This window comes from Bos mutus, chromosome 13, assembly GCF_027580195.1.
Source record: "Bos mutus isolate GX-2022 chromosome 13, NWIPB_WYAK_1.1, whole genome shotgun sequence".
In the NCBI taxonomy this organism is placed as follows: domain Eukaryota; kingdom Metazoa; phylum Chordata; class Mammalia; order Artiodactyla; family Bovidae; genus Bos; species Bos mutus.
The window spans coordinates 71,415,380-71,487,468 of NC_091629.1; positions in this window are offsets into that span (position 1 = coordinate 71,415,380).

A 72,089-nucleotide genomic window follows, 5' to 3' on the forward strand; every position below is an offset into this window, starting at 1 on the left:
AGGCTCTTTCCCAAGTTCTAAGACAGCCAGTGCATTTTCCTGTCCTTGGGCAGTTGCTGTGGGCTTTTCAATAGCCTTTTAATGGTCTGCAGTGATTTCCTTAGTGATCTAGAGAAAACAATCATTGAAAGTAGGACTGGGAAAAAAAAGGCGGGGAGATAGGAGCTTTACTGGTTTTGTGAGAAGCACTGCACCACCTGGCCACATAACTATATTAAGAGTGTTATAACACCCAAAATTGTACCATAAAGCAACCATCACTCCGTTATAGCAAAATTCACTTGTTGAGAGGGTCAGATGTCAAAAATTCACTTTAAAAATTTGAATAAGAGTAGATTTACAATGTTAGTTTCAGGTGTACAGCAAAATGAGTCATATATGTATATGTAATATATATATATAAATACATACAAATATCTTTTTAATATTCTTCTTCATTACAGGTTACTACAAGCTCTTGAATATAGTTCCCCCTGCTATAGAGTAGGCCCTTGTTGTTCATCTTTTTCTATAGTAGTGTGTATCTGTTAAACCCAAACCCCTAATTTGTCCCTCTCCCTGCCTTTGATAACCATAAAGTTAGTTTTCTATGTCTGTGAGTGTATTTCTGAAAAACCTGTGTTTAAAAAAATCTCAGAAGAACAAATGGATTTGCTCTGAGTTCTGCTGAGTCCAGTATCTCAAATTTCAGTTAGGCAACATGATTTACTTTCCTGTGAAAGAGGATTTTTTATCAAACTAAGCCCAGAAGCAACACTATAACACTAGCTAAGCTTAATATAGCTACTGATGATGAAACTTCTTATTTTAAGGGTAGCAGAAAAATTACCACCAACAGTTGGGAATAAAACTGTGTCAAGATATCTATATTATAAGGCTAACTGAGGTATCTCTTGGTAACTCTGAATACAGAAGCATTTTTGTAGCTTATCTGCATGTGTTTTATGTTTCTCATTAGTGTTTTCAGTATCTTGCTGCAGTAATTTTGAGATGGAGCCATGTTTAAAGGAAAATGCATCATAAAACTGGTGGATAAATTTTGGCTTATTTATGTTATATAGAACCACAAAATCTGTGACAATTTGCTTGTATCATCTTTTTCCTCCCCAGGCGGTGATTACATTAAGAAATTTATGTAGAGTGAAATTATTTTCACAACAAGCATTAAACAAATTGAGGCATTATTGTTGAGCCTCAAATCAGGTTTAACTTTCCTAGGTTGTTGGGATTATGTAGTCTGAAACTTCCTAAAACTACTCAACCCCTTGATTCAGGGAGGAAATCATTCTGTGCAACCATTTCTTTTTATTTCACTTCAATCATTCTGTTTTACTCTTTTTGGAAATAGTCTTATATTTAGGAAAGAAAAAAAACCCAAAAGTGATGACTATCACCTCTAACATGTACTGCTTTGTTAATAATAAGATGTCTTTCACATACATGAGAATGAGACCCTCTCCCTAAAATAGGTGGAATCTGAGACAGGCTCTGATTCTGTCGGTTTCCTGTCAGTGTGTCAGTATGATAGTCAGATACTGTCATACGATTCCTTACAGTTTGGAAGCAGTCATTTGCCTTTGTGGATTCAACGACTGGGCTTCCCTGGTGGCTCGGCTGCAATGTGGGAGACCTGGGTTTGATCCCTGGGTTGGGAAGATCCCCTGGAGAAGGGAAAGGCTACCCACTCCAGTATTCTGGCCTGGAGAACTCTATGGACTGTGTAGTCCACGGGGTCGCAAAGAGTCGGACACGACTGAGCTACTTTCACTCTCACTTTTTCAGCAAATTGTGGGGGAAAACCTGAACTTCTTTGCTGTTCAGCATTATGTATAAGTTGTGCATCTGTACAATGCACTCTGACCTCCCCTTGAAGTCTACTAAGTAACATCACAGGACTGCCATTCCCTTCAAGACTGGAAAAATAGTAATAAGATGCCAGTCCCATGAGGCCCACCTAACACGCAAGATGCTATGCAGATAAAATTCTTAAGTGTAGCAGGTTTTGCTTCTATGATTCAATGCTGTAAATTTTTTTGAGTCTTGAGCCCTATGATAATTTAAAAATCAAAACTTTTAAAATGGAAAATTTAATTTCAATTATATAATTTCAAGCGTAGTATGTCATTGATTTCATGGGGATACCCCAGATGTCCTAATCAGTCCAGTGCTTCTCAAATACTAACGTGTACATGGATCACCTCACCATTTTGTTAAAATCAAATTTCGATTTGGTAGAGCTGAGATAGGGCCTGAGAATTGACATTTTGAAATGCTCATGCTGCTGGTACCACATTTTAGGTTGCAAGACCCTAAACATTTCCTCTTTAAGAGTGTTTGGTCTACTATCCAGCGTTCCACAATAGTTAACTCCGGAGACAGAATATTTTCTTCCTATGCAAACTTTGTTGTGCAGTCACTCAGTTGTGTCCAACTCTTTGCGACCCCATGAACTTCAGCACCCAAGGTTTCCCTGTCCTTAACCACGTCCTAGAGCTTGCTCAAACTCATGTCCATCGAGTCAGTGATGCCATCCAACCATCTCATCTTCTGTCATCGCTTCTCCTCCTGCCTTCAGTCTTTCCCAGCATCAGGGTCTTTTCTAATGAGTCAGTTCTTCACATCAGGTGGCCAAAGTATTGGAGCTTCAGCATGAATCCTTCCAATGAATATTCAGGATTGATTCTCTTTACAATTGACTGGTTTGATCTCCTTGCAGTCAAAGGGACTCCCAAGAGTTTTCCCCAACTTTACAGTTCTAAAACATCAATCCTTCAGCAATGCACACACAATGAAAACACAAATCAATTATTTCTTTCCAAGAGGTGCCATTTATTCTGAAACTCTCCTTTATTTGAATAGCCTTCCCCTGAGCATTTGGCTGTCAGTCTTAAGTGAGAGTGAGAAAGTCCGGACTTTTTGTTCCCTCATGACAAGAGATTGCCTGGTTGTTTGTGAGGTCCCAGGTCACCTTCTAGTTTTTGGTAGTCATTGCAGCTATGCACAGACATGCTGGTTCTTTGTCTCATGAAGGGCTTCCACTTTTTTGCACTCTTGCAAATTGGCATGACCATGTAATTTGCTTTGGCCAACAAAGCATGAGGACATGAGATATGTATCACTTTCAGGCAGCAGCATTAAAAGCCAGTGCACAATTTACTAAGTGTCCTTTTTTCTGTCTTTGTGATCTTAGAAACATGTTCGAGATGGGACCTCTGTCAAGCTTAGGTCCACGAGTGACCACAGAAATCAGAGGACAACTCCCCCCATCACAAACGTCAATTCAAATTGGTCATGTAACATAAGCAAGAGATAATTAACTGAGATTTAGGGGATATTTGGTAATATGGCATAGCCTAACACTTTCATACATTGGAGGAGGAAATGGCAACCCACTCCAGTGTTCTTGCCTGGAGAATCCCAAGAACGGCAGAGCCTGGTGGGCTGCCGTCTATGGGGTCGTACAGAGTCAGACATGACTGAAGCGACTTAGCAGCAGCAGCAGCCGCAACCCATCCTGACTTATGCACTAATTTAAACCATCTCTGAGAACTAATTCTTAGAAGATTCAAAAGAGTTTTATAAAGCAGCCTCACAATTACAGACTACTTTTAAGTACATGAGAGGCTGTGTATGTGAGATCATTTCTCTTGAAGGGAAAATCAAAGTAATGAATTTATAGCTATTAATACATGATCTACCTTCTGAGTGACCTTCATTGAATAATTTAAAACCAGATTTTTTTAAGCACCTATGTAAGAATACTGTATAAGAAAATATTTTGAAACTTAGCTGAGAGAAGAAGTAGTGTTTGGTAGCATTCCCACATACCTTCAGAGAAGGGTTCTAAGGAAATAAAGAGGTGTCATGTTCACATTCTAATTTTACAGTGGTCAGAGTCATCTTGAAACAAAAGACCAGGATATGTATAAAACATTTCAGGCAAAATTTAACATCATGAGACAGTTAGGATTCTTATCACAAGGAAGTTGAAAAAAAAAAAATGAAGCCTCCAGTTTAAATTGCAGATTATGTTCAGACAAGACAACCCTGGAAATTATTTCTGTCTGGGGAATCCAAAACAATTATGTAAATGAAGCTGGTACTTCCTATTCTATTTTGTTTAAGGTGAATGTGGGTCAGTTCAACTATTGTAAATTTCTTCAATATCCACTGGCAGAAACATCATCACATGGGTTAATGAGTTTATTTAAATGGATGGTGAAAAAAATAAAAAATATAGTGTTTATCTCTTACTGATATTAAATAGTGTCCTTTTAATCACAGTCTTTTTTTTTCCAGCTTTAATATGAAGCTACTTTCTGACATTTAGAATTACCAAATTACTTCAGCTCCTGAAAGATATTAATAGAGCTTATAATACATTTTGTCACTTCAGTAGAAGGTGCTAAATAAGACTGGTCAGCATAGAAGCCTGAAAGAAATTAGTTCTAAGTTATTTCCTCATGCCTGAAATTGCAAATGTCAGGTTCCATTACAAGTGGCTAAGACAAGAGCTCCTCCCTTGCTCCCCTCAGTACAGGGTAGCCCAGAAGTCTGAGCACTAAGGCTTTGGGGTCCTCTTACCTTTATTGACCACCTACCACATTGTGCTTCCTATGTTAGCTGCTGAGGTGCCACCTGCCCTCATGGAGCTTCTGGTGTCTTGGAGCTGTCAGGCCAGTAAGTCAACATTTGTGAGTTGTGAGTAGCTACTGTGGATAACAAAACTTACTGGTTTAAAACAACTGCTTGATTATATCTCATGGATTCTGTGGGTCAGGAATTCAGAGTCAGGATGTGGCTATGTAGTTCTTCTACTCCTTCGGGAGCTGCTGCTGTCACTCCTGACAGCATGGGACTCAGCTGGTGAGTGGGCTGCTCTAAAGGATCCCAGCAGCTGAACTCAAATCTCTGGAAGAAGGAGTGGCTAAAAGACTGAGCTTGCAATGGACTGTCAATTGGAGTGCCCAGGCATGGTGTTTTCAGCCTGGTGGTTTCAAGGCAATTGGATTTCCTACATAGGGTCTGCTTCCTTGGTGGCTCAGACATTAAAGAATCTGCCAGCAATGCAAGAGACCTGGGTTCAATCCTGGGTTGTGCAGATCCCCTGGAGAAGGCAATGGCAACCCACTCTGGAAAATCCCATGGACAGAGGAGCCTGGTGGGGCTGCAGTCCATGCGGTCACAAAGAACTGGACATGACTGAGGGACTAACACACACACACACACACACACACACACAACACAGGGGCCAGATAACCCTAGACTAAGCATCTCAAGAAAATTAGGTAGAAGCTTCATGGCCTTTTTGGCCTTGGACTGGAGAGTCACACAACAGAACTTTTAACAATTTCTTCTTGGTTATGAGTGAATCGTAAGGTCAGCCTAGATTCAAGTGAAAGGAAACGAATTCTATTTCATGGTGTGGATGGGAATGGCAAATTCACAGTGTACAAAGTTTGTGGGAAGGAGTTACCATTATGGTCACCTTTTTTTTTTATGGTAAAAAATTTATAGTTAGTTAGCTGGACTCAGATGATCCCAATTTTGTTGGCAATATCTAAAGAATCATAGAAAGGAGCCAATTAAACATGTGTCTTCTTCTCTCCATCAGGCCTAATCAGTGTTGACCTTGGCCATATCATGGTCATAAAGCATCTGCACAGCCTGTTTGATCTGGTGCCTACTGGCCTTGACATTCAGTGAACATAAGTGAGCTGTTGCCTTCTATCTCCTTCATGGCTGACTTGGAGTTCAGGAGAAACTGGGTGATGGTATGGTGGTCAAGCTTATTTCTCCTGGGGGCGCTTTTTTGAGGATATTTGGAATGCCTTCAGAGCGCAGTGTCTTGGACCATCGAAAGGTGGGTGATATGTGGATCTTATTTATGATCATCTTTGAAAATGCGATCTATCAGAGAAAGGAAAAAGCAGAGATGGAGGGAAAGGGTTATAGACTTAAAGGTGAGAAGGAGCAGACAGTTGAAAGATAATAATTAGGAGGAAGTCTGTGGAAGGTTCCCCAGGCAGAGTACTTCTGGCAAAGGTCCTGAGATGAAAAAGAACTTGCCAAATTTGATGAACTATAAATAAATAAACAAATAAAAAATAAACAATAGCTAGAGCATAGAGGGAGAAGGTGAGGCTTTAAAGATTAGGAGCTCAGGTAGCATCTTGTGAGCCATGTTAAGACACAGAGGCTATGCTAAGAGCAATGGGAACCAGATGTTTGAGTAGAGAGTAATGTGATCTAAGCGTTTATGTGGATCCTTCTGAATGAACTGGAGTGGTCAAGTATGGACTAGGTAGGAGATGGTTGCAGTGTCCATGCTGCTGATGAGAGTGGTCTGAATTACTGTGGCAGCAGAAAAGCAGACAGATTTGAGTTCTATTTGGAAACATAATTGATAGGTCTTGCTGGTGGGAAAAAACATGACGAGGCTAGGGACTGTGAGATGTGTTAGTTTCCTAGGACCTGTAACAAACGATCACAAATTAGGTGGCTTAACAACAACAGAAATTTATTCTCACACAGTTTTGCAAGCTAGATGCCTGAAATCAAGGTGTTGGCAGGCCATGCTGTCTCTGAAGCTCTAGGGGACAATCTACTCCATGCTGTTCTCTTGGCTTTTGTGGTTGCTGACAGGCCTGGATGCTGCTTAGCTTTGCAGACACATTGTTCTAATCTCTGCCTCAATCATCATATGGCATCTCCCCCATGTTTCTCTCTGTCTCATCTTCTTTTTTTATAATGACACCAGTCATATTGGATGAAGCATTTACCCTACTCTAGCATGTCAAATAGACTGCCAGATATGTCTCCAAAAAGATGGGTTTATTCAGGATCAGCAGAGAATTGCAGTTCTGCAACTACGCTGAGCCAAGTGCAAGAGCAGGAAAGAGCTTTTATAGAGAAGGAGAGAAATGTCGGAGAGTCATAGCAAGCAAAGAATCCATGGCTTTTCACTGGCTGAGTCCTCCCCAGGAAAGAGGAGAGTCACTCTTCCTCCTGTTGGGCTCTGCTCTTGTCACAGGGCGTCAGAGCTTCCCTTTCTGGTCTCCTGACTCCATTTGATTGAGGCTTCTGTTCATTAAGTCTTTTACAAGTATGGTCTCGACTTACATCTTAATTATATCTACAAAGATTCTGTTCCTAATAAGGTCACATTCATAGGTACCAGGGCTTAGGACTTCTCAACATATCTTTAGGGGGGCACAATTTAATCCACAATATGAGGAAAAGAAAGGGATAATCACGGATGCCTCCCCATTTTCCAGGGTGAATCTTTGGGGGAATAGTGGTGCATGGTGTTGAGGTGAGAGCAAGCTGGAGGAGGCAGCTGGGAAATCAAGCATTTTATTTTGAATATATTGATCCTCAGGTGACTATGAGACACAGGTTTTGGAGGGAATCTTAGATGGGAAGCCCTATGTTGTAGGAACTGTACCCTGTTGAGGGCAGGATATCTGGCTGACAACAAAGAAAAAAGCCTAGAGCCCAGGGAACCTCCATTCCATCTCTCAAGACAGGAGAGAACATTAGGGCAATGGTGTGCAGGCCAACGCGTAACAGCTAGCTTTCCAGGGGAAGGAGAGGAGAGGAAAGCCCTGAATTGGAGAGGTTGCCAATTCCCCTGGTGTAAAAATTCCCATCATGGTCACAGACCTGCAAAATTCCTGAAAATGTCCAAATTGATCCTTGCATGCTGGCACAAGCTGGCTCTGGCACAGCTCGGAATTGAAGACCCTGTTTTATGCTACTAGTTGTGTGAGCTGAACAATTAACTTACCCTCTCTGGGCATTGGTGTCTTTATCTATAAAATGGATGGCTGCTCCTAATGCTCCCTGCCTGCTCTCACAGAGCATGAATCCCAACAGCAACATTATGGTTCTGTCCTGATAATAATGAGGCCCTTTGAATGGAGCACATGGCATTTTACAATAAAACAGTTGAGTGAATAAAGCGTGGGCAGTGACACTCCTGTTCAGTGACCAGTTCCTAGAACTAGAAATGCAACATGGGGTGGGGGTGGGTATTGAGGAAGGGGACATAGACTCTACCCAAGAGATGTGAAAACTTTTTCGAAGTTCATGTGAGGCCAGAGATATTCTTGTGTTCACTTTTGGAAAAAACAAACTGCCACATGAGCTTTCTAGAGGAATGTTTTTCTCATTTCTCTGGGTAGGATGTCAAGGCAACATAATCATTACTCTTTCAAGGTACCTCAAGTCTTTTGGGCTAAGGATGTGTCTCTCAGGGTTTTTTTATTAATTTGTTTTTGGCTGTGCTGGGTCTTCATTGTTGCTTGCGTTTTTCTCTAGTTGTGATGAACAGTGGCTACTCTGTAGTGGGCTTCTCGTTATGCAGCTTCTCTTGCCGCAGAGCACTGGCTCTAGGATGCTCAGGCTTCAGTAGTTGCGACACATGGGCTTAGCTGCTCCATGGCATGTGGGATCTGCTGGGACCAGGGATTGAACCTGTGTCTTCTGCATTGGCATTTGGATTCTTCAGCACTAAGCCTCCAAGGAAGCTCATGGATGTCTCTGGTATAAAGGTCATGACAAAGGTCTTCAGTCTTTATGGGAGGATATATACTTCTTGTCCCCACAGTCTTGAGATCCACCCAGAGTCGAGAGAAGGAGGATAAACAAGACTGACCCAATAGTGACTTTCAAAAATCGTGCAGGAAGCCAAACAGTTCAGTTCAGTTCAGTTCAGTTGCTCAGTCGTGTCCGACTCTTTGCGACCCCATGAATCGCAGCACGCCAGGCCTCCCTGTCCATCACCAACTCCCGGAGTTCACTCAAACTCACGTTCATCGAGTCGGTGATGCCATCCAGCCATCTCATCCTCTGTCGTCCCCTTTTCCTCCTGCCCCCAATCCCTTCCCAGCATTAGAGTCTTTTCCAATGAGTCAACTCTTCACATGAGGTGGCCAAAGTACTGGACTTTCAGCTTTAGCATCATTCCTTCCAAAGAAATCCCAGGACTGATCTCCTTTAGAATGGACTGGTTGGATCTCCTTGGGCTGGGTGCAAATCCCTCTCTACTAGGACACCTGTTGGGAGGGAAATGCCATTAGGAACCAGTGATTGGCCATAGTCTGCAGGCTAGGAAAGTATGGATTATACATTTCTATCCATGTGTACAAGTGGAAATGTCATGTTCTACTGCTAACAACAGAAATTCATTTGCAGTGCCTTAAATTCACAAAGGTTTATTAGATAAAAGACAACTGAAAATCAGCAGGCTAGACCAATTCCACGGTCTTCATAGATCGAATTTCCCTCTATGTTTCTGCTTTATTTTGTTGCTATATTTTTCCACTTCCCTTCAAAAGATCATCTCCTGTTCAAGGTGGGTGCTGGAGCTCCAGCCATTATATCCACATTTCAGGCAACAGAGAGGAAGAAGAAGGAAGGCTTATCTCACTGTCTCTTAGGTGGTCTTCTCAGAAGTTTCAGTCTTTCTGTTTATATCATTTTGGACAGAACTTGGTTATATGGGATCACCTAGTTACAAACAAGGCTGGGAAATGTACTTTGTAGTAGGAGATGTTGCCTGAGGTTTTGTTTTCTAAAGATAAAAAGTAAAAATTAATGTTTGGAGACAAGGTCCTCTTTGTCACCTTTCCTACTTGGTGGGTAAGATACCCATCAAGTTAAATGAATCACAAAGATATATGATTGTGGTAACATTTATTCCTTTTAAGTCTCTATAAGAAATGAGAAGTTTACTTCATTATTTCAAAATGTGAGTTGAGATTTTCTGGAATCTATTTCCCTACTCTGAACAGTTGATGACAGCATATAAACCATGTTTTAAGCCTCCTGTAATTTCAAAGCACCTTTTGCTCTAAACGACTGAAGTCACAGCTAATGCAAGATACATGAAGACAGTCTGGAGTTTGGAGGATGACGCTAACTCTGAAATGTTCCATGGCTGATGCCTGCGCCTTGTGTTTCTTACATAATCATGCCTCTTGTTGAAGTGCTGGCAATTTAGGTAATTGTCACTATTAAAATATTTGCTCAGTGTTACGTAGATACAAATGTGCACTCCCGTCTGCACAGAATATGTCATGAGATGTTCTAGTTTTCTCTGCCTGCAAACATCCTACACTTACAGGCCCAGCAGAAGTCCTGCTTCATTCTTGAAGCCTTTCTTGGCCCCAGTGCTCTTGTCTTCTCTCCCTTCTCTGCACTCGGGGACCAACTCTACTCTTTGCATTTAATAATTAGGATCCAACACCAGGGCTTTCCTGGTGGTTTAGCAGTAAAGAATCTGCCTGTAATGCAGGAGACATGGGTTCAATCCCTGAGTCAGGAAGATCCCCTGGAGAAGGAAATGGCAACCCACTCCAGAATTCTTGCCTGGAGAATCCCAGGGACAGGGGAGCGTGGTGGGCTGCCATCTATGGGGTTGCACAGAGTCGGACACGACTGAAGCGACTTAGCAGCAGCAGCAGCAGAGTCCTGTAGATGGTTCTGACAGTAAGCATCAGAAACCAGAGGAGCATAGACTAACCAACTCACTGCTTGTTTCCACTAAAGGAATAAAACCCCTCACTCCACATCTCTGAATCTCAAAAGCACCATATTCCAGAATAGCTAAAATGGAAAACGCAGTCAACATTTATACACTGTTGTTGTTTAGTCACTAAGTGAAACCACTTTTGAGAACTGCTTGACTGTATTTACTAAAGCTGATCATAGGAATATTTTACTCCCTGGCAACTCCACTCCAAGTTTAATGTTCAATAGACATGCAAAATTAGCAGCAACAAAATAACAAAAATGTACTAGAAGGTTCAGAGCACTATTCATAATATTCCTGGAAACTACCCATATGTCTTTCAACAGTGTAATGCATAAGGAGATTGAGTAAGTATGTTTTTACACAATAGAACATTATATGACAACAAAAATGGACCAAGTATTGCCACATGCAACAACATGGATAAATCTCACAAATATAATGTTGAGTGAAAAAGTCAGACATAAAATAGGCCTAACTGTTTGGTTTCATTTATATAAATTTCAGAAACAAGCAAATGAATCAGGAATCAGGATGGAGGTTGCCTGAGGTGTAAGGGGGTTGCCTTTGGAAAGAGGCACAGTGGGCGCTCCTGGGCTGCTTGGGATGCTGTATTTCTTAATCTGGATGCTGCTTCCATGAGTATGAGGTCTTCCCTTTGTGAAACACAGACTGAGCCACACATTTATGATGTGTACATTATTATCTGAGGATGTTATGCTTCAATAAAAAGCATACTAAAAAACAGAAATGGTAAGTTGTGGTTGGCACATAGTAGATAATCACCCATCCCGACTTCTCTGTGTGCTACTAGGAAACATGAAATGAAGGGTTTATAAGAAAATCTCCAAACTTGCTTGTAGCTCTAATATCCTATGCTTCTATGATTACACTGGAAAAAGACTAGAAGAAGATTCTGACTTTAGTTCGCAGTAGGAAATTCTACTTGCCAGGAAGAAGGCCCTGGGGCCAGCCAGCCCTCTGGGCCCGAGCTGATTATGGACATGTCCCAAGCCCTTTGGGACAAGCGGTGTGTGGTGGAGCAGAGAATCTTTTTTTTGGGGGGGGGGCACGTGGTATGCGGAGTCTTAGTTGCCACACCCCCTTCAGTGGAACTGCAAAGTCTTAACCACTGGACTGCCACAGAAGTCCCTGGGGCAGAGCATCATTTTCTGAAGAGGTGAGAGGCAGGAGGCTGTGCTGCAGCCGTTCTTTCTGGATTTCTCCCTCACCTCTCCGTCATCCTCTTTCTGTCTTCCCTTGTCAGCAGCTTTCCTGGCTGGCACCCTTTGCTTTTAGGGCTGACAGTTGGCTGGGACAAGTTCCCCTTTTCCTCTTACCTCGCTGGCACCTGTCTCGGCTCACCTTGCTATGGCTGCTGCTATGAGCTCACGCATCCTTTGTGTTCCCCACCCACCTAGTAGCTGAACCTGCCTTGTTTGCTCTTCCCGGAGGCACGAGGCGTTTCAGAATCTAAAACTTGAAACACTCTCCCTTTCTGCCTTACCTTTCAACGGCATGCTTGTCAATTTCAGTGTGCTACAGTACACTGAGTGCCTAGAAAAGAATAATTGAGGGAGAAAATAAAGAATTGAGGTGCTACAGATGGGCAGAGGGATCGAAGGCAGACATGGACAGGGCACCAGCCCCTCCTGTCACTTGGTGTGTAAGCAGCCTCTGCTCACACCTGGGTTACAGAAAATGCAAACACTGCCACAGGAGCTTTCCACAAGCCCCTGACCTAACACGGATGAAGGATGCAGGCAAATGTATAGGTAATTAACAGGGAGAAACCTCAAATGAATAATAATGTAGCCACAAAACAGAAATGACACAGGGACACAGAAAGAACATGGGATCCTCCAAGAGAGCATCGCATAAACAAAGCCTCCTGGAAGACAGACAGGTTAAAGTTGGAGACACTTTCATTGCAATCCAAATCTGAAGTTTTTTGAGAGGTTAATGGAGAATGAAAAAGGCTGGCTCTGAAATCAAGAAATACAGAGTCCAAAAGTTGGCTCTATTAGCTTTACTGGGATGGGGGCTTGTGCTGTCGAAGGGAGCGGGGATAACTGATGTAACCATATGAAGCTAAGGAAAGTTGTGAGCAAGAAGAAGTAAAACCTAGTCCACAGAGGAAGCATTATTAAAAGAAAAATCCTGGACTCCTTATACTTAATGCATTTCTGTATGAACTTGGTCACCCAATGCACAGTGCAGGCCCAGGTCCTGCCTGCTTTAGGTCCAGTCATCTGCTCGAGAGGTGGGGGAGTGGGGAAAGTGAAGAATATGGGTTTATTCCTTCCTTCTGTTCCTAAAGAGCCTCTTGATAAAAGGGAAAGAGGAGGGTGAAAAAACTGGCTTAAAACTCAACATTCAAAAAACGAAGATCATGGCATCTGGTCCCTTCACTTCATAGCAAATAGATGAGGAAACAATGGAAACAGTGAGAGACTTTATTTTCTTGGGCTCCAAAATCACTGCAGATGGTGACTGCAGGCATGAAATTAAAAGATGCTTGCTCCTTGGAAGAAGGAGCAACATAGACATGACCAACATAGACAGCATTATTTAAAAGCAGGGACATTACTCTGCCAACAAAGTCCATCTAGTCAAAGCTATGGTTTTTCCAATAGTCATGTATGGATGTGAGAATTGGACCATAAAGAGAGTTGAGAACTGAAGAATTGATGCTTTTGAACTGTGGTGCTGGAGAAGACTCTCGAGAGTCCCTTGGACTCCTAGGAGATCCAACCAGTCAACTTTAAAGGAAATCAGTCCTGAATATTCATTGGAAGGACTGATGCTGAAGTTGAAACTCCAGTACTTTGGCCACCTGATGGAAAGAACTGACTCATTGGAAAAGACCCTGATGCTGGGAAAGATGAAGGCAGGAAGAGAAGGGGATGACAGAGGATGAGATGGTTGGATGGCATCACCGACTCAATGGATATGAGTTTGAGCAAGCTCCAGGAGTAGGTGATGGACAGGGAAGCCTGGCGTGCTGCAGTCCATGGGGTTGCAAATAATTGGATACGACGGAGTGACTGAACTGTGTGTCTATTCCTACTCCTGATATAAAACGCCAGACAGTCATAAAACAACCTAACCCAACGCTGAAGAATGAGACAAATGTGATGGGACCTATCACATCCATTTCTAATTTCTGTGCTTTTCTGGTCCACAAACCAACTGAGGATAAACAGGGAAAAACAGCCTGAGTTCTATTAGAGCCTCAAGAAGTAAAATCCTCTTGGCACTCAAGAATGCATCTCATTGCCTACTTTAAGGCTCGTTGTCTATAAAGCTTCCAAAAGATGAAAGTGATTACAAAGCTTAATAGTAAAGGTCATAAGAGCAAACACTTTTATGGGTTTCTAAGCACTTAACAGGTATGTCCAGCCACAGCTCCGTGATGGAGTTACTGGAACTGCACCTGTTTTAGAGAAGTAAGGAAACTGAAGGAGAGGCATATACATTTCATTCATTCTTTCACTCATGCATTCATTAAACAAACATTTCTCTTATTGCATGTCTGGATGTAGTGGGTTTGCTGCTTTGCAGGTGAGTGCTGAATGCCTGGAAGGATCAAAAGCTGTCCTTAGTCAGCTTGGGCTGCTTAACAAAGTGCCACAGACTGGGTGACTTAAAGAGCAAGATTTTATTTTCTTAAAACTCTGGAATCTGGAATTCCTGGAAGATATGGTATCTACCAAGGCCTCTCTCTGTGGCTTGCATGTGGCCACCTTCTCTCCGTGTCCTCACGTGGCTTTTGCTCTGAGCCTGTGTATCTCTGATATTTCTGTGTCCTAGGACATCAGTTAACCTGATGTCCATTAGGGCCCAACTCTCAGGCATCATTTTAACTTCATCATCTCTTTAAAACCCATCTCCAAATATAGTCACTTTCTGAACATATGAAGGAGGGAAGGGCACAGAAACCATTCATGCCATGACAGCTGGTAAGACAATTAGATTCCTTGACCAAGGTCATGAGACTTTAACTGCGTCCCTGTAAGCTGGAGCTGGAAGCTTCCTCTTCCCTGGCGACATCAAAACTCACAAGGCTTGCAGCCTGAATCCCCAAGGACTGAGGCGGATGAGCTATAAGAAAGCATCCCACAAGTTGTTTGTTAAGCAGCCGTCCACCAGCTGCAGTACAGTGCCGGCCTGTGCGGACCAAGGAACGCAGCTGTGTCCAATTGCTCGGAGTGTTTGCTAAAAACATTGAAAAGGAAACATCTGCTTATACTATATTTTTCTTTCTTTTTTTCCTTTGAATGGTTCAAAAGGGAATAAAGCAGATTTCAGTAACTCTGCCACCCGGAGCTGGATTCCTGCCTTCAATAATTCTTCTGTGCTTGTCACATTCATACTTGCTCTGAGGCACTTCAAACACTGCTGATTTATTCTTCCATGAATTTGAATGAAGGTAGTGCTGAGGAGCCAAGTTGTTCCTGCTCTTCAGATGGGATTTCGTGGTCTATCTGCCAACTTATTAAGAGAACCTACTCCTTCCAGTTTTTCAGATTCATTCCGATTACAATTTCACTTAGTCTTCTTAATCTTGAAATAAAGAGCTGTGGGACCCAATAGTGTATTATATCCACCAAAACATTTACTTTATTTACTTTGATCCCTCAAGACAGTGTGGAAGAACCACTTAAAAATATTTTAAAAATCATAGTTGTAAATGTGGCTGGGTAATCACAATGCACAATGCTCTGAAAATCTGCTCCCAACTTCAAATTTCTAGTTCCCTATGAAGGCAGCCAGTGATAAGAAAGTAAAGATCAGTGTATCTTCATATACAACCATTTCTCCCTCTCATTTTCAAGCCCTTTGTAAGTAGTCAACACTGGGAAACCCAGGTGTGACAGGGCATCAGAGCTACTTGTCTCAAAAGTCTGCAGAAAATGTAGTGCAGAGTCTTAACTCCCTCTTGCTTTAAGTTGAAAAGGCTGCCTTTGGTGGACAGCGAAGAGCAACCATCTGCTTAATGAGAGGTGCCCCTCTTTGCAAGGAGAGGGCCTGGGAGGACCAGAGAATGAGCATTCTGCACTGGTTCTAACATGGATTCATTCTGACTTAAGAGATCATTTTACTTCCTGTTGCCTCGTGTTCCTTCTCATTAAGATGGCAGGGCTTTACAGCTTTCTCTCTCACAGGAGTATCATGTGGAACAATTAAGGGTTAATAACTAATTGGAGGACAACTGTGCAAGAGAGATAATGAAGATTTCTATGGTGTTTCCCTGGCTTTGGGTAAGCCACTCCTAAATCAACTTTAATCAGAAGCTTAAGGCCTCAATTTTTCATTAGTAGTCACAACTTGAGGTTTAAAATGAACATGAATCTCTTGAATATAAATTTTCCAAATCAGATATTTTTTTCCCTCTGCAAGACTGGTTTCTAGTACCGACTTCACTGGGTTAATCAATAAGTTATCTCGCATTAAATTTAATAACTCTTGAGTCAATGAAAATGACAAGGATTTTTTTTCTTTGCTGAATTTCGTTGTTGTATTGTTGTTTATTTAAGATAAATGGAAGAAGTCTCGTTTTCAATGTGAGTTTGCTTATTTCCATCTTAAAAGATGAAAACTTTCAGAGATAATCTTGGCCAAAACCCAGGACAGAATAATGACAGACCTTGGATGGCAAGTCAACTCCTTAAAAAAAAATGCTGGTTACCTGCTGATTAGCCAAATGCTGGTTTCCTTGGGAGAACATGAAGCTGTATTCCGTCCCTGCTCCAACCCCCCCACCACCGTTTTCCTCCTGGTGCTCTGTCCGATGATGGGGGATGGGCCAGGGCATACATATGTAGATCAACAGGGCTCCGTGGATGGACTTGTCTCCCTGCTGCGGAGAAGGCTCAACCTTGTAGAACTGAGGTTCAAGGGCCTGTAGCAGCTCTAGATCAGTGATGCCAGGTGGTGGCTGAACTCTGATTTCCTCACCACTTCCTACTCCAATGAGAAAGGGATCTCTGACTCCTGTTCTGGAGAACACAAGGACTACTCCATTTTACAGAGCAAAGTACATTCCCACTCCCATGGCCATAACAAAGCAACTCACAAAGAAACTTATGCAGAATGTACTCACTATGGAAAATCAGGTTAGTTTTATTTCATTCATTCAACCAATGTTTATTGATGATTGACATGTGACACCAACTACTAGGAGCAAAAAGAAGGTAAAGGACATGGTCTGTCTCAGTGAGGTCAAGGTTAACTCGAGGTAAGAGAGCACAGCCGGCAAGAAGGTCAGGCTCAAGTCCACTGCTTTGATCTCTTCATAGGAAATCTAGTCAAAGACTAAGTGGACAGGTCAGAGGAAGAGAGATTTAAGTTTTTCTTTGGGGATTAAGTATCCACAGACCAAATCTGGGAACACTTAGGGCTTATGTTCTTGGAATAGAAATTCCTATACTTTTGCTGGGTGTGGAAGAATTTTTGTTTATGTAAATTCTCCCTGATAAAGAGTGTGTTTGCTTTTATATACCTTATGTCAGATTTCTTTTCATTAATAATGGAGTGAGAAGAGCAGCCTCCAAGATATTCCCATCCAACTCCTTCATTTTAAATGTTCAGTTCAGTTCAGTTACTCAGTTGTGTCTGACTCTGCGACCCCATGGACTGCAGCATGCCAGGCTTCCCTGTCCATCACCAACTCCCAGAGCCTACCCAAACTCATGTCCATTGAGTCGGTGATGTAATCCAACCATCTCATCCTCTGTCATCTCCTACTCCTCCTGCCCTCAATCTTGCCCAGCATCAGGGTCTTTTCAGATGAGTCAGCTCTTCGCATTAGGTGGCCAAAGTATTGGAGTTTCAGCTTCAACATCAGTCCTTCCAATGAACACCCAGGACTGATCTCCTTTAGGATGGACTGGTTGGATCTCCTTGCAGTCCAAGGGGCTCTCGAGAGTCTTCTCCAGCACCACAGTTCAAAAGCATGGTTCTTTGGTACTCAGCTTTCTTCACAGTCCAACTCTCACATCCATACATGACTACTGGAAAAACCATAGCCTTGACTAGACAGACCTTTGTTGAGAAAGTAATGTCTCTGCTTTTGAATATGCTGTCTAGGTTGGTTATAACTTTCCTTCCAAGGAGTAAGCGCCTTTTAATTTCATGGCTGCAATCACCATCTGCAGTGATTTTGGAGCCCCCCAAAAAAGTCAGCCACTGTTTCCACTGTTTCCCATCTATTTGCCATGAAGTGATGGGACCAGATGCCATGATCTTCGTTTTCTGAATGTTGAGTTTTAAGCCAACTTTTTCACTCTCCTCTTTCACTTTCATCAAGAGGCTCTTTAGTTCCTCTTCACTTTCTGCCATAAGGGTGGTATCATCTGCATATCTGAGGTTATTGATATTTCTCCCAGCAATCTTGATTCCAGCTTATGCTTCATCCAGCCCAACATTTCTCATGATGTACTCTGCATATAAGTTAAATAAGCAGGGTGACAATGTACAGCTTTGATGTACTCCTTTTCCTATTTGGAATCAGTCTGTTGTTCCATGTCCAGTTCTAACTGTTGCTTCCTGACCTGCATATAGGTTTCTCAAGAGGCAGGTCAGGTGGTCTGGTATTCCTATGTCTTTCAGAATTTTCCAGTTTATTGTGATCCACGAAATCTAATTCTGAACCTATATGGTTTATCCAAAATCACACTGATTAAAAAAAAATGGTAGACTGAGTCTGGAACTCAGTTTTCCTACCCAATCTTATGATATTTCAGAATAAGAAATTACTAAGTAATTGCTGTAATTTCTCCACGATATTCTCTTAATCACTTAAATTTTGTGGAGAAATCTTCAATGTGTCTGGCGGAACTGAATTCATAGATTCAATTAAAATGCGTTGGTAGATTGCAAAATGGCCATAAATTCTTTCACTCTTTGATATAGTCTTTACCTTGTGAGTGATGGTTTTTAAACAATGGGATATTAACAAGTGTGAGGCTAGCTCAGGCCTCAAGGGGGTTCATGCTTTGGGTTTTACCCTCTTTCTGCTGTTGGGGCCCAGCCTCCTCTTGAAGCAGTGGAAGCTAGCGTGCAGGCTGATAAGAGAGTGGATCAGTCAGACCAGCTTCTCTATCACCCTGCCAATAGCCCAGGCAGCCCTTGGCCAAATCATCCACTGACTACAGATGCATGAATGAGGCCAGCTGAGTTCAGCCAAGCCTCGCCCAGACAGAAGAGCACCTGGTCAGTGCTTGAGCTAGATGAATGACTGTTGTTTTAAGCCCCATGATAGGAAGGGTGGTTCATTGCAAAACAAAAATTAGCTGATACAGTGAATGTAAGAATGAATGATGGGGCTTCCCTGGTGGCTCAGTGGTAAAAAATCCGCCTGCCAATGCGAGAGATGTGGGTTTGATCCCTGGGTCAGGAAGATTCCCCTGGAGAAGGAAATGGCAACCCACCCCAGTCATCTTGCCTGGGAAATCCCATGAACCAGAGGAGCCTGGCAGGCTATAGTTCATGGGGTCACAAAAGAGTTGGACCCCGCTTACAACTAAATATCAAAGAATGAATGATAAGTACAGAAGCGAGTTCAAGAGGGAAGAGCAGACTGTTGCAGGCAGAGTAAATGGTCAAAGGATTCTTTTGAAATTGAGCCTTCCCTGGTGGTTCAAGGAACTAGATCCCACATGCTGCAACTAAGACCCGGTGCAGCCAAATAAACATTTAAAAAAACTAAGCTTTATATACGAGAGCAGAACCTTCATGCTGAATTTGCTATTTTATGGAGGAAAAGGGAAAATCATACTTTATTTTTTCTCTGTAAGAGAATCTTCCTCATGGGATGGATACAAGTTCTTTTTATACTTATTTCCTAATTTAATATCAAGTCTTGGCTAATAACTGGTCACAATTAGCATGAAATTGCAAATAAAACTTTCTATCAAAAGCACACAGGCTTACACACACGCACGCACACACACAACATGTCAGATGCAGAACTGTGCCTCCTCTTACAGGTCATTTATCTGAAGACTGCGTATTGTGGTCTTTTTGAGCCAGAGCCCTGTTTACTGTGGATTTCTGCCAAGATAACTCTTGGCATTCTTCAAAGATTTCTCTTCTAACAAGAGCATCTCTATAATGCAATATGCTTTCAAGGAGTTGAAATATAACCCTGATAGAATATAAAGATAACTCCTTGTAATAAATAAATACAACACTATTTCCTGTTATCCCTGAGAACAAAACTTAGAAAACAGGTTTTTAAAGTCTGATCAGAAAGACACAGACTCCTGACAATATTCTGTAATTTCTTCCTGTTGCACGAAAATACGAATTATAGGAGAAATATATATTGAAAAATAAATACATAATTAGATTGGAAAACAAGAAGAGTTGTTTTTGGTAGATCCGAAGGAAAATAAGATTTTACCATGCAAAGTGAAAATTCATATAGGAAAGGACTTCTATAAAATGTGGGGCATTTCCAGCCTAGAGGTGGCAAGGAGAAGAGTGGGAGAGGACCTAGCTGAGACACTGCAAACAGATAAGCTCAACAGATAAGCTCAGCAGAAGAATCTGGCATTTAGATGGGAGAGAGGGACAACACTCAGGAGGATAGTGACCAAAAGTTTTGGAAATTGCTCCTGTCCAGAAGGTGGTATGCCCTGCCCAGCAACACATCCTGTGCCCACCTGCTGCTCTCAGATCTGAAGAGACTGCAGTCCACCCCATCTGGAAGCAGATCTATGAATCCCTGAAAGGGTTGCCCTGTGAAGACAAAGTATTCACAGAACCAGGGCAATAGGAAAGCAGCAAGAATCTGCAAATATTTGAATGAATCAGCAACTGAAAAAGGGGCACCAAATGCAACAAATTAAGAAACTGAGTTACGATGGTAAACGGTAGAAGATTTTGGAATTATAATAATTCCTATTCTCAGACAGATTTAAGAAGATACTGTAGCCATGAAACTGCTCAATTAGAGATCTAGGAAAATTTTTTAAAATATGTTTTTGAAATTAACAACTAACTAATGTTTTGAACAGCAAATTAGACATTGGTGTAACATAAATCAGTGGCCTGAAAGATTAAGGTGAGGAATCCTCCCAGAAAGCAGGATAAAAAGATAAAAACAAAATTATGAGGTAGAGAAGAAAAATTAAGGGGTTTGAAGGAACAAGCCAGAAGTGCCAACGTCTAAAAAGAATTTTAGGAGAGAATAGAGTGAATGGAGTGTGAGCTCCAAAAGCAATACTAGAAAAAGAAATCACAGAATAAAGAAAAACATCACTCAGGTTGAAGAGGCCCAGTGATGTGTTATTAACAGGAGATGTATCAATAGCATAAGCATGTCAAAAGGTTGAAAATACGTAGATATAAAAGCTATAGGAGGTAAACGCTACCAAAACAGAACAGAAAATCAGTATCTCCGGGCAAGTTTAGATGGGAAAGCATTAAAGGGACAAGAGAGAAGTGTTTTGGACAATGCCACACAGTGTGTAGGTTCCTAATCCCCCAACCGAGGACTGGAGCCACTCCGCTGCACTGGGAGCTCAGAGTCGTAAGCGCCAAGTCTTAATCACTGGACTCAGGAGATATTTCCTATGGATAAAAGGAACACCTAACACAACAGTCACAAACACTAGGCCCTTTATTTCCCAGCTTTAGAATTTGTAAACAAAAATAAATAGAAGGACACAGCCTTTTAAAGAACTCGTCCCAACTGGTAACAGTGATTATATCTGTGGAGGATAGTGAGACTTGGTTAAATAATACTTTTTCTAACTCTATATTACCTGAAATTATTTTTTTAAGTTTGATGCATCTATGTATTGGTTTTACATTTAATACATTTTAAAATAAAGATTTTACACATATATTTTTCTTATTCCATACTTATAGTACCTTGAATATTTAAGCCAGGAATAATTCCAATCCTGGCCAAAACTTTCTCTTTCACCTATTAAAACCTTGTTTGTCTCTGCCACATAGACTTTATCACTAAATTTCTTATCTTTCTGCATTGTTGTTGGGTTGTTAAATAAACTTCAGTCATGTAACTTCAATCAGAGTATCGTGGATGAAAGAGTTTTTTTTTTTTTAATTATTTAGGGCTGCGCTGGGTCTTGGTTTTCTCTAGTTGCGGTGAGTGGGGGCTACTCTCTTGCCGCAGTGCATGGGCTTCTCACTGAGGTGGCTTCTTGTGCGGTGGAGCACTAGCTCCAGGCATGCAGGCTTCAGGAGTCATGGTGCACCGGCTTAGCTGCTCTGCCTCATGTGGGATCCTCCTGGACAAGGGATCGAACCCGTGTCCCTTGCATCGGCAGGTCTCAACCACTGGACCATCTAGGAAGTCCAAGGGATTCTTCTTACATTCTAATAGAATATTATTAATAGTATTTAGAAATACTGTTTTTAATGAATACTCATTATGTGGTACCATATGCATTATTTCATTAATCTTCTCAATAACCTTTTAGAATAAGTACTGTTACAGTTCCCATTTTACAGATGAGACAACTGAGGTTTTAGGCAGAGTAAATGACTTGTCCATTTACTGAGAGCAAATTCTGAGAGCAAGTAAGAACTGAAGGAACCAGTATTTGAAAGTAAGTCTGCTTGACTCAGGACTCTGAGTTGTAATCATTGTGAACAAGTCTGGGCTCATAGAAACTGCTCATCATGTTTCACTGATTAATCGGTAATTTCATGTCTCATGGACAATCCTCAGATTGCAACACCATATGGCATCATGAGGAGGGAGTTGAATCAGAGAATCTGAAGGGTCATACTGAATAATTTTAAGCCTAAGTATCTTGAGTTTGATTATTTGACTGCTGAGGAGAGTGAGAGTAAGAGAGTAGTTCAAGGTCACAGAGCTGGACCCTGAAACAGCTAAGACGGGAACTAGGCTCCCTTGGATCCAAGTGCAGCTCCGTAGAAAGAAACATCAGAGGCCGTGGCTCCTGCAGCTTCTTGGCAGCCCTCCTTCAGCATTCCTCCCTGCAGCCCTTCTTGCTGCCCTGTCCCTCTGGGATACCTTGTGGGGCACCCTTCCAGTCTTGGAGCCCCAGCACGTAAGTCACCGTGTGGAGTGTCTGTAAGGGAACCATAGGGATTCACTGCAGGTGACTTTTTTTTTAAGGTGCTAAAATAAAAAATGATTCCCAGAGCAGAATGCAAGACCGTCAGATACTCAGAGAGTTGCAGAGGGGAGAAAACCAGAGAATAATCACAAACCATAGAGGGAGAACAGAGAGATCCTGAAAAGTTCTGGAAGGCAGAAGAACGGGGACTACATATGGGACAGAATGGATTCAGATGTCAGCACGCAGATGGATGGGAATAATTCCAGAACCTTCTGCTGAGATTCCTGGGCAGTTTCTCCTTGTGCTTTTGTGGTTTCTATGTGTGTGAGCAGTCACAATTAGAAATTTTGGTGTTTATCCAATGTAGAAACAATAGTCAGACTTATAAAGGAAAATGGCTTTTTCTTTTTATTTAATTTAATTTAATTTTTTAAATTTTATTTTATTTTTAAACTTTACAATATTGTATTAGTTTTGCCAAATATCGAAATGAATCCACCACAGGTATACATGTGTTCCCCATCCTGAACCCTTCTCCCTCCTCCCTCCCCATACCATCCCTCTGGGTCGTCCCAGTGCACCAGCCCCAAGCATCCAGTATCGTGCATCGAACTTGGACTGGTGACTCGTTTCATAGATGATATTATACATGTTTCAATGCCATTTTCCCATATCTTCCCACCCTCTCCGTCTCCCACAGAGTCCTTATGATCCAGCAATCCCACTGCTGGGCATACACACTGAGGAAACCAGAAGGGAAAGAGACACATGTACCCCAATGTTCATCGCAGCACTGTTTTATAGCCAGGACATGGAAGCAACCTAGATGTCCATCAGCAGATGAATGGATAAGAAAGCTGTGGTACATATACACAATGGAGTATTACTCAGCCATTAAAAAGAATACATTTGAATCAGTTCTAATGAGGTGGATGAAACTGGAGCCTATTATACAGAGTGAAGTAAGCCAGAAAGAAAAACACCAATACAGTATATTAATGCATATATATGGAATTTAGAAAGATGGTAACAATAACCCTGTGTACGAGACAGCAAAAGAGACACTGATGTATAGAACAGTCTTTTTATTTAATTTTAAAACATTCTATTTAAGCCATGTATTTCAAATGTATAGAAGAATTTCAGAAATGAAACAATGAAGACCTGCATACCTTTTGTCTAGATTTGCCAAAAGTATTAGGTTGGCCAAATATTCATTTGGTTTTTTTCATAAAATGTTATGGAAAAAACTGAACTTTTTGTCCAGCCCAATATTTTGCCTCACATTTCTATGCATTTTTTCCTGTTTCTTTTTTTTTTTTTTTTTTGATCTTGCTGAACCACTTCAGAACTTCAGACATCATAACCCTTTACCTGTAAATACTTTAGCCCACATATCCTAAGAAGGAGGGCATTCCCTTCTGTAATTACAATACCATTATCAAATCCTCGTTGTTTTACTATATTGATAAAATATGATTATCAAATAGACAGCCTGTATTCAAATTACAGCAATTCTCTCAATTCTGTTCTTTCATCTCTGGTCAAACATTGCATATAGTTGACATTTCTCTTTAATCTGGAGTAGTTCCTCGGCCTTTCTTTGTTCTTTACAACCTTGACATTTTGAAGAGGATGATTTGGTTTTGTCTGGTGTTTTCTCATGATGAGAGTCATTCAGTATTTACAGCAAGCATGCCACAGAAGTGAGGCTGTGCCCAAAGGAAACAGCTTTAATCACAATATTTTTATATGATATTCATCCTGTCGGATACACTGTTTATTGAGTTCAAGGAGTATGGTGCTAAATGACATCGGATTAGCCATAAAGCAAGCCCAGAAGAGAGAACACACACTCAGAATGCAGGTCCCGCCATTGACTGCATTTTCAACTGCACTCAGCATGGAAAGCAACTACCCTCTACCCAGGTCACGTTACACTGGCCTCTTTGTGTCTGCCGTAGTGACATCACTGATTAATTAATTCTCTTAAGAATTAATTCTCTAAAGAAGGAAGGGAAGGGTCTACTTGGAACGTAACTCCCTGTTTTAATTGGTCCATAAACGAAAAACTTGGAACTTTCATCACCAAACATAGTAATTTCCCTTTGGAATCATCAATCCTCAAAGGATTTCAAAAGTTAGAATAATTCAATCAACTTCCCATTTCTCTCCACTTAAATTTAAAAAATGATGAGGTGAGATATCACATGTAATGATAGCCATATCATTATGTATTTACAGGGTGTTTGTGTTAAGGGCACGTTTCATCTGAGAAGCTCATAATACTGAGTTCTGAAGACTGAAAAACACCTCCTCTGTTGACTGGTTTCTGTCTTCCAAGCTTGTCTTCTTCTCTCCATGCACTTGCCATGCCCTTGCAAGCCTCTACCATCCTACTCAAGATTCTTCTGTTTCCTAACTGCATCCAGCACTCTTGCCCCCACAATCCAATTTTCACCCAGCAGGCATCATGACTCCCTAAAATGCACCTCACGTCATGCTGCTTTTCTGCCTGATACTGTTCAGTGACTTCCTCTTTATTGCATTTACTTAAAACCCAGATGCCCTACCACAGGCAACAGGACTGACCCTCGTACCTTTCCCTGCCTCTCCTGCTCTCTCCTGTCAGCCAGGTCCAGCCACATTAACTCTTCTGTTCCTTGAGTGAGCCTGTCTCCTCACCTAAGGGCATTTGCACTTGCTGATCTTTCTGCTTGGAATCTACTTTCTTTGACTTGATCCTTGAGGGTTCCTTCTTGACATTTGGATTTCGGCTCAAATGTCACCTCATCACAGAGGCTTTCAAACATACTGGAGTCCCACAAGCAACAAATTTAATTGGTGTAATTAGTTCATGATTTTGTTTTTAAAGCTGTCCAAGTGACGCTAATATGCATCTTGAATAACTGTACTAATGTAATGAAACTAACGTTATAAAAAATGGCCAGTGCAGTTGAAAAAGCATTTGTGGGAATCAGTGTATTTGTATTTTAATTCTGATTCCACTACCTTCTAGCTTTTTGGCCTTGAGAAACCTCAGTGTCCTCACCTGCATAATAGGGCAGTAGTAATATTGGGTTGGCCAAAAAGTTCATTTGGGTTTTTCCATAACATCTTCATTTAGAAGAACCTGAATGAAAATTTGGGCTAACCCAATACCTAATGCATAGGGTTTGCCAGTATAAGAAATAACATTTTTAAAGTGTATATTAAAAGAGAATTAAAAGAAATAGTGTATCAAAATTGTAAGAAATAGTCAAGACCAAATTAAAGTGCTTGGATATGCACAATGGGATGATAAAACTATTTTTTAAAATAAATGTATTTAAAATATTAATTAATTAACTAACTTATTTTGGCTGTGCTGGGTCTTCACTGCTGCACAGGCTTCTCTCTAGGTGTGATGAGTGGGGGCCGCTCTTAGTTGCAGTGCACGGGCTTCTCACCATGGCGGCTTCTTTTGTTGTGGAGCAGGGGGCTCTAGGCTGTGTGGGCTCAATAGCTGCAGTCCCCGGGCTCTAGATCACAGGCTCAATTGTTGTAGTGCATTGGCTTAACTGCTCCATAGCATGCGGGATCTTTCCAGACCAGGGATCACATCCCTGTCTCCTGCATTGGCAGGTGGATTCTTGACCACTGAGCCATCAGGGGAGCCTGATAAAAGTATTTAAAAAATGTTTACTATGAGAGTCAAGATACATATTTGTACATATGTATACATATGCCACGTTCATAGTAATGTTATTCCCAATAGCCAAAGTCAGAAGCAACCCCAGTGTCCATCAACAAAATGAATGGATAGACAAAATGTGCTACATACATACAGTGGAATATTATTCAGTCATAAGAAGGAAGGAAATCCTGAAACTTGCTGTAACCTGGAAGAAACTTAAAGCCATGATGCTAAGTGAAATAAGGACAAATACTGCATGAGTTTATATGAAAGACCTAGAATAGTCAAATTCATAGAGACAGAAAGGGAATTGTGGTTGCAAAGAACTAAGGGAAGGGGGACCTGGGGTATTGTTTAATGAGGACAGAATTTCAACAAGGAAAAATGAAAAAGGTCTTAGATGGAGAGTGGTGATGGTTGAACAAAAATGTAAACATATGTAATGCCACTGAATTGCACACTAAACATGGTAAATTTTGTGCTATTGTATTTTACCACAGTTTTTAAAAAGTTAAAATAATAGTTTTGTTTTATGGGGAAAGGAAACAAGACATCCTGATTGGGATGAGACGTGTGGGTGGATCCACAGTCACCAGGGAGGTTCTGTTCATTGAGGTGCATGGTGTTCACAAGGGCATTTGCTTTATAATAGCTCATTGTCTGTTTTATTTGATTTTCTGTCTACGTTTTATTTTATAGCAAAAAGGTTTTTTTTGAAATAAAAGAATAATATATAGAACACTTGGAATCGTGCTTAGCATAGAGACAGCCCTCCACGCACGTGAGTTATTATTGCCGTTACTCTGTGAATCATCGCCGTCTCTGCCTCTTTCCACCCACCTCCACCACCACCTCCCAGCACGGTGATCTGCTAAATTAATGGTGACAGCACAGGACCCAGAGAGCCTGCCTGACTGAACCTGAGGCCTCCTAGCCTGATGGAAGAGGCAAAAAACCCCAAGCTGGACCTCAGTGCTGGGAGCAAATGGTAATCATATGGGGTCATGGGGTGGCATCAGTTGGGGTGCCTTCTCAGGGGGAAGGAGGGAGGCCATGCCTGTTCTTAACAGAAAGAAGCTGAGTTAATCTCCAGGGTACATTTTCTGTTTCAGCACTCCATGCTCAGCTTGGATGAGGGGCATGAAAATTGGTGACCAATCTGAGATGAGAAGCTAATAAATATGTCAGGTTATCAGTGCTGCAGGCATTCAGAGCAAAAAGAAATAGCCTTGAAAAATGAATGAGGTTTGGAAGGACACAGGGAAGATGGCAAAGGAATGGTTTTCCAGAAGCCAACATCAAGAGGAACTGGCTGGCACATTATAATTGGTGAAAAGGCCAGCTGGCACCAGAGGGACACACGGGGGATATCAGGTTAGACAGGTTGCCTGGAGCCAGATGCAGGATGGCCTTGGATTCAGGTAGAGAAATTCACATCTGAAATGATGGGATATAGGGGGTCCATGGGAATTTTTTGAGCAGATGTAGTGAAAAGATTTTTTTCAGCAGCTGCCCTCAAGAAAGTTGGAAGGGGCTGGCGAGGGACAAGCTTGTGAGACACAAGAAAGACTTATTTGGAAAGAAAATCAACAAGACTTGATACCTAACTGGATATGAGGAATGAGGAAAAAATATTTCTAGTCTGAATTAAGGAAGATGAACCATGTCCGTCACAAGATTAGACTATTGTTTTTTTCTGGGTTCTAGACAATCTCAACTTGGACTGCACAATTGAATCATCTAGTGAAGCAAGTGAAGTCGCTCAGTCATGTCTGACTCTTGGTGACCCCATGGACTGTAGCCAAGGCTCCAGTCCATGGAATTTTCAAGGCAAGAGTCCTGGAATGGGTTGCCATTTCCTTCTCCAGGGGATCAAACCTGGGTCTCCCACATTGCGGGCAGATGCTTTACCGACTGAGCCAGCAGGGAATCATCTAGAGACTGTATCAAAATACAGATTGATTCAATGTATCTGGGGCAAATTCTCCATTGGTTTTCTGGCCATGCCTCACATCATGGGGGATCTTAGTTTTCCATCCAGGGGTCAAACCTGCACCCCCAGCATTGGAAGCACAGGTCTTTATCCGTTTGACCTCAAGGGAAGTCCCAGAAGTCTCCATTTCTACCAGACTCCCTGGTAGCTGAGATGGTAAAGAATCTGCCTGCAATGCAGGAGACCTGGGTTTGATCCCTGGCTTGGGAAGTTCCCCTGGAGAAGGGACTGGCAACCCATTCTAGTATTTTTGCCTGGGAAATCCCACCGAGGAGTCTGGCGGGCTATGCCCCATGGGATCGCAAAGAATCTGACACAACTGAGTGACATTCACATTCACACAACAGGTTCCCTCATGCTGCTGGTCCACAGATCAACCACACTTTGAGATACAAAGTTTTAAAATAGTCATTTCCAACTTGACGGTGCACAGAGTCTTCTGGGGAGCTTTAAAACATTCAAACAGCCAGACCAGACCCCTTCAGTCAGCATCTCTGGGTGGTGAGCTACAGGCATCAAGGTTTCTAAAGCTCTCCGGGAGGTTCACACCCACAGCCTAGGTGAATTGGGCTTTAGTCCTTCTGGATTGTGGAGGTTAAAATAACACATTTAAAGTCTTCAAAGGTTTCCTGGATATATTCTCCAGGGAAAATGACTTGACTGAGATTCTTTTTGGAGTGGTTCAATAATTAGCCTATTTAAACCTGTGTGCACCCAATAATCTATAACAACAAAAATCAAATTGTCCCTTAAAATGAAGGTACCTGAGCAAAATAACTGGTAGTAGATCATTAATGCTGCAGCAGCGAGCACATTTCTTTTAACTGCATGGTGGGAGATGTCTTACAATGCCTGCAAAGCTGTGTGATTTATGAGTGTGAATGCACGGTGCAGAAGCCGCTGAATCACCTCAGCTCATCAAAGAAGCTTCTCTGAGGGCTATTTTGAAGACTCCCTGCTGGGTCTTCAGTCCACATTTCTGTACATCCATCTCTGAATGGTCAGGCCACTGCTCCCAACTCCACAGGTTCCTGACTCAGCTCCCGTTAGTCTCACCATGCTGCAGACACACACAGGCAAGTCCTATACCTTGAAGCAATTCAAGTCCTTTACAACAGACTGCAAATTGTGGTTGTGAAAGAGTGCTTCACCCAGAGCTTTCTCCCAGCACCTTGGGATTTATAGCAAGTGGCTATAAATCTTTCTTTCTCCTGAGTAATAGAATGACACAATGCCCATGCTGGGCAGAGAAATTTAGGAGGCAGGGCCTAGCCCCTCTCTCAGCGACAAGCCCTTTCAATCAGATTTCTGCTGGGCAGCCTGGCACTGAGATGCAGAGCGAGAGCAGTTCCTCCCTAGTGCACGGAGAGGCAGTGCGGTATCATGCCAAGAGCCTCAGTGCAGCAACCACGGGGCCTGTCTCTTGCTTGAGTTTTGTGTTTTAGTGGCCAGAGTTTCCTCAATCATAAATCTGGAATTAGACGGCTTTCTTAGTGAGATTATGGTCAGAGATATGTTGGTAAATGTTTAACAACTATCAGCATGGCAAAAAACCCTGACTTTACAGTTTGCCCATTTCCATGGTGTAAATATCCCCAACCTGGCCTGTTTCAAACTGTCAACCTGTGGGAGCGTGCTGTTATGCAGTATTTCCTCCATTCAGATACAACAGACATAAATTCAAGGACACAGATAATAGTAATATGTAGTAAAATAATTAGGATGTATTTAGTTTTGCAAATTCATCACCTTTTAAGAATATAGTTTGTTTCATTTTAAGTTAACATAGCTTAATTTTTGCCACAATTTTGGACGGTAAAGAATCTGCTTATGATGGCAGGAGGCCTAGGTTTGATTCCTGGGTCAGGAAGATCCCCTGGAGAAGGGAATGGCAACCCACTCCGGTATTTTTGCCTGGAGAATCCCATGGACAGAGACACCTAATGGGCTACAGTCCATGGGGTTGCAAAGAGTCAGACCTGATTGAGTGACTAACACATACATAGCTTAATTTTTAATAATGGATGTCCTAAAAATCAGCTCACAAAATTCCTAATATTTTAAGTTGGCTCTCACAAGCCAGCAGAAGATGGTTCCAGGAATGTCCCGGATATGATGATTTAATAAAACGACGTGTAAAAACATCTAGCACACTCACTAGGTGTTTGTTTGCTAGGGCTGTCGTAACAAAATCACAGATGGGGAGACTAACAGAGAAATTTATTTCTTCACAGTTCTGGAGCCTGGAGACCCACGTTTAAGGTGTTGGCAAGGTTGTTTTTTCCTGAGGCCTCTCTTTGGCTTGCAGTTGGCAGCCTTCTTGCTATGTCCTCACATGGTCGTTCCTCCTGCTTGCACAACCCTGGTGTTTTTTCCTCTTCTTATAAGGACACCAATCCAGTTGATTAAGGGCCCCACCTTTATGAATTTGTTTAACCTTAATTATCTCTTTAAAGGGCCTATCTCCCAATATAGTCAATCATATGGAGAATTAGGGCTTCAACGTAGAAATTTGAGGAGGTTGGTGGACATAAGTCAGTCAACAGCAGCATTTGGTAAATATTGGTTGTATGTAAATAGAACAGCTTCAACAATGAGCAGAGAAGGATTCATCTCTTCTTTTACAGGTATTACAAAAGATCTTATAGATCTTATGTTATAGATCTTATGTCTCTTATAGATCTTATGTTGTTTTTCAGTCGCTAAGTCATGTCCGACTCTTTGTGACCCCATGGACTGCAGCATGCCAGGTTTCCCTGTGCTTCACTATCTCCTGGAGTTTGCTCAAGTTGATGTCCATTGAGTCAGTGATGCCATCCAACCATCACAGCCTCTGTTGCCTCCTTCTCCTCTTGCTCTCAATTATTCCCAGTGTTCCAGGGTCTTTTCCACTGAGTTGGCTCTTCCTATCAGGTGGCCAAAGTGTTGGAGCTTCAGCATCAGTCCTTCCAATGAATATTCAGGGTTGATTTCCTTTAGGATTGACTGGTTTGATCTCCTTGCAATCCAAGGGATTCTCAAGCATCTTCTCCAGCACCAGAGTTCAAAAGCATCTGTTTTTCAGCACTCAGCCTTCTTTATGGTCCAACTCTCACATCCATACACGACTACTGGAAAAACCATAACTTTGACTAGATGGACCTTTGTCAGCAAAGTAGTGTCTCTGCTTCTTAATGTGCTGTCTAGGTTTGTCATAGCTTTCCTTCCAAGGAGCAAGAGTCTTTTAATTCATGGCTGCAGTCCCTGGTGGTGGTGATTTTGGAATCCAAGAAAATAAAATCTGTCACTGCTTCCCCTTCTATTTGCCATGAAGTGATGGGACTGGATGCTGTAATCTTAGTTTTTTTTAATGTTGAATTTCAAGCCAGCGTTTTCACTCTCCTCTTTCACCCTCATCATGAGGCTCTTTAGATCCTATAGGTAAAGAAAAGACGTAGCTATGCCAAAATAAACTCTGCCTGGGGGTCTGACCTCACCACGCTCTCAGGCTCATGTGCATATGGTCCAGTAATGTACAAAGGGCTGTACAAGTGGGATATTGCAGTTGTGGTTAGTTATTTCCTTTCTGCCATGGCTGGTTGCTTTAGTACAAACTAAAAATTTTCTCTAACTGCCCTTAGGGATGTTGCGTGTACAATAGTCTATCGTGGGTAAGTCCATTATGGGTGTATAATTACTTATGTTTTGTGCTTTCTAGTTCTTTATGCCTAGAGGCTATGAAGCATGGAGGTTATGAGTTCAATCTCTAAATCCAGAATGCCTGGATTTGAATCTCAGCTCCACAGTTATATTGTGTGTGTGTGTGTGTGTGTGTTTTTTTTAACTTGGATAAACTTCTATTTATATACCAAAAGGAAAACCAATATTTACTTAAAGTCACCTAATCCATATTTCCAACAGTGAAAGTGTTTAGTTTGCACATATTACATTTTCACATCTCATTACAGTTTGCAGAAGTTAAAGCCGTCATCCAAAGACCACCAGGAATACAACCATCATTCAAATGTTTAGGTTTATTTAGCTTCCTGTAGCAACGGAGAAGGCAATGGCACCCCACTCCAGTACTCCTGCCTGGAAAATCCCAAGGACGGAGGAGCCTGGTGGGCTACAGTCCATGGGGTCGCTACGAGTCATATACGACTGAGCGACTTCACTTTCACTTTTCACTTTCATGCATTGGAAAAGGAAATGGCAACCCACTCCAGTGTTCTTGCCTGGAGAATCCCAGGGACGGGGGAGCCTGGTGGGCTGCTGTCTATGGGGTCACACAGAGTCGGACATGACGGAAGTGACTTAACAGCAGCAGCAGCAGCTTCCTGTAGCAAAGGAAAGCATACCCCAAAGAAACCACAGACTTCTGCATAAGAAGGAATTAGGATGGGATTGCAGTGGGGTTGGTGCACTTGTTGTGAGTATTTCTAGGAAGTTTGAAGGAAGTTGGGGGTGACAGTTTTGGATGGGACCTGTCAGTACTAGGGGATCATGCAATGATTGGGCATCAGAATCATTTTTATTTGGAGGACAAGAGTATTAAGGCAAGGCGAAAGTTCCAAGTGGTAAAGAAGCAATAGTCACTTGTCTTCATCGTAAGAAGAAAGTGTTCAGTCATCTTTGTGTTTCTAGAGTGTCCTAGTCTTTGTCTTATTTAAAATATTGTCACACCATGAACTTATCTGGTGATCATGTGTATTCTTTGAGCACTGTTCATTTCAACTGGGATCATTACAGCCTATTGCCTCCTGGGGTGTTTCTTACAAGTATCTCAAAATAGCATTCTTATCACTACTTAGAAATAATATTTATTAAACAGGCAACTGTTTAAAACATGAGTATATTGTGATTATATTGCATGATATGTATAGGTCAAATCATACTCTACAACTTAAACTTATACAGTGCTGCATGTCAATTATATATCAATGAAACTGGAAGAAAAGAAAGACTTGAGTAAAGAAGCATATGCAATACCATTTCACACCTATCTTGTGAGATATACACATATTATCGTGATAAGTGTACTTCAATACAATTGTGGGTTTTGTAATTCTATATGTATTTCATTTTTTTGCATTTAAAAACATTATTCTGAGAAAGAATTTGTAGATTTCTTCCAACTGTCAAAGAAACCCAAGGATTTCAGAAGTTTAAGAGCATCTGATAGCCCAACTCTGATTCTAGAAGTCGGGAAACATGTACAAGAAGACAAGTAGCTTTCCTGAATTTATACCGAAAGTCAGGGGCAAAGCAAGGATCAAGATCCACTTCTTCTCCCTCCTTGCTGCTGCTGCTGCTGCTAAGTCGCTTCAGTCGTGTCCGACTCTGTGCGACCCCATAGATGGCAGCCCACCAGGCTCCCCCGTCCCTGGGATTCTCCAGGCAAGAGTACTAGAGTGGGATGCCATTTCCTTCTCCTTCCTTAGGAGGCAGTAAATAAAAGAGTGAAAAAAGCACAGGCTTTGGGGACCAAAAGACCAGCATTTGTTGGGATAATAATATTGTCTTAGCTTTAGTCTCCTTGAGAGTAAAACACTTGGCAAAACTTCCTCTTAATGTTTTATCAAGGGGTGCAACCCCAGGGTGCCAAGAGGGGAGAGGAAAGAAAAGTGAGACTGAGATGGAAGAAAAGCGAACACCAGGAGTTGGATTACTAAGTTTGCTGCAAAAAAAAAGCAGACAGCTATTCAGTCATGAGGATGCCCACCAGCAACAAAGCATCAAAGTCACAGTAAGAGAGAAGACACCGAGGGGACACCAAGTCCCACATCAACAGCCTGGAACATGCTGTCTTCCCACCCCCATGGTAGAGGAACACGGAGAAATTTGGCAAGAACATATTTGTGAGTTAACAGGAGATAAGTTGATGGTGGCAACAAGATTCTCCATCAGGAGATATTTGGAACTCAGAAAATTTGGAAAGGTGCGTAAATTGGAACTGGCTTGAATCACTCTCTTATATCATTGTTGTTAGGATCAGCAATAGAGCACTGAGCTAAAAAACAAATCCCCAAATTGGAATATGCAATGTAATTGCAGCACACACCCTCTCTGTGGTCTTTCCATCGTAACTTAGAAGCTTCCCTTAACGATCTTTCCTCAAGAAGGAACTCAGGATGTGACAGTCTCTTCCTTAAATGTGGTCCTCAGACATGGTTGCACATTGAAGTCAGCTGGAGAATTTTCAAAAACAATGATGACTGGGTCCCACCCTGGTGATTCTGGCTCTGTTGGTTTGTGGTTTAAGCTGGGCATCAGCCGATCTCAAAGGAGGGTTTGGGTTATGATGGCACTTGCTTAATTGACAAACTGACAGCTTGGAGTTCTTTAGTGGATCTTAATTTTATTCTTTAGTTCAATTCTCTACATTCCTTGGATTCATTTTACTTGAAAATTCCACTCTGATTGCACCTTCTCTGTGGCCTAGGCTAAAAGTTCCCTCACGTTCTTACTGTTCCTTTCTATCTCCATATCTATATCTGAAGGCACTCAGGGATGTGTCAAGAGGACCTCAGAAAGCAATTTCTGCTTGTATCCACTTCATAGCATGCAGCACACGCAACGCTGCCGTTTCTTCCATCACTGCTGTCTGTCTGTGCATGCAAACGTCCCACCTGCTGACTGAGACCCTGCTCTAGGCATTTCAATAGGAATAAATCTAAAGCATTAGGGGCTGTTGCCAATAGAAGGTCACTTGGCAATGAAAGGGACAAATCTCTAAAGTTATCAGTAAAATTGAGAATTCAGGATACCTAAACTCATAAGATCTCAGACTTTAGGGAGAGCGGGGTGAGTTACTTGGACCAATCCTCTCCACATTGTAAAGGTTCTCTTCTACAGCATTCTTGCAGATACCAAATGCCAAAGCATTTTATTTATGTAAATAAGGTTCGGGACTTCCTTGGCGGTCCAGTGGTTTAGACTCCACTCTTCCAATGCAGGGGCGCACATTTGATCCCTGGCTGGGGAACTAAGATCCCACATGCTATGTGGTGTGGCTAAAAAATATAAAATAAAATAAGACAGAATCACACAGCTTTAAAAAAGCAAGTTTAAGCCTCAACTTTTTAAAAACATACCTAGTGGATAAAATGCAGACCAGAGGTCCTGATGAAGTTCACCAGGTGGTGAAAGTGAAAGTGTTAGTCACTCAGACATGTCCAACTCTTTTCAACTCCAAGCCTGCCAGGCTTCTCTGTCCATGGAATCCTCCAGGCAAGAATGCTGGGGTGGGTTGCCATTTCCTTCCCCAGGGGATCTTCCCAACCCAGGATTGAGCCCAGGTCTCTGGATGGCAGGCAGATGCTTTACCATGGGAACCACCGGGGAAGCCACACCAGTGGTAGTGATGCAGAAGTCCAGCAAAGCTGCTGGGGTGATGGGAAGCACCCAAGACACCGCAAGTCTGCATACAGATGCGGGAGACTGCTATTCAGGATATGTGCAGAGAGTTGCCTTTTTGTTATTCAAAAGGCACCAAAATTGAAAAAGATACATGTATCCCATTGTTCATTGCAGCGCTATTTACAATAGCTAGAACATGGAAGAAACCTAGATGTCCTTCAACTGATGAATGGATAAAGAAGTGGTGGTACATGTACACAATGGGCTATTACTCAGCCATAAAAAGGAATTCATTTGAGTCAGTTCTGATGAGGTGGATGGACCTAGAACCTATTATACAGAGTGAAGTGAGTCAGAAAGAGAAAGATAAAAGTTGTATTCTAACACACATTGAATCTAGAAGAACGGTACTGAACTTATTTACAGGGCAGCAATGGAGAAAGACACACAGACAATAAACTTATGGACCTGGGGAGAGGGGGGGAGAGGGTGAGATGTATGGAAAGAGTAACATGGAAACTTACCTTACCGTATCTAAAATAGATAGCCAATAGGAATTTGCTGTATAACTTAGGAAACTCAAACAGGGGCTCTGTATCAACCTAAAGGGGTGGGATGGGGAGGGAGTCAGGAGGGAGGTTCAAAAGGGAGGGGCTATATGTATACCTATGGCTGATTCATGTTGAGGTTTGACAGAAAACAACAAAATTCTGTAAAGCAATTATCCTTCAATAAAAGAATAAATTTTTAAAATGGCACTTTCTCATTTGAAGTGTTGAGGAAATCAGTATGCTGTAGTGACTGAGGCATTCAGAAGCTCAAGGCACAATAGAGAATGACCTCCCCTCAACCCTGCCCCCAAATACACGGGTCAAAATCAAAGCTCTAGTCCTGTGTATAAGAGCGGAGGCTTGGGAAGTCCACAAGGCAAGAACTTAGCCTTGCTCCCCAGAGAGATGGAAGGTTATTGTTGGTTCAAAGAATGAGAGAAAACATCAAAGTTTAAAAACAAACATTCAAACTTTAGAATAGTTATCTGCTACATCCAGATCAGTAAGACATAATTTCTTTTTATTCTCCACTTGGAAATAACATTCAAACCAGATGTGGAAATAGAAGAGAGGTCGACTGGCATAACACAGTTCCCCGCCACCCCTTCCACTTCCACTTCCTTAGTTTGCTATTTGGGCATAAGGAAGTGTATGCAAGGGCTTACCCGGTGGCTCAGCAGTAAAGAATCCTCCTGCAAAGCAGGAGCCGCATGAGATGTGGGCTCAGTCCCTGAGCCAGGAAGATCCCCTGGAGAAGGGCATGGCAACCCACTCCAGTGTTCTTGCCTGGAGAATCCCACGGACAGAGGAGGCTGGTGGGCTACAGTCTGTACAGTCACACAGAGTCAGACATGGCTGAAGTGACTCAGCACGTGCAGTCCGTACAGTCACACAGAGTCAGACATGGCTGAAGTGACTCAGCACGCATGCAGAAGCGGATGCAAAGTTTATCACCCTTTATTTTTGTCATAAAACTGAAACATGCTTTTATGCAGTGCCTACAGTACTCAGCCGACTATGGTAAGAATGGTGATTGAAACACGTCTTTACTATTTTAATATTCAGTTCAGTTCAACCTGTGAACTCAGCCTTTGGCTGGGCCCCTGGGTGCCCAGCTGTCCCCATGCCTGGGACTAATCCTGGTTTGGGCTCTGAAAGTCCTGCATCCTGAGAGCCTCTCACTGGGAGGCAAGCTGGGACAGGCGGTCACTGTGGGCACTGAGGGAGTGACCGAAGAAATGTTTCTGAACTTAAGGAGTTTACACCTTACTTAGATTTAAAAGTAAGTTTACAACTTAGATGTTCTTAAAAAGAAACAAAATCTGTACATTACACTGACAGATAGCAATTCAAGAAAGAGTGTGAGTAATACAAGCTTGCTGTGTGGTTAATATGGAGTAGTATTGAAAAGGGGGCTCTGGAAGTGCTTATGAAAATAAGTGCTTCAAAGGAAGGAGAGATGAGTTAGCTTTGACGTTCTTAGAGTTTTCAAGCATTGAGTCAAGTATTTATGGAGGGACAAACAGTGCTGATGTCAAACAAGGTTCACCTCTGCCTCGAGACGTGGTTTCTAGTCTCTGTACCAATAATCCTCCCACTGTTGTGAGAAAACCCCTTAAACTCTCTGAATTCTGGTTTTCATATCTATAAAATGGGTCTTATAACCTTATTTGTCTATCTCTTAAGGATGTTGGGAGGCTCATATGAGATGAGAGGTATATATAGGAACATTTTGAAAACTATAGAATGCAATACAAATTTAAGGGGGTAGGTAATGTTATAATTGCTGATGGATAATAAATATATAGGGTGGATTTCAGTGGTCTAGAACTATGCTGGTCAATACAACATAGCCACTAGTGGTTATTTGAATTTAAATTTAAGTTAATTAAAGCTAAATTCAAATTTAAACATTTGTTACTCAGTCACCCTACTCACATTCCAACTGCTTGATAACTATACCTGGCTGGAGGTTGCTCTATTGGTCAATGCAGAGAATATTTCCATTACTGCAGAAAGTTTTTACTGGACCAAGCTGATCTGGAAATAAATGATTGAAATTTTATATCTTGAATATGGTAATATCGTGTCTTTGAGGTGGGACATTTAATGACCCCAAACCCTCTGGCCACAATCAGGTTGAAGTGGCTATGACTTCTGTTCACCAGATGGTTCAGTTCTCTTTCTCTTCTGGGTACATGGTAGCATGCTACTTCCTAGAGCCCCAGGTGGTCGATTGGCAACCATGATCAATTCTGGGCAATAAGCTGTGAGCACGACTGATGTATGTCACTACTAGGCTGAACATGTAATTATTATTATTATTGGTTTCACTGCAAGGTTTGTGGGATCTTAGTTCCCCAAGCAGGGATTGAACCTTCACACTCGGCAGTGAAAGTGTGGAGTCCTAACCACTGGACCACCAGGGAACTGCCAAGCATTTAATAACTGATGGAAAGACATCCAGGGTGCTCTCTCTCTCTCTTTCTCCTCTTGTATAGTTACTAAAAACTTCCCAGACGATGGCTGTTGACCATCCTGGGTCCTGAAGGGAGACTAGATGAACAAAGGCAGAGATCATTTCCCAGCTGACCCTTGAGGGACACACAGAAGGGGCAGTAAATCAACCTTTGCTTGTGTAAGCCACTAGAATTTAGGGACTGTTTGTTATCTTGGCATGACTTAGCCTATCCTGACTGATACATTCATCTTGAGATAAGAACAGAAAGAGACATAATGGGTTAGATTTCTGATCCTGGTTATTCTCTAGCCCAGATCATTCACCAACACACACACACTCAGACCCAAATGCACCTGTAATAAAAACAGAACAAAACAAGAACGACACAGCACAGCCCCCCTACCCACAAATGCACACAAGCTGCACTGTCTCACTTCTTTGCCAAGGGAAGATTCAAAGCAATTTGTAACCCATTTACCACAGCTCGATTTCAGAAATAGAGTATGATGTTCCCATTTTCTTTTACGAGGCTCTGGATATTATCATGTCATGAGGACTCAAATTGATGTAACTGGAATCTGAGTTTTCCAGGGCGGGCTTCATGCCCTGTTTACCTCTTGTCTTGGTCTCTGCAATTGTCAAAGGAGGAAGCAAGAAGGATAGTCTTCTCAAGTGAGATGATTTCCCCTCCCCTAAGGAAGTGTGGGATGCCTTGAGCTAATGGCAGAAAGTACTTAATTTTTGAAGAATGGAAGGGAATATATTGGTTCAAATTATACATATTCTGCTGCCTGATCCCAAAGCAAAGATTCCATTTTAAGATGCCAGTCAGCAATTTAGCTTTTGAAACACATCATGTATTATACTAAAGAGGTGCCGTTGGGAAAACTTTATGAAGAAACTGCACAAATCTTATCTTTCTATGCAAATATGTTGAAGGATCCCCATGGACGAAGATGCAATACTCTACCTGATGCTTCTCTTCCTGTTCACCAGCAGTGCTCAACCCAGTGTCTACCTGCCATTTCCACCCCACCCGCTCCTTCCACTCAATTCTGTAAAGCACAGGGCCTGTTGGCAGGATTATCTGCTGTCATAGCTATGGAGAGTCCACAAGAAAAAGGAAGGTACCTATTTTGAGGGCACTGTGCCAAGCACTCCCTCACATGAGCTTTTCTCCTTCACAAGACTCTGGAACAGTAGCTGCCACGATCTCCACTCTCCACAGGAGAAAACCAAGGCTTTAAGACATTGCCTAACACGTCTGTGGTAGACTCACCACTCACATACACCTGCTGATGTCAGATCAGAGGCATCTGTCGCCTCTGGCCTGGTTTTCTCTGGCTAGAGAAGCAAACAGCCCACACAGAGCAGCACAGAAAGGCTAGAGTGTTTGCACCCCTGGGAGCAGTCCCTGGGCCACATGGAGAGATGTCAGTGGATAAAGGCTCCAGCTTCCTCTCCTCCTGTGTGGGGTGATGCTGAGGCATGCTCTGCACAGCACCCTGGAGTCCCCCAGCAGGAAGGAGACAGTTGCCCATAGCAGTAAATTTCTCATTCCCATGCCTTGTCGAGGTCTCCTTCCCCTCCCCTCCTCTCTTTCCCATTCTGTATGTGCACTTCTTGGAAGCACCTCCCCAGGTAACCACTTGCCCTCAAGACTTGTTCTCAGAACCTCCTTTCAGATAGGACCCAACATTAGACAATATAATGAACAAATGCTACAGCCAAGATTCAAATTCATTTGACTCAATATTTTCTACATCAAGGAGGAGAGAGTATTTTTCATATGGTCTCTTGTCTCCACTCCAGGCCGTGGTGATGGACACTCCATTGGCCAGATTAGAGCAGGGGGTCACCGTCCTCACCAAGGACCTCTGTGCTCCCCAGGGCCCTGACTTGATCCTTCCCAAGAAGCAGCCTCAGAAAGACTTCTTGGCCCTTGAGCATCTGGGAAAATGGGTATCCTGACAGACAGGTATCATTTCTGAGAATGCATGAAGAGTTTGGAGGGAAGGTTTCTGGAAACTGGACATATGACTCATGTATAAACAGCCAGCACGGTTGGGAAGGAGAAACGTCACTCTGCTCCTACCTGTTTCCTCGTAGTCACAGCATAGCTGCAGTGTCATTGACGGTGGCATCTGCATTTGCCCACTCTGGTCAGGGGCCAGAAACCCAATGACCTGTGGTTGGAAACTCCCTGCAAGGATGAAGTTCCTTTACAGATCAACCACAGCAAGTCATTTCAAGAAGGAAGGATTACCCAAACTACTGAAGAATGATTACCTTTCACTGTAGCTTTTAGTGTTGACACCTCACCCAATTTAATCCTACTAGTCGAGTCTAGTTGGGAAAATCACCACTGTGACTGCCTTCACAAACAATGGGGACACATCAGGGTCAAGAGGCCAGCTATCAGAGAAGGCGGCATTGCCTGGCACAGTTTGGACCAGACTTGGAACTTAATAAATACACAGGAAATTTAGTCAAGGTTTTACTTTAAGTCTGGTAAGTTGCGTGAACTAAGGCCAATTGATCTAGTTTTTGAAAAAGAGGGATGATAGGAAGAGGTGATAAGAAATAGCCTGAAGAATGTCAGTTCACAGATGTCTGCTGCCTGTCTGAATATCCTTGAGATTCTGTCTTTCTACAGCTACCTTTTTCCTTTTAAAAAAAAAAATCACGGAAGTATAGTTGATTTAAAATGTTGTGTTCTCTTTTCCTTCATATTCAAAAAATGGTTTAAAATGGCTTCATAGTAAAAGTGGTTTGTGACATTTAAAAATCATTTAAGTAGATCTTTTAATTTTTCATTACTAGAAAAACTAATTTGTAACCAGTGTTTGCTGATGGATGTTAACTAAATTTATTGTTGTGATCATTTTGCAATACATACAAATACTGAGTCTTTACACTGTAAACCTGGAAATAGTGTTAAATGTAAGTTATATCTTGTTGTTTCATCACTAATTGGTGTCCGATTCTTTGCAACCCCAGGGACTCCAGCTTGATAGGCTTCCCTGTCTTTCAATGTCTCCCAGTGAGTGAGTGAAGTCACTCAGTTGTGTCTGACTCTTTGCAACCCCATGGACTGTAGCTTGCCAGGCTCTTCCGTCCATGGGATTTTCCAGGCTAGAGTACTGGAGTGGGTTGCCATTGCCTTCCCCAGAGGATCTTCCCGACCCAGGGATCAAACCCAGGTCTCCTGCATTGTAAGCAGATGTTTTACCATCTGAGCCACCAGGGAAGTCCCCAGAGTTGGCTCAAACTCATGTCCATTGAGTTGGTGATGCCATACAACCATCTCATGCTCTTTTACCTCCTTCTCTTCCTGCCTTCAATCTTGCCCAGCATCAGGGTCTTTTCCAATAGGTCAGCTCTTCGAAGCAGGTGGTCAAAGTACTGGAGCTTCAGCTTCAGCATCAGTCCTTCCAATGAATATTCAGGTTTGATATCTAAAATTTTAAAAATGGCTTGTGTAATTTCAAGAAGCTCCCTTGGGCCAGAGATGGGAAAATCTGAGCACCTAATAAATAACAGGATAATAACAAATATAATAACTTGACAAATTTGTTTGAATACATGAGTTCATAATAATTTAAAATTATTTGGAGACCTTTGAGGGGTTGAAGTGAACCAACACACTGTTCCCTGGTAGCTCAGCTGGTAAAGAAGCTGCCTGCAATACAAGAGACCCTGGTTCAATTCCTGGGTTGGGATGATCCCCTGGAGAAGGGATAGGCTACCCACTCCAGTATTCTTGGGTTTCTCTGGTGGCTCAGATGGTAAAGAATCTGCCTGCAATACAGGATACCTGGGTTCAATCCCTGGGTTGAGAAGATCCCTTGGAGAAGGGCATGGCAAACCACTCTGGTATTCTTGCCTGGAGAATCCCATGGACAGAGGAGCCTGGTGGGCTACAGTTCATAGGGTCACAAAGAGTGGGACATGACTGAGCAAGTAAGCACAGCACGCACACAGCACAAATGAAGGGTAATGAGTCAGTTAGAAAAGGGTGAAAACAGCAGAAACTAACAGAAAAGCAATTACACTCCAATAAAAATCAATTTAAAAACTATGAAAAAGTCCTATGCCCTGTATAAATTAATAAATATGAAACCTCAATTAAATAGAGTTGGGTGACCAGAAGGGCAGCTCTCATACCCTGTAACAATAGCAGAGCTCAACAGAAGACAGAAAGACTCTTCATTCCTGGCAAGGACTCAGCCAGAGAAAACTCAATAGTCTCTCTCTTTCCTACAGCCCTCCCAACTTCCTCACCCCTTCTATAAAAGCGCTCTCCTTGCCTTGCTATCTGGGGAGCTTGCATGAGGCTCATGATATTTGCAGACCTTGAACTGCAATTCTCTGCTGATCCTGAATAAACCCATCTTTACTGGAGGAATATCTGGCAGTCTATTTGTCTCGTGTCAACAGCCCCATGCCATGTACTCACAGAGGTTCTGGCAGGTCACCACCGAGTCTTGTTGGGAGGCATTCTTTCTCCTGAAGCAATCCCCCTGCCATATGCCCTTCCTTCCCCACTGTTGCCTTCGACACCCAGCTCCTCCTGCTTCCACAGTTGCGACCTTCTTTCTGTGTCCTCAGCCCATGCTGGACACAAGCGTCTTCCTTCTTTTCCCAAACACTCCACTCTCATGAGCCAGTTCCATTTGGAAGACTTTAATTGAATTCTTGGGGAAATGGGGGCAGAAGGAAGTACAAAAAACAAATTAAAACTGAATCTTCATTTTGAACTACATTGACCACATTCGCTCCTTGGGAAATTTCTTCCATCTTTGGTCGATTTTCTTTATCTACAGATGGATGAATACATGCCATCTGTGTATCTTGGGTTCCCTCCCCACCCTTTAAAAATGTTTACTTATTTGGATGTCTTGGGTCTTTGTTGCATCACGTGGGATCTGTTGTTGAGGCAAGCATACTTAGTTGCTTCATGAGGCACACGAGGCATGTGGGATGTTACTTCCTCACCAGAGATTGTACCAGCATCCCCTGCATTGGCAGGTGGATTCTTAAACACTGGACCCACAGGAAGGTTCCTGCCCCCACACCTTTTTATTAACTTCTTTTCAAATATCCTTCAAAATCCTTCTCCCAGTTACCACAAGCCCCTACCAGCCTCTTCAAACTTTCTTAAGCTTTTTTTTTTTTTTTAAATTTAAGTTTATTTATTTTAATTAGAGGCTAATTACTTTACAATATTGTATTGGTTTTACCATATATCAACACGAATCCACCATGGGTATACACGTGTTCCCAATCCTGAACCCCCCTCCCAGCTCCCTCCCCATACCATCCCTCTGGGTCATCCCAATGCACCAGCCCCAAGCTTCCTGTATATCATATAAGAAACGAATCGCCAGGCCAGGTTCAATGCAGGATACAGGAAGCTTTTTATTTTTAAAGGCAAACATGTTAACCCTTCCTTGATTAAATCTCTTCTCATCCAGATTATGCCCTGGAGAACTTGGCATATATATAATCAAATATGCCCATTAAAATTGCTTTTCTTAAAAACAAGACACATTTCTCACTAAATAGAATTCTGGTTTCTTGAGGGTCTGACTCAAACCCCAGTCAGGTTTCTTATTTTCAATTTTCTCATTATAATGAAAAGTCTCTAAAAATTTTAAAGGCTTAATTTCAAGTACTTGTTGGTGCTGTTAATCAAAGATGCAGTATGTATACATTTCAAACAAACGCTGTTCATCAGCCGCCAATTATGTTTTATTTTGTGTGGTCTGTTTCCCCCACAGGCACCAGCCCTCACCTTTTACCCAAAGTGCAGGTTTTCAGCTTTGTTCATTGTAGTATTAGTCTATGACCTTCGAAAACAGACTGTTGCTTTGCTTGGGAAAAAAAAATCTAATTACTGTAGTTAAATGAACTGGAATTAATTAAGTTGTGGGTACTTGACATTTATAGTTAATTAGTCTTATCTATCATAAAAAGAAAAATTGGGCTTTTTAATCTTTCTGTTTTATCAACCATGCTGAAAATCCATATTGTTTTTAGAAGCATGTGTGCATGGGGTGGGGTGAGAGGACCAAGTCTCACAGCCTGTTTGACCCAGAAGAAAACACAAGATGCTACTGAATTATGGCTAGAAACTTCTTAGCTGGAGAGAATCCTCGAAAAAGAATCATGGGCTTCTGTGTTGCTGCACAGGGACTTTGGAGACAGCCTAGACTAGGGACCTTTGCACAGAAAATTTGCTCAATTGAGGAAAGGAGCACTGTCCTCAGTGCTTACTTGCTTGTTTTTTTTTAATATAAAAAATTACTTATTCATTTGGCCGTGTCAGGTCTTAGTTGTGGCACGTGGTCTAGTTCCTGCCCACGGGTCAGACCTGGGTCTTCTGTATGGGAAGCATGGGGACCACTGGACCATGGGGAAAGTCCCGACGATTTTTTTTTTTTTTTTGATGTGGACTATTTTTAAAGTCTTTATTGAATCAACCCTGAATACTCTTTGGGAGGACTTATGCTATAGCAGAAGCTCCTAGACTTTGGCCATCTGATGCGAACAGCTAACTCACTGGAAAAGACCCTGATGCTGGAAAAGATTGAAGGCAGAAGGAGAAGAGGGCAAAAGAGGATGAGACGGTTGGATGGCATCACTGATTCAATGGACATGAACTTGGGTAAACTCCTGGAGATGGTGAGGGACAGGGAAGCCTAGAATGCTGCAGTCCATGGGCTCTTGAAGAGTTGGACATGACTTGGTGAATGAACAACATTTTTAAAGTCTTTATTGAATTTGTTAGAATATTGCTGCTTCTTTTTCTTTTTTTTTTTACATTTTACTTTTTGGGCCATGAGACAGCGTAGCTCCCCGACCAGGGGTCAAACCTGCACCCCTTGTGTTGGAAAGGGAAATCTTAGCCACTGGACCACCAGGGATGTGCTTATGTGTTGAGCCTCATTTCCTCGAGAGTCCCACACTTTCTTTCCATCCCCACGTGTCCAGTGTGAACAGCATCCCACCACCAACCAGGGGATGAATTTCTAAGAGCTCATGTGAGGTTTGCTGAAGGTACCTGAAGTCCACGATCCTTCAGCCTTTCTGTTCCACTCCCCGGGGGTGGAAGGGATAATCTACGAGGGAGTGAGTCTATAGTGTCATCATGTCTTTATTTGTTCACAGAAGTGGAAAGAAACACGAAAGGACAAGGACTTGTCTTGTTTCTGTGACCCTATAAATAAGCCATAACTGCCTTCCAGGAAGGCTGGGACATTTTGTATTTTCATCAGCAGTGTATGAGATGATGGTTCTCCCTGGAGTTATGCTGATGTTATAGCTCTTTGTTTATATATAGTTTTTTTTATATATAGTTTTTCAATCTGATGGATGTAAAATAATGCTTTGTTGTTAGGGTAAATTGCATTTCCTTGATGACTAGTGAATTTAGCATCTTTTCATATGTGTATTGACCATTTGGCAGTAACCATTAGAGTCTAAACTGTATATTCTTGGGCTTTATTATTAAAAATCATTATTTGGCTGGTGTCAGGTCTTGGTTACAGCATCCCAATCTTAGTTCCCTGACCAGGGATTGAACCTGTGTTCCCTGCATTGCAAGGCAGATTCTTAACCACTGGACCACCAGGGAAATTTCCCTAAACTGGTTTTTGGTTTTTTTAATTAATTTATCTGGCTGCACTGGGTTTAGTTGTTGCACATGGGGTCTTTAGTTGTGGCATGTAAACACTTAGTTGTGGCATGTGGGCTCTAGTCGCATGGGGAGCACAGAGTCTTAGCCACTGGACCACCGGGGAAGTCCCTAAATTGTATATTCTTGATAAATCAGTTCCATTCCCAGAAATACAAAAATCCATTGAAATAACACCAACATATGTAAATACTTATAACAGCATTGTTCATAACTGAAAACTAGACGTGGGTCAGTCAATATCCACTAACAGAGAAGAGCTTGGCGAAACTATGATGTATCTATACCATGAAATGGGGCTTCCCTGGTGTCTCAGTGGTAAAGAATCTGCCTGCTGAGGCAGGAGATGCTAGACACATAGGTTTGATCCCTGTGTTGGGAAGATTCCCTAGAGAAGGAAATGGCATCCTACTCCAGTATTCTTGCCTGAAAAACTCCATGGACAGAAGAGCCCAGCAGGCTACAGTCCATGGCATCGCAAAGAGTCAGACATGACTGAGCTACTGAGGACAATACCATGAAATAGGATACAGGCATTAAGAAAGAACAAATCTTTTAAAAATTAAAAAAAGAAAAGAAAGAACAAACTGTGGCACACAAAGACTTCTGTACAGTGTTACTGAGTGAGTAAAGTAAGAAGCAGAAACGAGGTATAATATCATCCCATTTGGGGATGCAGTACCCTCCTTGGATCCAGAGCCCTGGGTCTTGTGCATCAGAGGCCTTGCTCTGGTCCTTTTCCAGAGTGGATGTGTGCAGGGCTCAGGAAATGTGCCCATGAAGATACCCTGTGCTTCCATTCAGACCCTGGGACCCTCTGCATGGACCTCTTCCCTTGGTCTTTACTCTCAAGTGTGACCATGCTAAGTTAGGCATCCCTAGGCCTGAGGGGTGGCTTTTGGTGGAGGATGTGAATGGGACTTAAGCTTGAAGGCCAGGTATCCATGTGTATTGGTACAAGGTCCTTTGCTGTGCGGGATGGAATCAGGCTAAGAAGCCAAGGAGGCGACCTCAGGCTGAGTCTCCATTTGCATTCTTGCCACAGTCAAACAAATATGGCAGGCAGGCCACCCCCAGACATGGTGCCATGGACCAACCACCAGGACACTGAGCGAGTGAGTGAGTGAGTGAGTGTGGGAAGTTGTTACGTGCTGCCGCCCAGGAGTTGTCCGGTCCAGCCCGAACATATTGTTCTTTTTCTGTTCATTGTTTAGGCAAAGATACTGTTCCCAGCAGAGTGTCTTTTAGAATGCTGCACACTGAGAGAATGTAGGTCCCAGACAATAACTGTACCTCTAGAGAGAAAGCAGACACAGAGCTGTCAGCATCTGCAGAGTTGGTCCTTCCTGGAGCCACAGGCACAAGCCCAACACAGCGCAAAGAGGGTGATCCAGGGGGCAGAACAGGCCTGTGATTCCAGGAAAATACTTGAAAAGGTCCTGTTCAGACCCAGAGCATGCCCCTCACCCACCTGGTTAAAGATGGGCGTTGCATCTCAGGACCCACCAAGCATCTTTCTATTCATTGACATATATGTTTGCCCAGTGCAAGGTACAGATTTCTCACTCCAGACTGTAAATCCATGTGCCGATGGACCTCTATACATATGTTTACACGTGGGTATCTGCATGAGGTGGTTCCTGTCTGAAGAGAAGAGTCAGGATATTGACCAAGAAAATCCAGATAAAGAACATCCCTCCCAGACTCCATTTTAATGAGATTCTTTTCTCTCTGGTTTTATTGTGCTTCACATAAAACCTATTAAAAGTTCCATGGAAAAAGATGTCCCTCGATATCTTGTGTCTTACTCAAAAAGTTCAGACATTTATTTGGGCTTACAGATGTTGAAAGCATTTTAAACTATTACATAATCATGACATGTTTTAGTTGGAATGAAGCTTTTAGTTCAATAATTTTTCAAAGTTTTTTTTTTAATTCTTCCTCAAAGAAGAAATGAAATAGATCAAAGATGAGCTGATCTAGCTGAATTAGAGCTGAGGATTTCTGTCTTCATACACTGACTCCCCCTTCTCCATTCCCCCTGTGGAAACTTCTAGGGTGAGGAGAGAACGGGTGTCATCACTAAATCCCTTGACTCCTTTGAGCCTGGTCTAAATACCACTCATCAATTTACTCTTCCTTATTTTAGACAGAAAAATATAATTATTAAGAGGTTAACCTTTGGGAGTAAGTAAAGATTTATTATTGTTCAAAGTATATAAAATTTTAGAATTTTAATATAATAATAGCAATAGTGGCCAGTACTTGATGAGTACTATAGGTCAGGCCCTGTGCCAAGCGTCTTCCCTCTGGTACCTCATGGAACTGTCTTGACAACTCTAGCAGACAGACACTAGTATTATCCTCATTTTCAGATGAGGAAACTTAGGCTTCAGTTCAGCTCTATGGACCTTCATGCCAGAATCTTCACCTCTACTGTCTCCAGCAGGGTTTCTCAATTGTGGCACCACTGGCCTTCGGAATCGGGTAATTCTTTGGTCCGGAGAACTGTCCTGGGCGTTGCAGGATGTTGAGCAGCAACCCTGGCCCCTCTCCACCTTCCAGATGCCAGTCTCATCCTCTCAGTTGTGGCGATCAAAAGTGCCTCCAGACTTTACCAAATGTTCCATGGAAGGCAAATCACCCCCAGCTGGAAGACACTGGCCCACAGATAGACTAAGTATTCATAAAACTGTTTTATGGAGTACCATCTTCACCCAGCTGCCCACATGGATCTATCACAGGGACCAGCTAAGCAGCTGACAGAGGGCACCAAGCAATACTCACTTTGGGGAACTGTTGATGAAAGAAGTTTGTCCTGTGTACTCAAAGCAACAGGTGTAGGTACTGAATGTTTCCTCTCATGAGCTGTCTGTCTTTCTCCATAGATGTTGGTACAAGTGTCTCACTCATGATAATTTCTTTTGGCAAAATTATATCCAATAGGAGGCAGATCCCAATCTGGGAGCCTGGAGATGGAGCTAATGTGGGGGTTCGTTGTATTTTACTTATTTTTAAAAGTATTTATTTAATATATTTATTTGGCTGTGTCATGTCTTAGGTATAGCATAGGGATCTTCACTGCATTCTTCAGGGCCTTTCATTGCAACACACTGATTCTCTAGTCGTATCACATGGGCTTAGTTGCTTCTCTGCATGTGAGATCTTAGTTCCCTGCTCAGGGATCGAGCTCATGTCATCTGCATTGCAAGGCAGATTCTTAACCACTGGACCACCAGGGAAGTCCCTGCGGGTCCATTTTAGAAGAAAGGAATAAAAATGTCAATGAGCAAAGAATGAAGCTGAAGCTGAAACTCCAATGCTTTGGCCACCTGACTCATTGGAAAAGGCCTGGATGCTGGGAAAGACTGAGGCGGGAGGAGAAGGGGATGACAGAGGATGAGATGGTTGAATGGCATCACCGACTCCATGGACATGAGTTTGAGTAAGCTCTGGGAGTTGGTGAAGGACAGGGAAGCCTGGCGTGCTGCAGTCCATGGGGGTGCAAAGAGTTGGACACGACTGAGCAACTGAACTGAACTGAACTGAAAGAAGGAAGTACAGAGCCATGGAGGTGTTCATGTAGCGGCCGCTAAGCTGCTTCATTTGCTTTACAGTGGATCTGCTTCTGTCCACACAGACAAGGCCTTGGAATCCTGCCTATTTTATTCACACGTAGGAAGACTTGACTCCGCCGAGCATAGTCATTTCGCATTCTTTCTCATTCAGGCAGCATCACCGTTTCCTCTTTTGTGATGGCCTTGCTGTATCAGGGTGATGGAAGCTTCCTTGTCATTACCAGGATTTATGTGATCTTGTCCCAAAATATGCTATCCAAATTATGGAAGGAATTTGTCTTGCTTAGTAGCAATTTAATATAGCTGGTGGAAAGTAAAATGGGGTAAATACTTGAAAAAGTGAGTTCCGTTTCACTGATGAAAATCATACTGCAGCTTTGAAGTAGCCAACTTTCTGACTATTAAAAAGAATTATGCTTTGCTACCCTGCTCATAAAGTGTCCCAGAGAAGTTTCTGATCAATAACTTTTCCTTTGCTTTATTAAGCACAGAAAGTGATTGGGTGGAAAAATCAACTTGATAAACCTCAGCAATAATTTAATTTGTCTTCCTTAAAGTTTCTCATGCAGTTGGCGAGAGTAAAAAATGTGGTAAAAACATTAGAGAAAAGAGTGGATTGTGGTAACAAGGAAGGACAGTCTGTCCAGTAATGCCATCCGCATGTCATTAATATGGTTCATACTTCATCTGCTGTTGGAAGAGAGGAGGCAGATTGCTGAAGACAGCAGGTCCTGCCACACTTCCCAGTTAAGAAAAACAAGCCACATCCTCCTCCTCCTCCTCTGTTTCATATAAGCCTCCATCTGCCTTCCATTTCGGCTCTGAGAAATATGAAACCATCGATTTCCATTCTCCCCTTGTCCCTCTGTGTCCTCTGAGAGTGGCCCAGAGTCGAAGGTAAATATTCGTAAATAAAGTTGGTTTCTAAAAGCTTGTGGAGCACCCTCGAAGAGGTGCCACTCCATAACCTTAGAGGGTGGATCCCTTTACCAATCAGGACGTCCGTCCTCCAGCTGCTGGGCATGGTGGCAGGTGACACTGAGCACAGCTTCTGCAGAGAACTGCCCTTGGTCAAATTTAGGTCGTTTGCTAGGGCTGATGTAACAAAACACTACGGACTGAGTGGATTAAACAACAGAAATTCATCTCCTCATCATTCTGAAGTCACGAGTCCAGCCGAGACCAAGTGTCAGAGCACGGGTTTCATTCCTAGGTCTCCCTCCTTGACTTGGAGGCGGTCATCCTCTTCTGCTATTTTCCATCGTCTTCTACGTGCGCGCGCATGTGTGGGTGTCTTTGTTCAATTTTTCCCTTCTTATAAAGACGCTAGTGGTGGTGGATGACATTTTAACTAAATTATCTCTTTAAAGACCTTATCTCCAAATACAGTCACTTTCTGAGGGACTAGGAGTTAGGAATATGAATTTCGGGGAGGCAAAATTCAGCCAGTAACAAAAGGCCACCATGGTGACCCAGCTGCCCACAGCCAGTGGCTGCGATGGAGTTCAAAAGGTAGGCCCTCTTGCCTCCAGGTTAGACCAACTCTGTGGTGGTCTGTGCTCCCGAGTTCCAGGTGGGGACACGCGCCTGCTTAGCTTCTATTCCTTTGTTCTATCCAGCTCCCCTCATGTCCTTTCTCCTGATAATTCTCCAACAAATCACTTTCACAAGAATATCCATCTCAGCCTCTGCTTCTAGGAGACCCTGTAAGCATGTACTTATTAGGACTGATCTTAGAATCCAGGAGACACATTTTCCAGCCATGGTTCACCTTGCCATTTACCTTCGGACACCCTGAGCATCATTTTCCTCGCCTGTAAAATGATGGTGATGGTCAGATGCCCTCTAAAGCTCTAGCCAGCTCCTACCACCATATATGTCCAACTAGCCAGGCCAGTACTCCTTTATTTCTGTTGTTACTAAGGCATCCGCTGCAAAGCTTACCTCCATAGAATTGGAGTCCTTAGCTGACACCAAGGCTCTTTTCTGATATTTTCTTCTGCTATTTTAAGTGGTTAAGCAAGAGAAATGATGAGCAGCTACGTAAAACCTGCCACCAAGGCTGCCACCAGAGAGGCCCCCAGAACCTTCTCTGTCTTGACGAGACTTTAGGTAAGATCATCATATATACTCAAATCTGTAACTGGCAAAAGAATCTCTCAAAACCCACCAAATTGCCAAGTAAGAATAGTACTGCTAAGCTGCTGCTAAGTCACTTCAGTCATGTCCAACTCTGTGTGACCCCACAGACGGCAGCCCACCAGGCTCCCCCATCCCTGGGATTCTCCAGGCAAGAACACTGGAGTGGGTTGCCATTTCCTTCTCCAATGCATGAAAGTGAAAAGTGAAAGTGAAGTCACTCAGTGGTATCTGACTCGTAGCGACCCCATGGACTGCAGCCTACCAGGCTCCCCTGTCCATGGGATTTTCCAGGCAGGAGTACTGGAGTGGGGTGCCATTGCCTTCTCCGAAGAATAGTACAGTACTTGTCAATTGATTAAAACTAATTTCTTTCCCCATTGGACAGGAACAAATCACTGAGGCTAACCAGGCCAGTCGAAGTTTTATATTTTATCAAAACTAAAAAGTTATCAATAGCACACTACTATTTTATATACCACTCAAGAAAAAAAATTATCAATCTCAACTCAAGTAAATGCATTTTTATCGGTTAGAATTTTTTGTCCTAATGAAAGAGAATTTTTTAACAATGGCCTTGATTTTTTTAGCCCTATTGAATGAATTAGATTCATTTAAGCATTTTTTCATCAATCACTCTCAAACATTAGAAAAGCAAATTATTCAGGAAAAACTGTTTAAAGTACTCTTAAAAATTGTTCACATTTGGAGTTTAATTCTGAATCACTGTTTCCATTTTCCCAATGACTGTATTGATATTTTGTGCCAGAAGAACGGGTTATGAGGCACTTGTGAAAATGTGTGCACCATGATTGTCTGCTGGATTTTCTGCCAAGCCATTGACACCATATTATAAGACTAAAATTTTTTTCTTTTTTACTTTTCATTATGGAGAATTCTGAACAAATACAGCAGCAACCGAGTAGAATAATGAGCCGCAGTTCTGTGTATCCATCACCCAGCAAATTCACTCACTTTCACACCTTTGTCTGCCTTCTCCTCTTCTGTATAATTTTGAAACAAATGTCTGACAAATCATTTCATATTACACATCTTTCTGACATATGTCTGAAATATCATTCATCCATAAATCTTTTAGTATATATCTTTTTTTGAAAGTTTAAGTGTTTATTTTTAAATATCCAGATTCAAAGAAAGAAAATAACTAAAAAGTTAAACTAAAAGGTTATTAATAATCATGCCACCCAGAGATTAAAATTATTAACATTTTGGTGAGTATATATGGTGAGTATATTTTAGTATATATCTTTTTTTGAAAGTTTAAGTGTTTATTTTTAAATATCCAGATTCAAAGGAAGAAAATAACTAAAAAGTTAAACTAAAAGGTTATTAATAATCATGCCACCCAGAGATTAAAATTATTAACATTTTGGTGAGTACTCCACCAAATGTATGCTCACTGTGTGTTCTTTATACGTGTACAGTCATCCCTTAGTATCTGTGGGGAATTGGTTCCAGGTCCCTCATGGATACCAAAATCTGTGGTTGCTCAGGTTTCTCATTTAAAAAAATCTTTTAGTATATATCTTTAAAAAATAGGATTGCTTTTAGCATACTATTAATACCTTTTCAAACCCCCAAAATAATTCTTTAACATAATCAGATATCCAGGCAATATTCAAATTTCCAACTATCTCATAAGCGTCATGACACTTCTTGAAACTTTTTTTAAAAAATTAGAATTCAAATCATGTTTTCACATGATAGTTTTCTGATATGTTTTTTTTTTTAAACTACAGGCTCCCTTTCATTTTCTTTTTTTCCCTTGAAATTTATTTCCTGAAGAAATTGGGTTGTTTGCCCTTGCAGAGTTTGTTGCCATCTGAATTTTGTTGATTTCATCCCTGTGGTGTAATTTAAAAGATCGCTTTGTCCCCTGTATTTCCTGTAAATTGTTTTTTTGATCTAAAAGCGGATCACAGATAGGTTTGAATTGGGGGCAAGCACTTCATAGGTGACGCTGTATTCTTCCAGCAGGTGGCGCTATGCCTAGTTGTCTCTTCTCATGATTAGCAGCCACTGAAGTTTCATACCAGAGCCCATTAGTTCATTAACAGCTATAAAAAGGTGATATTCCGAATCTATAATTCCTCATCATGTAATGGCTGAAAGCTTCTATAAAGAGAAACATTTTCTCATCTACTGTTTCTGCAAGTCTTAATACATGCACCAGTCAGGAATGGTCATTTCAGCAATACAGCCTGACCATGAGTGGTTGAAATAGTCATCAGCATGTATTTAAGGACCGTATGGTATGAAGATCACTGTTTCTTTAAGCACTGGGAGCTGAGAACATGTGATGCATCTCCTAAGTCGTGCTCCCTTCCAGAGCACTATGTGTGTGCCTGTGTGTGTGTATTTGCCAGATGTGTATAGTGCAACTCATATAAGTTAAATGCAAATATGGTGTATAATATTATACATTATAACCATTACCATGGTTGGTTTTATGTATATGTTTCTACGCCCTTAGGTTATGAGCACATTTACATAATCTTTGTCAGTCTTGAAGTCCTCAAAGTCAAGTTTCTTACAAAAGCAATTTGCCTTGAATCCCTGCCCCCAGCCCCATTCTCACCTCCCTTAACGTTAGAGCAGCCCTTAGTAGTATTCTCCCAACAGCCGAAACTGGAACCCTACGCAAAGATGTCCTGGCTCTCGTGGCTGATGATCTCTTCTGTATTGTATTGTAAGTGCTGTTTCTATGGCCCCATGTTCCTCAAACAATCCAAGCCAAGTAACTATTATTACCTATTTTTACACATGAGAAAACTGAGGTTAAGAGATGTAAAGTGCCTCACCCATGGGACAAGGGTTTAAAGTGAGTTCAGTGTTATTTTATTTTCTTTATTTTCCAAACATCCTCTCTATTAATTCCATTGGGGTATAGCTGTTTTACAGTGTTGTGCTAGTTTCTGCTGTACAGCAAAGTAAATGCCATGTGTATAAATATAGCCCCCTTTTTTGGATTTTCTTCCCATTTAGGTCACCACATCAGGTCAGAGCATTAAGTACAATTCCCTGGGCTATACAGTGGACTCTCATTAGTTATCTGTTTTATACATAATAGTGTACATATGTCAATCCCAGTCTCCCAATTCATCCCACCTCTCTTCCCCCCTTGGTATCCATACATTTGTTGTCTACATCTGTGTCTCTACTTCTGATTTGCACATAAGTTCATCTGTACCATTTTCCTAGATTCCACATATAAACAGTGTTATAGTATCCCTATTTTTAGTGTAAAAATTTTAAATTGTTACAGACATTTCAAAGTAAATATTTTAACTTGTTACAGACAAGCATAAAAATCATAAGTGCACAGCCCAGTGAATTTTTACAAAATGCACACATCCATGTTCTTAGAAACCAGCTTGAGAAAGAGAACATGAGAACTCTAGAAGTTCCCTAGCATCCCTCCAGTTACCAGTTAACCTATAGGCAAGCACCTATAAGCAACCACTATCCAAACTTCTGACAGCAGAGGTTCCCTTTATAGATTTTTGAACATTATATAAATGGAAGCATGCCAAGTGTACTATCTTCTGTCTGGCTTCTTTCACACATTATGAGATTCACCAAGCCAGGAGCTACATTTTCCAGGCTCTCTTATAGCTAGGTGGGGTCATGTGACTAGTTTGGGCCAATGGAATGTGAGGAAAAGTGGATATGTATTGCATTGGAAAAGACCCTGATGCTGGGAGGGATTGAGGGCAGAAGGAGAAGGGGACGACAGAGGATGAGATGGCTGAATGGCATCACCGACTCGATGGACATGAGTTTGGGTAAACTCCAGGAAATGGTGATGGACAGGGAGGCCTGGTGTGCTGCGGTTCATGGGGTCGCAAAGAGTCGGACGCGACTGAGCGACTGAACTGAACTGAACTGAACTGATCCCTATCAGACATCGGTGGGTAGTGCCTTCTCCGTATTGTCCTCAATCTTTCTGTGAGACTCTAGAGGGTAGGTACTGGGACTGGCAGTGTTGAAGCTCAAAGGAGCCTGAATTCCTGAGATACCTCTCAGATCAGGCAAGAAACCAACCAGAAATATCCACATTTGACTTTATGTCACCAAGAAACAAACTTCTATTGTAGTGAGCCATGAAGGCTTGGGGTATGTTTGCTTTAGCAGCTGCCCTACCCTGATTGATATGGTTGGGTTCCTGGGTCTCTCTGTTTCTCAAAACAAGGATTGATAGGGAGAGATCCAATGTGGCAAAGAGTACCTTTTCCTCATTTCTTTTTTCCCTCTTAAGGAAGTGATTTCTTTAGTAAAGGAAGAGAAAACTGAATCCCTTGAGTGGCAGTCCAGGGTTAGGACTCTGAGCTTTCACTTCAGGGGGCACAGGTTTGATCTGTGGTCAGGAACTAAGAACCCACATGCCCAACAAAATTACAGAAGCCCATGCACCTGCCAGCCACAAATAAAGAAATAGTGAATGTATGAAAGACCTGAGAAGCATGATTGTATTATGATGTAAAAGGTTCATGTCTTGCTTCCTCTGCTTTTAAAAATTAGAAATCTGTCTTTTCTAGATCTTTGTATTTAGCCCATTCAAACATGGTGTGTGCAAGGATTATTCCAGATTTCTCATGGGTTGATTTCCTGTTTACTCCTGAAAAATATGCCTGGAGGATCCTTATTTTTCTAGTGTCACAGAAGACAACTGAGAAGGGCATTTGAGTTTTTAATCTAGAACAGAGGTTAGCAAGCTGTTTTGGTCAAGGGCCAGATAATAAATATTTTAGACTATGTGGGTCACATACGAGCTCTGTCATATATTCATCTTTGTCTCTTTGTTTGTTCATTTATAAACCTCTAAAAATGTAAAGCTGTCTGAGCTTAAGGACTATACAAAAACAGGATGCAAGCTGGATTTGGCCTGTGGCCCATAGTTTGCCAACCCTTGGTCTAGAGCATGGATCACTTTTCTCTGGTTCCTTCTCATCTGGAGCTGAAACATTGCAGAAACAGTTTGCCTCCTAATCCGTAATCTGGAGCAAAACTTAACAGGGTCATTTACTCAACATTCTTTGGATGCTGTTGGAGACTTGAAAGTGAGTCTTTTCCAGCCTCTCAGTTCAACATTCCTCAGTGAGATTATTGGTGAAGAGACACCAATAGCCAGAGGCCTAGCTGCTGTGGCTTTGAACAGCTCCTGTTTCTCATGGTGGGTTGGTCTGGACCACAGAACCCACAAAATCATGTTCTAAAGCCCTCCTGAAGCGGAGCACATCCTGGGGTATATCAACAGGAAAATGGCTCATTTCAGATGACCGTGTACTCCAGCCTAGGACCCCTTCATCATAGTGATGTTTTCATTCAGTTCTAGACCTGGGGCCTGGAGGTAGCCTCTCCGTTCACTGTGGCCTCTGAATTGGCAACCACTGGGTTCCCACACCCTTTGTACTTCTTGCCCCCGGGTCCAATGTGAGGCCCTCAGGCAGGTACTAAAAAGCTACCGTGGACACTGTATAGATGTTTCTGTTTCCTCTTCCCAAGCACTTTGTCTCCTCGCTGGCCCAAATTTGGTTCTGGAATAAGCAGCATCAGTTTCCCCTGGAAATTCCATAGAATGCAGACTTGGGGTCCTGCCTCAGAATTACTAAGTCAGAATCAGCATTTTTAACAAGCTCCCTTGGTGACTGGTATGCACATTGAAGTTTGAGAAGCATGGTTCTAACCTTCTCTTTGTAGATAGATTAGATACAAAGTTCTCAATTCTGGTCATATAGTTGAACCATCTAAGGAACTTTGAGACACACAAATGCCTGAACCCCAACCTCATAATTTCTAATTGTTCTAGGTGAAGGTGAGTTAGAATTACTTGGCTGCACATTAGTATCACTTGATCTGAATTAAATCAGAATCTCTGGGAGTGAGTTTTTGGTTTAGCATATCTCCCTCAGTCCCAGACCCAGACATGTGGCCATAAACCTCCCATGTATTGTAGTGAGGGCTGAAGGGAGCCTTTGGGATGGGGCTGCTTTCCAATTATTTGTTGCTGTATTACAAAACTCCAAGGCTCAGTAGCTTAAAGCAACATTTTTTTTTTTTTTTCTAGCCCATGAATCCACAATTTTGGCAGGGCTCAGCAAGGGCAGTTCATCTCTGGTCCACTAAACATCAACTGGGACAGCTCACCTGGGAACTGCAGGATTCACTTCCAAGATGGCACACTCACATAGCTAGCAAGGTGGTACTCTCTGTTGGTTGGGAACTCAGCCAGGATTTTGAACTGCAAGGCTTGGTAACTTTCCATGTGGTCCTCTCCGTAGGCTGCTTGAGCTTCCTTGCAGCATGGTGGCTGGGTTCCTAGAGTGAGTGCTCCATCAAAGAACTAGGCTCTATGGTCTTTTACGACTTAGCCTCAGAAGTCATATTGCATCACTTCAGCCATAATCACAAGATTGAAGGAGGTGAAGTTTGATAGGATTGCTAAAGCCTGTCTATTCCAGAATTTTCCCTCCCAGTCCACTAAGGCCTGGGTTCTGATTCTGACCACTCAGTATCTTTCTCAGAATCTATTCTCAGTTGGGCTGTCAGCAGGAATACCTGCTCACGTCCTCTTCATGTGGCTTAGGCTCCCTCACAGCATGGCAGCTGGGCTCAGAGAATGACCATCCATCCCAAGAGCAAACATTCTGAGGAGCAGGAAGCAGAAGTATCTGGTTCTGTTACAGACCAAGTCTGGAGCAGGCCCTGCATCATTTTGCCACATTCTACAGATAAAGCAGCCACTGGGCCAACCCAGATTCTAGGGGAGAAGAAAAAAAAATCCACCTCTCAAAAGCAAATAACAAAGAATCTGTAGTCATCTTTAATCTCCCACACAAAGTGGAGCAAGTGGAAGAGCAAGCAGACTCCTTTAGGTCTTGCAAGTTTCAGAAACAGAGGGAATGTGGGATTGCTCATATAGGGCAACAGCTTGATGCTAATGTTGCCCTTTTCCTCTGCCTGGAAAAGGAACATTGTACTGTTTATCCTTCATTCATAATTTTACCAGGAAGTGCAGAAGTGTATTTTTTCATTAATCACATTTGGAACTCCATGAGCACTTTTATCTAGAAACCAAGTCTTTTGACAAATGAGCAAAGTTTTCAAGTATGTGAGTGATTAACTCCCTCCCATCTGTCCTGGCTCCTCCATCTGGAATGCCTATTAGTCTCGCGTAGGTCTCTTAGATCCAGCCTCCAAATCTTTTATTTATTTTTTTTAACTTGTGATTTCTATTTCTGTATTATTGCTTCTGTTTTGAGAGCAATTTTTCTCTTTGTGCCCTATCTTCCCAGCTACTAACTCAACTGTCAGCAGTGACCACTGTTTTCTATTAAATATGTCTCTTTACCAGGGTGGGGGCTGGTGGCGGTTGAAGAGGCAGGGATAGGCACTACATCCAACATTTTTTTAACCTCTAAGATATGAAAAAAATACTATTAATTTCAAGGAGGCCCTTTGCCTATACATGTATGCACACCCATATGTGTGCCTGTGTGTATTAACATGTGTACACAGATTTCCACTTACATGTGGCATTTATGAAAGATAAGTGAGCACCCCTCCCCCCTTTTTCTGGCTTTATCGAGACATGATTGACATGGAACATTGTGTGAGATTAAGGAGTACAGTGTGATGGTTACATTTATATACTGCAAAATGATCACCATTAGCTACCACACCTCTTACCTGTCACATCGTTATTTATTCTTTTTTTTTTTTTGTGGTGAGAATATTTAAGATCTACTCTCTTAGCAATCTCCAGGGAAATAGTAGAGGGTTATTAGCTATAATCATCACTAGGGCATCTTCCCTTTTTGCTGGTGTTAGGACATACCCTTCAAAACCAGTTATAGCCTCTCAAAATACCTTTTAATATAATTAACACGAATAATTAATTCTTTAATATAAAATCGAAGCCCTTAAAAATGTACACATCTGGAAAGAGCAAAACAAGTATCTTCCCACATAAGGGATACTGTATGTACCACTCAATAAAGACAAAATTATAGTATTTTAATAGAAATGCAAGGATACAAAACAGATACGATGAACAAAATTATTAAATACTTGTTCCTTGGAGATTAATCCTGTGTAGGCTTCCTCATATCTGAGTCTCTGCCTGTAATTACTTGTGTGAAAAGATGATCTGTTTACTTGTTGAGTTGCTGAGAATAAAAAGAGAAGGTGTAGGGTGGGGTGAGTGACTGAAGTATTAGCAGTTTTGTACTGAGGGCCTGCTCTCAGTGTGACCTGGGCCAGCAGGAGCAGCATCTGGAGACTTTTTAGGGAGGAAAAGCCTTCACCTCCTCCCTCAGCCTCCCACCCCCCTGCCCCAGATCTATGGAAATCAAAAGACCTGGAGGTGGGGCCCAGCAACTAGTGTCTTAACAAGTCCTCCAGGAGCTTGCAAGGCACGCGCAAGTTGGGGAACAATCACCCTAATCTTAGTGTGGTCAACTAAGGGGAGGATGGCCGCTTGCAGAACAGGAAGCTGAGCTGGTAACAACGGTCAGGCTTCCTTTTCCATCCTCAGTGCTCCACATCTTGGTGCTCGTCAAACCTCTCCCAGTTCATCCTTCTACACCCTTGCGTAACTGCTTAACTCATTCTTGACATTGTTTAAAAATCACTTTAAAAAAAAATATTCACTTAGACACATTTTCTACCTCTCTAGTGTCAGTTTTGGTCGTGTGTTTTCATAAACATTTATGTCTTTATTGTAGATACCCTTCTGTATTATTCATCACTAATTATTTTTATTTCCTTTTGGTTATATCTAAGATCCTTTATTTGACACAGTAATTACTTGGCTTACATTTTCCCCAGTATTTTATTATGAAAACCTTCAAACATTAAACCCTTTTTTTGAAAAATTGTACAGTGAGCTCCAGACACCCACCATCTAGGTTCTACAACTTTTGATCCTTTGTTTGTTTTATCACTAACCTATCTGTCTAAACATCCCATCTTTTTCTTTTTTCTTTTGGCTGCCCTGGGTCTTCGTTGCAGCATGAGAGTTTTCCTTTGTGGTTGGAAGGCTTTTTTTTTCCCTCTCTACTTGCTTTATGCAGGCTTCTATAGTTGCGGAGCGCAGCCTCTACAGCGTGAGGGCTCAGTAGCTGCTCTGCAGCGTGTGGGATTCAGTTCCCTGCTCAGAGCTTGACTGAGGTCTGGATCCCAGCTGTGGCTGGCAATGCATCTCCAGTGAGCTCTCTCCAAAGCATCTGAGTCATTAGAGTGGTCTGGAATAGGGCTAGAAAGTCAAGGTCCATCATTACGAGCGATTGGCAGTCGGCCGGGATTCTGGAGGTGACCCTGAAGCAGTAATCATGTATAACATCATCAGTCATTGGCACCTTGGCGTGCAAATGTGTATTAGATCAGCATTGGGATTAGAAGGGAAGGGGCAGGTGGAGAAAGGCTGATGGTGTGTAGGAAAAGGGGAGGGACAATTATTCTCTACAGAAAAGCCTTTGAAAGCAGAACTATAGGAAAGTGCATTGTAAGTAAGTAAGCACATGGAGTAGCTCTGGGCAGCTGGAGAAAGGATGTGATGTGTCCCTGCATTCATTCACCAGGCAGACAGAAGCGTAGAGAGAGGGATGAGGACAGCTGGACTTGCTTTCGCTTGTGTCTCATTCATTTTTCTGGCCTCATTTTCTTCTGGCTCAGCTGGTCCAGAAAGAATTGTGTTTATTTTACATTGAGAGGCTGGATCCCTTGGGTTTCTACTTGCTTTGAGCAACAGGAGAACCAAAAAGGAATGAATTCTGAACACTCTGAGAAAACAGATTTGTGGAAATACACCGGAGATGGTGTTCAAGAAGAGTTTATTCAAGCGAAACTGGAACCTTTATAACCCTGCCAAGGCCAGTGGATCCCATGGTACTTCCCCACGGATGGGCATCCGTGCTCTGAGCCAAGAGGGGCCCATTCTCCCCTTCCAGTCTCCTTAGGAAGGCCCTAGCTCAGTCAGAAGGTAGGTAGCAGGGGAAATTCAAAGAGCTAAACCATGGACCCAACATTGTTGCCACTGCTTAACAGACCTGACGAATGATTGGGAGGAAAGGGAGGTGAAAACCCTGCCCCGGGTGAAGGCTCAGGATATTCTGAGAATTTGAGGGGCTCATCCTTTCAGGGTCACGTGGATATTTGACGGCTGACCATCCATAGGTCAGAAGTAAGACAAGACTCAGATCAGACAGGTGAAAAGGAAATTTGTCCTACACAATTGCTTTGAGGATTTGACTTTGGAGACTAAAGGAAAAAGGGAGGGAAGCGAAGTCGTAGGTCTGAGTCCTGGGAAGGTCACCCTCTTCTAGGAAAAACTGCCCAGAGTTCCATGATGCTAAACTGGCCAAATGATTTCTATCATGTCACCCCAACTCACCACTTAGGGTGGTGTTTGTCCTTATTTGAAAATAGGCACCAAAAAGATAAAGATAAAAAAGGAACAAAAAAAGAGAAAATATGCACAAATAAAAATGCAGATTCAAAAGACAATCTGAAGAAAATGATAAGATGGGAAATAGACCTATTTGTGTGTGCCTGAACCACACTTGTGGCAGCCACACTTGTGGCAGCGTGAAGAATCCCTACACTGGTGTTCCCTGGAACTGTCTTATGAATTTGCATTTTTGTTTGTGCATATATTCAAACAGCTGTTGTTGTTCAGTTCTAACTTGCGTCTGACTCTTTGCAACCCCACTGACTACAGCGGGCCGAGTTTCTCTTTCCTTCACTATCTCCCAGAGTTTGCTCAGATTCATGTCCATTGAGTCGGTGATGATGTGTAAATATCTCATCCTCTGCTGTCCCCTTCTCCTATTGCCTTCAGTCTTTCCCCGCATCAGAATCTTTTACAATGACTTGGCTCTTCACATTACGTGGCCAAATTATTGGAGTTTCAGCTTCAGCAACAGTCCTTCTGATGACTATTAAGGGTTGATTTCCTTTAGGATTGACTGGTTTGGTCTCCTTGCAGTCCATGGAGTGGCTATCACTGAAATACAAAATAACAGAATATCGAAACACATCCCTAGGATGACTTGTCCAGGATGATAGAGTGGGGACATCTGCTCTGAGGGGAGCAGACACTGCCCCTTAACACTCTGAAAGCCAATGACTATTCAACTACCTACACTGTCTCCCCTCCACATGTTCTATAGAAAACGATGATCGGGTTGGGTGGGGTTTGCCACTCGGCAAAGTCAGGACACAGGTGAATTTTGTCCCCTGTCTTCTATATAGTTTTCCTTTTTTACATTATACTTAATATTTTATTGAAGAATAACATACATATAGAATAAACCCTAACTTTACAACTCCGCAAATTTTCACAAACTGAACTTACCAGTTTAACAAAGTAACCAAACTCAGGTCAAGCAATAGACCACCACTCACCCAGGAGCTGCTCCCCTGAAGCCCATTTTCAGGCACTAGCCCGTCCCTGGGGCAAAGTCACCACTCTTCTGACATTCAGCAGTGTAATTAGATTTGCCAGAACTTTTTTCCTTTATATCAATGAAATCAGAAAGTAAGTACTTTTTCGGTGCCTAGATTCTGGGTTGTGGTGTGAATTACCTGTGTTGTTGCCTGTAATTACAGATGTCTTCTGATATTACTACTATTTTTAGTTGTAGTATTTTGAGAACACTCCTAGCGGTCGATAGGACTGTTAGCTAGTAGCATTCTACTATGTGCTGTGCTGTGCTTAGTCTCGGTCGTGAATGTACCGCAGTCATCCATTCCACTGTTGATGAACCTCTGGGTTGTTTCAGTCTGGGGCTATCAAAGTAATGCTGTCTTCATCTTTTCTGTATTTAATTTTTGCTGAACACGTGTAACTTCGTTGGGCGTATTCAATGAAGTGGAATTGCTGGATAATAGAGTGTTCAGGTGCTTAATTTTCATGGACATCACCAAAGTCTTCCAACGTGGTTGACCATTAGCTCTCTCTGTAATGCTTCCTTATCCCTAATTCAGCTCCTACATTTTTGTCTAGTCCTGAACTCGAAGTTTGTCTGCTGCCTCTGACTACCCAGGGTTTGGCTACATAGATGTACATACACCTTGACATTACACAACATCAAATATTCCAGACATTTTCCTTTGGGGAAAAAAAAAAGTCTGAAAACCTACCTCTACTCCTGCAGTTCCTAAGATGTTTGGCTTATTTCCTCTAAGATCAAGTCTGTCTTCAAATGTGGGCTCTTAAAGACTAAGGGCACGTTATATCTATTCCTGCTGTAATTCTGTGCCTGGAGTTCTGGTCATTGTCTTTTGTGACTGACCTGATCACAGGGCCATCAAAGCTAGTGTGTCCTCCTGTGCCCCAGGGCTACTGCCCCTGCCTTACAAGAGCTAGTGTGCATCACCCCGTTTACACTGATTTCATCAACATGCGATGCTTCAGTGTCTCATCTGTTGTTCCTCCTCTCCCAGTGCCTACCCTCTGAAGATTCAGTGCCCACCAAGCAGTGTCAGGAGGCTGAGCGGCTTCTTTGGGAGAGGCAGCATCTTGCAGTCTTAGATTATGGCAGCTTTGATGAGTGGGTCTTCGGGTTCTCACCAAGGGCTCTGACAATGCTGTGCATTTCCTTGACCTAGTCACCTACCTACATAAAAAAGAGTGCTCACAGAGGAAATATTTTAGGAAGGCAGATCTTTTATCATACCTCAACTCCCATCTTTCTCTCTCTCTCTCTCTTTTTTTTTTTTTGACTATGCTGGGTCTTCTTGGAGGTGCACAGTGGGTGAGGGCTGAGTTGATCCACAGCATGTGGGATCTTAGTTTCCCGACCTCGGATCGAATATATGTCCCCTGCATTGGGAAGCAGATTCTTAACCACTGGACCACCAGGGATGTCCCTTCAACTCCCATCTTGAAGCTGCTTCATTTGTGCTTCAACAACATTTAGCAGGACTCCGAGTTCCCACATTTTATTAATTCACTAATTATCTAACGATGCTGGGACTGGTTCCAGAGTAGTTTTGAGGCATGATTGCAATGCTTTTTTGTTCCTTGGGTTTTCTTTGCTGTTAAAAGTGAGTGACCTAAGAGTGCCCGGTTTAGTCTATAGTGCTGTGTTGTGCTTAGTTGCTCAGTCGTGTCCAACTCTTTGAGACCCCATGGACTGTAGCCCACCAGGCTCCTCTGTCCATGGGATTCTCCAGGCAAGAACACTCGAGTGGGTTGCCATGCCCTCCTCCAGGGGATCTTTCCAACTAGGAATCGAACCAGGGTCTCCTGCATTGCAGGTGGATTCTTTACCAGCTGAGCTATCAGGGAAACCCAGTTTAGTTTACAGTAGTAGATACGGAGGAGCCTGGTAGGCTACAGTCCATGGGGTCGCTAAGAGTCGGACACGACTGTGCGACTTCACTTTCACTTTCCACTTTCATGCATCGGAGAAGGAAATGGCAACCCACTCCAGTGTTCTTGCCTTGAGAATCCCAGGGATGGGGGAGCCTGGTGGGCTGCCGTCTATGGGTCGCACAAGGTCAGACACGACTGAAGTGACTTAGCAGCAGCAGCAGCAGTAGTAGATACTAAACAAATTTAATTTTTGTTAATAGTTATATTACTTATACATAATTTATGCTTCCATGTACAATTCAATTCAACAAATATTTATTGACCATTTATTATGTATTAAGTATTGCAAATAGGCCTTCCCAAGTGACGCTAGTGGTAAAGAACCCGCCTATCAATGCAGGGTTGGGAAGATCCCCTGGAGGAAAGCATGGCAATCCACTCCAGTATTCTTGCTTGGAGAATCAATCCCATGGATAGAGGAGCCTGGGGGGCTATGGTTCAGAGGATCAAAGAGTTGGACACATCTTTAGATGTGAGAGCATCTAGAGTTTTAAGCAGACTTAACACACACGCATTGCAAATAAGTTGCAGTTCCAGAGAATGGCATTGAAATACGTATAATATCATATATGAAACGAGTCACCAGTCTAGGTTCGATGCACGATACTGGATGCTTGGGGCTGGTGCACTGGGACGACCCAGAGGGGTGGTATGGGGAGGGAGGAGGGAGCGGGGTTCAGGATGGGGAACATATGTATACCTGTGGTGGATTCATTTCGATATTTGGCAAAACCAATACAATATTGTAAAGTTTAAAAAAAAAATTGTCCTCAGGGAAATGATTATCCTTGAGGAATTAGGAACCATCAAGGATTAGAGATACCAAGGGAACATTTCATGCAAAGATGGGCTCAATAAAGGACAGAAATGGTATGGACCTAACAGAAGCAGAAGATATTAAGAAGAGATGGCAAGAATACACAGAAGAACTGTACAAAAAAGATCTTCATGACCCAGATAATCATGATGGTGTGATCACTCACCTAGAGCCAGATATCCTGGAATGTGAAGTCAAGTGGGCCTTAAGAAGCATCGCTATGAACAAAGCTAGTGGAGGTGATGGAATTCCAGTTAAGCTCTTTCAAATCCTGAAAGATGATGCTGTGAAAGTGCTGCACTCAATATGCCAGCAAATTTGGAAAACTCAGCAGTGGCCACAGGACTGGAAAAGGTCAGTTTTCATTCTAATCCCAAAGAAAGACAATGCCAAAGAATGCTCAAACTACCGCACAATTGCACTCATCTCACACACTAGTAAAGTAATGCTCAAAATTCTCCAAGCCAGGCTTCAGCAATATGTGAACCGTGAACTTCCAGATGTTCAAGCTGGTTTTAGAAAAGGCATAGGACCAGAGACCAAATTGCAAACATCTGCTGAATCATGGAAAAAGCAAGAGAGTTCCAGAAAAAATCTATTTCTGCTTTATTGACTATGCCAAAGCCTTTGACTGTGTGGATCACAATAAACTGGAAAATTCTGAAAGAGATGGGAAAACCAGACCACCTGACCTGCCTCTTGAGAAATTTGTATGCAGGTCAGGAAGCAACAGTTAGAACTGGACATGGAACAACAGACTGGTTCCAAATAGGAAAAGGAGTATGTCAAGGCTGTATATTGTCACCCTGCTTATTTACCTTATATGCAGAGTACATCATTAGAAACGCTGGACTGGAAGAAACACAAGCTGGAATCAAGATTGCCAGAAGAAATATCAATAACCTCAGATATGCAGATGACACCACCCTTATGGCAGAAAGTGAAGAGGAACTAAAAAGCCTCTTGATGAAAGTGAAAGTGGAGAGTGAAAAAGTTGGCTTAAAACTCAACATTCAGAAAACAAAGATCATGGCATCCAGTTCCATCACTTCATGGGAAATAGATGGGGAAATGGAAACAGTGTCAGAGTTTATTTTTCTGGGCTCCAAAATCACTGCAGATGGTGACTGCAGCCATGAAATTAAAAGATGCTTACTCCTTGGAAGAAAAGTTATGACCAACCTAGATAGCATATTCAAAAGCAGAGACATTGAAGATGGCGGAGGAGTAGGACGGGGAGAACACTTTCTCCCCCACAAATTCATCAAAAGAGCATTTAAACGTCGAGTAAATTCCACAAAACAACTTCTGAATGCCGGCAGAGGACATCAGGCACCCAGAAAAGCAACCCAACTCTTCGAAAAGAGGTAGGAAAAAATATTAAAGACAAAAAAAAGAGACAAAAGAGGGAGGGACGGAGCTCCGTCCCGGGAAGGGAATCTTAAAAAGAGAGAAGTTTCCAAACACCAGGAAACCTTCTCACTGCCGAATCTGTGCCGAGCTTTGGAAGCACAGAGGGCAACATAACAGGGAGAAAAATAAATAAACAATTAAAACTCGCAGATTTCGAGCCCTACGGTAACTCCCCCAGCGGAGAAGCAGCGCAGACGCCTGCACACGCCATTAGCAAGCGGGGGCTGGGCAGGGAGGCGCGGCGCGGGCTGCATCGCTGAGAGTAAGAATCTGACCTGAATACCCTGAGCGCTATCTGAGCAAAATAATTTGGGTTAGCAAACCAGACTGTGGGATATCTACCACGCGAAAAGACAGTCCTAACCTAAAACCGCCAGGCCCGCGCACGGAACAAAGGACTGAACAGAGATAGCCGGCTGCAGACCTTCCCCCTCCGGTGACAGGCAGCCAGAGCCGGAAGGGGGCAATCGCAGCCCCAGAGAGACATTATCTATAAAACTGTAAGCGGGCTTCTTTGCTAACTAAAACTTCTTGGGGGTCTGGACGGTCAACATCTGCCTGAGAAGGTGTGCCGATGTTACAACCAGAAAACCGAGTGACAGGGAGGCGGTAAGTCGCAGCATTGGCGCTCGCCAAACACCTCATCACCTGAGCTGCTCGGACCTGGGAAGAGCACAAAACGCAAGCCCAACTGAGTCTGCGCCTCTGAGGACTACCCGAGTGCCTGAACCTGAGCGGCTTGGACCTGGGAGGTGCATGCAGCCCAGGGCCAGCCTCGGATTGTTCCCGGCGGAACAACCTAGAGCCCGAGCAGTGTGGACAGGGAGGCTACACGCGCCGTGAGCGGGGGCAGACCCAGGGTGGCTGAGGCACTGCAAGCCCACGCCAGTGTTATTTGTTTGCAGCATTCCTCCCTCCCTCCCCACAGCGCGACTGAACAAGTAAGCCTAAAAAAAAAAAAAAAAGTGTCCTCCACCGTCCCCTTTGTGTCAGGGCGGAAACCAGATACTGAAGAGACTAGCAAACAGAAGAAGATATAACAGAGGGAAACGCCTTGGAAGCTACAGGCAATAGACCAAAACCCTGTGGTTACTACGGACTACATAGGAAGGGGCCTATAGATCTTGAGAAATATAAGTCTGACCAAGGAACTAGCCAAAAATGAACTGAACACACAACACCACCAAGAAAGTCCTAGATATATTTTTATTATTTTTACGATCATTCTTTTTTTAATTTAAAAAAAAATTTTTTTAAGTCCTCTATTGTTCCTTTAATTTTCACTTTTATAACCTATTACTTTGCAAAAAAAAAAAAAGACCCTTTTTTTTTCTTCTTCGCAAACTTCATATATATATATATTTTATAATTTTTTGACCTTGTTTTTTTTTTTTTCTTTTCTTTAACATTGTATTTTTGAAATTCTAAACTCTACTCTAGATTTTTAATTTTTGCTTTTTGGTATTTGTTATCAATTTTGTACCTATAGTTTATTTTTATATAATTTCTGTGACTTCTTTTTTCTTCTTCTTTGTTTCTTTCTCTTCTTCTTCTATATAACATTGTATATCTGAATAATATCAATTTTGTACCTGTATTTTCTTTATAATTTTTGTGACATTGTTTGTTTACATTTGTCTGTTTTTCTCTTTATTTTTTTCTTCTTCTTCTTTTTTTTTTTTTTAACATTGTATTTTTGAAACTCCAAACTCTACTCTAGATTTTTAATTTTTGCTTTTGGTATTAGTTATCAATTTTGTACCTGTACTTTCTTTACAATTTTCGCGACCTTGTTTGTTTTTGTTTGTTCGTTTTTTCTCTCTTTCTTTTCCTTCTTCTTTTCTTTAACATCGTATTTTTGAAATTCCAAACTCTACTCTAGATTTTTAATTCTTGCTTTTATGTATTTGTTACCAATTTTGTACCTTTAAGAACCCAATCTTCAGGACCCATTTTTCACTAGGGAGCAAGAATACTGGCTTGACTGCTCTCTCTCCCTTTAGACTCTCCTTTTTCTCCACCAGGTCGCCTGTGTCTCCTCCCTAACCCCTCTACTCTACCCAACTCTATGAATTTCTGTGTGTTCCAGACGGTGGAGAACACTTAGGGAACTGATTACTGGCTGGATCTGTCTCCCTCCTTTTCATTCCCCCCTTTTATCCTTCTGGCCACCTCTGTCACCTTCCTCCTTCTTCTCTTCTCTGTATGACTCCGTGAACATCTCTGAGTGGTCTAGTTGTGGAGTGCACATAAGGAAGTGACTACTGGCTACCCTACTCTCTCCATTATTGATTCACCTCATCTCATTTGGGTCACCTCTAACTCCCTCCTCCCTCTTCTCTTCTCCATGTAACCCTGTGAACCTCTCTGAGTGACCCTCACTGTAGAGAAACTTTTCATCTTTAATGTAGATGTTTTATCAATGGTGCTGTATAGAAGGAGAAGTTTTGAAACTACTGTAAAAATAAGACCGATAACCGGAAGCAGGAGACTTAAGTCCAAACCCTGACTCCAGGGAACTCCTGACTCCAAGGAACATTAATTGACAGGAGCTCATCAAATGCCTCCATACCGACACTGAAACCAAGCACCACACAAGGGCCAATAAGTCCCAGGGCAAGACATACCAAGCAAATTCTCCAGCAACAAAGGAACACAGCCCTGAGCTTCAAGATACAGGCTGCCCAAAGTCACCCCAAAACTATAGACATCTCATAACTCACTACTGGACATTTCATTGCACTCCAGAGAGAAGAAATACAGCTCCATCCACCAGAACACCGACACAAGCTTCCCTAACCAGGAAACCTTGACAAGCCACCTGTACAAACCCACACACAGTGAGGATACGCATACAATAAAGAGAACTCCACAAACTGCCAGAATACATAAAAGGACACCCCAAACTCAGCAATTTAAACAAGATGAAGAGACAGAGGAATATTCAGCAGATAAAGGAACAGGATAAATGCCCACCAAACCAAACAAAAGAGGAAGAGATAGGAATCTACCTGATAAAGAATTCCTAATAATGATAGTGAAATTGATCCAAAATCTTGAAACTAAAATGGAATCACAGATAAATAGCCTGGAGACAAGGATTGAGAAGATGCTAGAAAGGTTTAACAAGGACCTAGAAGAAATAAAAAGAGTCAATATATAATGAATAATGCAGTAAATGAAATTAAAAACACTCTGGAGGCAACAAATAGTAGAATAACAGAGGCAGAAGATAGGATTAGTGAATTAGAAGATAGAATGGTAGAAATAAATGAATCAGAGAGGATTAAAGAAAAACGAATTAAAAGAAATGAGGACAATCTCAGAGACCTCCAGGACAATATTAAACGCTACAACATTCGAATAATAGGGTTCCAGAAGAAGAAGACAAAAAGAAAGACCATGAGAAAATACTTGAGGAGATAATAGTTGAAAACTTCCTAAAATGGGGAAGGAAATAATCACCCAAGTCCAAGAATCCCAGAGAGTCCCAAACAGGATAAACCCAAGGAGAAACACCCCAAGACACATATTAATCAAATTAACAAAGATCAAACACAAAGAACAAATATTAAAAGCAGCAAGGAAAAACAACAAATAACACACAAGGGAATTCCCATAAGGATAACAGCTGATCTTTCAATAGAAACTCTTCAAGCCAGGAGGGAATGGCAAGACATACTTAAAATGATGAAAGAAAATAACCTACAGCCCAGATTATTGTACCCAGCAAGGATCTCATTCAAGTATGAAGGAGAAATCAAAAGCTTTTCAGACAAGCAAAAGCTGAGAGAATTCTGCACCACCAAACCAGCTCTCCAACAAATACTAAAGGATATTCTCTAGACAAGAAACACAAAACGGTGTATAAACTCTAACCCAAAACAATAAAGTAAATGGCAACGGGATCATACTTATCAGTAATTACCTTAAACGTAAATGGGTTGAATGCCCCAACCAAAAGACAAAGACTGGCTGAATGGATAAAAAAACAAGACCCCTACATATGTTGTCTACAGGAGACCCACCTCAAAACAGGGGACACATACAGACTGAAAGTGAAGGGCTGGAAAAAGATTTTCCATGCAAATAGGGACAAAAAGAAAGCAGGAGTAGCAATACTCATATCAGATAAAATAGACTTTAAAACAAAGGCTGTGAAAAGAGACAAAGAAGGTCACTACATAATGATCAAAGGATCAATCCAAGAAGAAGATATAACAATTATAAATATATATGCACCCAACACGGGAGCACCACAGTACGTAAGACAAATGCTAACAAGTATGAAAGGAGAAATTAACAATAACACAATAATAGTGGGAGACTTTAATACCCCACTCACACCTATGGATAGATCAACTAAACAGAAAATTAACAAGGAAACACAAACTTTAAACGATACAATAGACCAGTT